The sequence below is a fragment of the Rhodnius prolixus genome, unplaced genomic scaffold, assembly GCF_049639745.1.
Source record: "Rhodnius prolixus isolate KJV_2025 unplaced genomic scaffold, Rpr scaffold_7, whole genome shotgun sequence".
Lineage (NCBI taxonomy): Eukaryota > Metazoa > Arthropoda > Insecta > Hemiptera > Reduviidae > Rhodnius > Rhodnius prolixus.
Window position 1 is genome coordinate 19,331,149 of NW_027411582.1, and position 50,703 is coordinate 19,381,851.

The 50,703-nt window shown below is 32.2% G+C and overlaps 1 protein-coding gene across 5 annotated transcripts; it reads right to left on the minus strand.

The window, feature by feature from the left end:
* Positions 1-2,591: 2,591 nt before the first annotated feature.
* On the minus strand, positions 2,592-48,237 carry LOC141447128 (cytochrome P450 4g1-like). Of its 5 annotated transcripts, none has more exons than XR_012454152.1 (17): positions 48,039-48,237; positions 34,547-34,665; positions 33,815-33,902; positions 33,205-33,393; positions 31,703-31,772; positions 31,482-31,611; positions 28,872-28,911; positions 28,685-28,797; positions 27,696-27,933; positions 27,350-27,529; positions 26,241-26,340; positions 22,238-22,314; positions 21,852-22,035; positions 21,131-21,630; positions 16,791-16,913; positions 16,196-16,283; positions 13,969-14,086 (listed from the first exon to the last, which is right to left on the minus strand). XR_012454152.1 is itself a non-coding variant. In XM_074114347.1 (15 exons), the coding sequence occupies exons 5-15, from the start codon at positions 19,207-19,209 to the stop codon at positions 3,863-3,865; spliced, it is 1,413 nt and encodes a 470-aa protein (XP_073970448.1). In that variant the 5' UTR covers positions 19,210-19,230; positions 21,131-21,630; positions 21,852-22,035; positions 22,238-22,314; positions 26,096-26,142; the 3' UTR covers positions 2,592-3,862. The 5 variants fall into 5 exon arrangements, 2 of the variants coding, with proteins under 2 accessions (XP_073970448.1, XP_073970445.1); XR_012454150.1 differs by having other exon boundaries at positions 26,096-26,340; XR_012454151.1 differs by lacking the exon at positions 21,131-21,630 and having other exon boundaries at positions 26,096-26,340.
* Between the last annotated feature and the right edge of the window lie 2,466 nt (positions 48,238-50,703).

Sequence of the window (50,703 nt, forward strand, 5' to 3'; positions counted from 1 at the left end):
CATTGCTGACCACTCGGGGAAATCTCTCCGTTTTGTAAAATGCAATGCAATGGATTACTGAATACATGATTTTAAATATATTACGTACTTACATATTTTGATGTCCGCTTCTCATCGTTGATCGCTATATATTATCACTATATTTTTTAAATAATAGAGAGTAAAAGAATTAGGAGATGAGAAAGAAAGAGATATTGCTAAAAATAATGCTGATAAACGGTTCATGAAATTTTCAAAAAAATAAACGCCATATTGGATTACAGTGGATAGCGTAGTCATCTACAATTCCAGTCTTACAATTTTTGTATTGAGCATAACAACTCCATATCTATTTTGTAATTTATCTTTGTAATATAATAAAAGACTTTAATAAAATGTCCCAGGAAATTGAAGATGCTTTTAATGAATTTCATCTTGATACTGGCATTAGAATGTTCAGAAAACAATTTTGATATCCATGATGGGGGACATTATCAAACCAGGAAATAGATCTACTCGTAGAATAATTTCAAGCGATTCAGAGAGTAATTTGGAAGATTCAGACAGTGATTCAAACTATATTCACTTGCAACTCGTGCGGTCGGCAATGTGTTAAGTTAAGGGTTGCGGCAAAGAATAATTTTTATTGTCAACGTTAAATAAACTGTGCAGAAGTGTTGTTTAACGAAAATATTAGCTAAAAGATGAATAAAATAGGATCAAGGCCCTCCATTTACCGTAAAAAGCATGCACTCATTATTTATAATTACATTTACTAGTTAATTAATTGTTTAGAAATAGTTTTACATCTTGAAACCGTAATTAAAAATTAAATTAATAAAAAAACAGTTGCAATGAACAGTGCACTGCAAAAAGCTCCGAGCGCCAATGACCTTAAATTGTTGACGGACATTAAATTAAATAATAATTATAATAATAATGAAAATTGCCATGAAAAATGACAATTGTACATTTATACATTGCACTAACGCATGGCCATCTAGCGAAGCTCTTGCACTATCACAAAAAACAAGAAACCCTGAAGTTGGAAAAAAACAATAAAAAATCTAGCTGCATGGGCACTTACTATAAAAAATAAAAACAATAATAATAATAAATAATGGGCGCTAAGAGCAAGGTAGTCGATGCGCTAAAAAAAAAAAAAGCTCTACTGTGGCTGTGTCATGGACACGGCCGTGTGTTGTGCGTGAATATGTTTACATAACGGGTTATATTTTTTATATAAAATATTTTTATTTATGTATTTAGGATGAAATCAAGGAAACAAATAATTACTGTGTTACAATATAACTTTATTAATTATAGGTCTGTTATACGAAAAGTACGACACAAATGGCATACAAGATACATCGAGATTTCTGGTAAACGTTAAATCAATATAGGTATTAGCTAACGTTGTTGGAGAAGTTTCAATATAAGACAAATTCAACTCGCTGAGCAATGAAGTTGGGCAATGAGCGTTTTTGCGAGACATCAACATTAAAGTCTCCAACTATCGTAATTGGTGTAGTAAGATCAGGCTCGTAATCGGGTATAATTTTAGCGATATTTTTGGAATATTTTAACAACGATCGTAACATAAAGAGTTTAATTTCTGCTAAAGCTGTGCCCGAATGGATATACACACACCCGAGTACGAATTTGAAGATGCCATTGGCCTTTTTCGTTTACTAGACAGACATCACCAGCTTTTGCGTCTTTCATTTCCAAATAAATTTCCGAAATGTCAATGTTAACAAAATTACAATCAGTGAAGCTATGATCTGCTCGGCCGCATTCATTCTTTTACGTTCCCGGCACAGCTTGACTCGGTCATATGGTGTTTTATTATTACCATTCGATTGTTCTTGAGAAGCCCTTTCCAACCGTATATGATCTGTGTATTTGGTTTTGGCTTTTCCAACATTATATATTTTTGATATTTTTTTATTCTAACACTTTTATTTTATTCACTGTCACTATTTTACACTAATGTTTTATATACAATCGATTGATTGTGACGACAGCTGACGATTAAAACTTAAACGAACATCGTAGCTTCTCCGAGTTAAAAGTTATACTAATTGCAAATCTCGATACGCAGCAAAATTATCTCAAAATGGCGGCGATGTGTCACAGTCCTCGCTTATCGTAATGAATTCTTTGATCCTTTAGCTATCCAGTGGTCTAATTTAATTTTAGATGTAGACGATAGATTCGAAACTATAATGCCAAACTGTATCCCTCGATTTTGTTATCATTAGATTTTTTGGATTGCCACCATACGATTCAAATTTAAAGACGTATTCACGTCAAAAAATAAAATTAAAATAAATAATGGAACGAGTATGTGTATTATTTCATAAATACATAGAAAACATTCTGTAGATTAATTCTGATAATTTATGGAAATTGGATGATGACTTTTCTTTTCTTGAACTTTTTAAAAAGTTTTTTAAAATAAAACGTATAACTAAAAATATTTAAAATAAAACGTATAACTAAAAATATTAGGAAAAAAAAATCCATTTAGCTTTCTCCTATAAATTATTTTCTTTGCTACAGTTATTGATGTTGTAGTTCAGGATGATTTCATATAAAAATAAAACATCTTCCCTTACATATTTATTTCACAAATGGCATTCCGTTTGTACTAAAAATATTAGGAAAAAAAATCCATTTAGCTTTCTCCTATAAATTATTTTCTTTGCTACAGTTATTGATGTTGTAGTTCAGGATGATTTCATATAAAAATAAAACATCTTCCCTTACATATTTATTTCACAAATGGCATTCCGTTTGTACTAAAAATATTAGGAAAAAAAATCCATTTAGCTTTCTCCTATAAATTATTTTCTTTGCTACAGTTATTGATGTTGTAGTTCAGGATGATTTCATATAAAAATAAAACATCTTCCCTTACATATTTATTTCACAAATGGCATTCCGTTTGTACTAAAAATATTAGGAAAAAAAAATCCATTTAGCTTTCTCCTATAAATTATTTTCTTTGCTACAGTTATTGATGTTGTAGTTCAGGATGATTTCATATAAAAATAAAACATCTTCCCTTACATATTTATTTCACAAATGGCATTCCGTTTGTACTAAAAATATTAGGAAAAAAAATCCATTTAGCTTTCTCCTATAAATTATTTTCTTTGCTACAGTTATTGATGTTGTAGTTCAGGATGATTTCATATAAAAATAAAACATCTTCCCTTACATATTTATTTCACAAATGGCATTCCGTTTGTACTAAAAATATTAGGAAAAAAAATCCATTTAGCTTTCTCCTATAAATTATTTTCTTTGCTACAGTTATTGATGTTGTAGTTCAGGATGATTTCATATAAAAATAAAACATCTTCCCTTACATATTTATTTCACTAATGGCATTCCGTTTGTACAAGGCTTTAGCCTTAATGATAAATAAATATAAATAATATTAATATAAATAATAAATCTTATAATATTAGGACACTTCTTATTTTTAATACCCCTACTTATTCCAATGCTACATGATTTTTCTCCAATTAATACAATTCAGAAACTTACCAATAATATACATATTTTGCTTATTATCATTGCTATACATTTTTTAAATAAATCGTAAAAAGTAAAGCATAATGAGATTCTGCATTTTTTAAAAAAAGACGTCAGTAAATGTGTACTTGAAAAGCATGTAAAACATTTCCTAGATCAAAATCAATCTCGAATAAAAAATTTAAAATTTTTATTAACACAGTCTATAATCCAAGAATTTTCATTCTTAGAAATTAAATTGAAAGTCTTTATCGTTAAATAAAAACAATTCACTTAAAGTCTAAAATATTCTTAATAATTTTAACTACAAATTCATCTTCAACTATACAAAATTTTATCAATATCTTGATTTAATCCTGACCATATAACCTTGGCTGACCTCCATTAACAAGGAATACCTGTATTCTAGCTGGTCAAATGTTAAATCTGTTTCAAATTTGTACCTTCTTATCAATGCGGATACGATCACCTTGATTGATGTCATCGCATAAATACTTCCTGAAAAGTAAATTTTACAGAAATTTATTGAAAATAAGAAATTAAAAAAAAATTATAAAAATAATAATCATTAATAGTTTATTCAATTTTATAATTTCGAAATGAAAAAAAAAAAAGCTAAAATTTTGAGAATTATGTAGCACAACTAAAAATGTACGTCACAGTTTATATGGCAGAAATCGTAGTTATCTACTTGGCTCTCAAATAAATAATTGAAGAAACTGATTTTTAGAATTACATTATATTAATCGTTAACCAAATTGTACTGAATAAACTGGCAAAACTGCATTAACCAACCCACTTTGACCATTTATACCTATTCAATTACCGGCTCATTTAACGGAATGGGAATAACTGTGTTTTTTTCTACTGAGTTAGTGATCATGAAATTCAGCATTAAAGGTAATGTAATTGTGGAGTTGCTTCTTTAGCTAACGAAAACTGGTGAGGCCGCAAATATAAAATTAAACCTGTGAATTTAAAAATCACATTACAAGTGGAACGCTTGAAACCAGGGAAATAGATTATAACAGTAATCAGAAATGGTATTTTCAGAAAACGATGATGCCCCAAAGTACCCGGACAACCATGGGGTTTTTTTTTAAGGCCTGGGGCTGAATAAACAGATGAAACATGACGAAAAATGGACTTGAGGACTAACCACGCTGTCTGCGGGTCATATCTAAACAAAATTAATGTCAAACAGACGCCAAATCGTAATCAATACAATAAGGAAGAGAATTTTAGGCACTTAATGATGGAATGCCTGAAACATAAAAATAATAGAAACAATATTTTCAGCACAAGACATAGTATTTTAGAATAATGCTAAGGGTGTGTTTATCGGGTTGTTGGAGCTAATCAAACAAAAACTTATCCTCTTTTATTACTATTAATTCTTATAAAAAAAATAACTATTTTCACATAATGTTAAGCTCTGCTTCACTTTACGATAAGTAGAAATTCTTATTACTCTAATGAATCTATCGTTACCATTCTGTAACAACCTCCTTTAAAGTTGTTGAAAAAGAAATTCGTTTTTAAAATCCATTTCAGAAAACAAAGTGGATTCCATGCAATTCCAGAACAAATTATAAAGATTTTTTTTTAAATTAATAATCGAATTATAAAAGTTACTACATCCGTTTTAGTTTATAAGTTTAGATGCACTGAAAATCTGAGCTCAAAAATATTAGATGTGAACCAAAAAAAACATTATTTATTATGAACCTATTTCTGTCGTTCATTCTAATAGTAGTTATTAGAATCACAGATGGGTAAACATCTTTTGTAAAGAGAATTATTTTAATCACATGGAGAACTAGGTTAAGCGTCTTCTTAGGCTGGAAACATAGTGGAGCGGCGGGAAACATAGCTGCTTCAGATCAAAGAGAGCGACGAGCAGCGAGCAAAGATTCGCATGCACATAGTGACGAGTTTAGTCGCGTTCTCCTTTTGACAAAACAAGATGGAAGAACTATTTTTATATGAAAATTCTTCGTTGAAACTTTGGTATTTGCAGCAGCTTAGAAGTAGGAGCTGCAGTGTACATGACATAAATAAGTTTAGAAATGAACTTGGTGAATTTCATCACTTGTACCAACAACTTCGGGAGCATCCCGGCAAGTTTCATGCGTATTTTCGAATGTCTATATCAACATTTGATTACATACTAGCCCAGTGTAACCCTATTAATCAAAATCAAATTTTATTGTTTTTGAGTAATACAGCTCATAACATGAGTTAGGCACAATATAGAAAAATTAACTATGTAGTTTATTTACTAAATACAAATCTGTGTATCCCCATTAATTCTAGCAGTTACTTTAAGATAAGAAAATCAAAATAAATAAAAATAAAATAGAAATATATGCAGATAAAAAGAAATTAGTCAATTAAAAAAACACAATAATTTTATTAAATCACTACACCATGATTTTTCGTAAATTTATGTTGAGCATCTGAAAAAATGGAGTAGTACGACGCTACCGAAGAAGGATTGGAGAATTCGTTCTGATCAGAAGTAGTAGGACGTGAAAATGTAATTTAATTTTGCCTAGTATTTAGATGAAAGTTAGCATTAAGGGATTGAGAACCAAATTAAATGTAGCAAAAATTTCCTGAATTCTCCATTAACTACTAATTGTTAATTAATTTAAACTATTGATTATTAAAAACTATTGTAGTTCACAAATACTATGGCCCCACAGAGGTTTCTTTAAACAAACTAAACCAATAATGTATCAATTAGGCTGGAAACATAGTGGAGCGGCGAGCAAAGCGGCGATGATAGCGAAGAGCAAAGCGGCGAAATCAAACACAAGTAAACATATGGGACCGCGCATAGTGGCGAGCAAAGCGAAAATAGAGCAACGCTATCTATAGAGAGTAGAGCGAAGCGTTATGACATGTTTGATTTCTTCGCTATCATCGCGCTCAATTTGTAAAGGTTATTGCTCATAGGTTATGGATATTGATACATTTATTGGTTTAGTTTGTTTAAAGAAACCTCTGTGGGGCCATAGTATTTGTGAAGCTACAATAGTTTTTAATAATTAATAGTTTAAATTAATTAACAATTAGTAGTTAATGGAGAATTCAGGTAATTTTTGCTACATTTAATTTGGTTCTCAATCCCTTAATGCTAACTTTCATCTAAATACTAGGCAAAATTAAATTACATTTTCACGTCCTACTACTTCTGATCAGGACGAATTCTCCAATCCTTCTTCTGTAGCGTCGTACTACTCCAGTTTTTCAGATGAACAACATTAATTTACGACAAATCATGGTGTAGTGATTTAATAAAATTATTGTGTTTTTTTAATTGACTAATTTCTTTTTATCTGCATATACTTCTATTTTATTTTTATTTATTTTGATTTTCTTATCTTAAAGTAACTGCTAGGATTAATGGGGTTACACAGATTTGTATTTAGTAAATAACCTACATAGTTAATTTTTTCTATATTGTGCCTAACTCATGTTATGAGCTGTATTACTCAAAAACAATAAAATTTGATTTTGATTAATGGGGTTACACTGGGCTAGTATGGAATCAAATGTTGATATAGACATTCGAAAATACGCATGAAACTTGCCAGGATGCTCCCGAAGTTGTTGGTACAAGTGATGAAATTCACCAAGTTCATTTCTAGACTTATTTATGTCATGTACACTGCAGCTCCTACTACTAAGCTGCTGCAAATACCATAGTTTCAACGAAGAATTTTCATATAAAAATAGTTCCTCCATCTTGTTTCGTCGAAAGGAGAAACGCGTCTAAACTCGTCACTATGTGCATGCGAATCTTTGCTCGCTGCTCGTCGCTCTCTTTGATTTGAAGCAGCTATCATCGCCGCTTTGCTCGCCGCGCCACTATGTTTCCAGCCTTAGGGTTTCTACCACTGTTATTTTGCATACTAAAAGAGCCTGCACTTCTTGGTTTTAGGAAAAAAAAAATGCAAATTTACTAGCATGGAACATGAATTGTCAAACTGAAGGCCGCAAAAATTAAATACTTTTATCTTCTTTATAATTCCAATTAACTTATTTCAGTAGGATTCGACATTTTCATAATGGTTTAAATTTCAATTTAGTGATTCAGTAAACTGATGGTATTGCAATTAGCCTTTTTCAATTAAGCATAGCTAATTATTAAGAGCAAAGGCATTTACAAAATCTAATATAATAAACCTTTAAATCATTTTATTCTTGTGATACCACTTCAAATTTTTTGTTATCACATTTCATTACCTGGACAAGATCGTGGTCCCCAGCTGAAAGGTAAATAGGCACCTTTGGGCCTGGCAGCTACCTCTTCTGGTAGAAAATGATCGGGATAGAATTCCTCTGGATGTGACCATATATCTGGATCTCTATGTAAGTACATAAACGCAATAAGAGCCATACAACCTTTTGGTAGCTTGATGCCATCACCTGCAAATATATTTATATCAAATTCAGGTAAATGGTAATTGTGATTTAAATAATTCATTCTTTTACATCTTGTTTTATAAACGTCTCATGAAAAAAATAAAATAAAGTATAATAATGCCAATTTTTTCAATCGGGTTAATGTCTATCACCATTTTACAGTAACTATTTACGGGCCTATTACAATAATCTTACAAAAAGTACTGCATCCTGAATTTTTTTAATAATTCTTTTAATAAAATTATAACATTCCAAACTTATCTTTTATAATCTAAAGAGAGAATTAGTATATATCAGTGTCAATCGATTCTGCCAAAGAATTAAATTAAAGAATCAAAATTAATCTGTTTTTCCAAAGAATAAGGCGTTAATTCATCCTAAGATCATGGCTTCTGGTACCTACTCAGTGCACTGTTGGGCATTGGACAGTGTTTTCAAGCTACATACGTATATTTCGCTAGACAGTGAGCTGTAGAGGTTACTAAGAAGAAACGAAATCTAAGTTTAACGCTTCTAGATTTGAATCATAGTCGTCCAACTCACCATTACCACCGTGCTACTAACTCATGTAAATATATAATTATATTGAATGTACTAATTATAACTTTGATATAACTTACCTAAATCCAAATCATTTGTTAACGTTCTAAATATTGCTGGTGGACTATAAAGACGTATTAATTCTTTAATTATTCGTGTCAAGTAAGTCATTTTGGATAATTGCTGCGGTGTTGGTGACACTAAAGGATCTTCTCCTAAAATATCTAATTGTTCTTTATATACCTTTTCTTGGTGTTCAGGATACATGGCCAACATTAATATAATGTATGATGTGATCACAGACGATGTATCAAATCCCTGAGAAAGTTGAACAATAAAAATAACATAATTGTTTACTTGTTTTAATAACAGTTATTATCAATGCAATAAATTATTATAGAGGTATTATTAGTGATGTACCAATACCCACAGGCCTCGAACTTTTATGAGCATTATATACATAGATAACAACTGCACAGGATAGATAACAACTCCTCAGGCCATTGGAGAATGGTAAACAGGCAAGCAAAAATTCCACTGGCAAGGTATTACATAGATAAGGCATTCCAAAATCTATCTGGAAAAGCATGACAAGAACCGTTCAATCTACGTGGCATTGACTTTTGAAGAAGCATTTTCATTGGATGAAACCAACTTTGGAATCGCTCCAAAGAGAAAATTTCGGCCTGGTGGTCTTTTTTTTTTTTAGAGTAAGTACGTTTAGGAAAGATTCCTTCGTTTGACGCTTATAATTCGGAGCCGAACAGAGTCTTGCTTCTATCCTTACACTTTTCAAGGACATAGGGCTTATGTGTGCTGCTTTCTACAGCGAAACAAAATTTATAATCTGAGCGAGAATTAGAATTTACCAGAGAATTAAATAAAGCATCGAAATTAATACGTTTTTCCAAGAAAATAAGGAGCGAATGCATCCTAAGATCGTGGCTTCTGGAACCTACTCAGTGCACTTTTTGATCCAAATTCTAGATTAGAATAGTAAAATTTTTTCTAAAACTTACAGCAAATACAAAGTCCGTGGCAAGCCTTCCAGTTTCTTCCCAAGATAGTTTATCTTTCGTTGCTTTTTGTGCAATTATATCAGAATAGAGAGCAGGTTTCGCATCAACATCCTCTGAAATGTAAATAACACTAAATATTCACATAAGGAAAAAAAAAAATGCAAGTGCATTATAAATATAACAGAGTACATACCTCCTAACTTTTTTCTATCATCAATACTTTGCTTTATAACCTAAAAAATAAATAAATAAACATAATTTACTAGCGTTTGTTTAGTTTGGCAACTATGGCAATCTTATTATTTCTTGTTTGAAGCTTAACTTCTATAAACCAATAGTATCTCTTTTGACAATGTCCTAGGCCAGCGGTTCCCAACCTGGGGTACGCGAAAGATTGTTTAGGGGTAAGCAAAAAAAAAGTTATTATGGCGGAAGATATAAAAATTATACAGATATATTATTAATAAGAAAAAAATTATATAATAAATGATTCTACAACTTAATTACAAAATTATTATAATAAAATTGAATAACATATAAATTGACAAGAATTAAGTACTCATTCGTTACTGCAATATTTTTTAAAAAAGTAATTATATATGTATATCAAGAATTATTAAATGATTTCTTGAAAATGTAAAAATTCGAAAAAATGTTGCTTTAGTTTTGACTAATATTACACATGGTCCACATATAATTTACTTCTCCTTTATTTTTTTAATAGGAACATATCATATGTATATGTTCTTTACAAGACACATTATATTCAGATTGTTTTGCTGTTAATTTAAAGTTACAATACGTCAAATCAAGAACATGATTATTTATTTTATTTTATTTTTTTATTTTTATGTTTTATATATATATGTTTTATATGTGATATGTTTTATATATATATGTTAGGGGTACACATTGAAATACATTTGAAATATGTTCATAGATGTTTTCAGCTTGCACCAACCAGATACCCATGTACACTTGTGAATGAAATAATTAAAAGGAAAGTATTTTGGTATAATGACTGGCAACAATTATGCAAAATGTATGATATAGATTTTGATTCATTTGTAAAAAAAGAATTTAATATAAATGATATAATTGATAAAATGCAAAGCAAAATAGTGAATTCTTTTAAGTTAAAATCAGTAAATAGTCAAAATCATACATTGTATAAATATTTGGAGAAAAGCAATTATATTTATAGCAGTATTGACAGCCAGTCGGCAGGTTGGATCATTAAAACTAGGGGAGAATTGTTGTACCTGAATAGATACCGTATGGTGACTCAATAAAACTCTGTTCTTTGTGCGATAGAAGGGATAATGAAGATGTGTACCATTTCGTCTGTATTTGCCCTATACTAAGAGAGTTTCGCCTACGGTACTTTGGTGCAGAAAAGTTATCTTATGTTGAATTTCTGGAGTATCTTAACGGTAAAGACTGGCGCCCATTGATAAATTACTGTAAATCAGCGTGGAATTACAGATATGAGCTCATACAAGAATTTAATTACACTTGATTATTATCTTGTCATCTTAGTTTTTTAATATTGCTCTTATTATAGTTTATAATTGTATTTAGTTTTATTTGCAAGAATTTTGTTTGTTTATTTCTTCTTTTTTGTTTTGTTTTGTTTTTTAATTAATGTATACATTTATTTAATTTGAATTATGGCAACTCCTCGGACGGTCCATGAGACCACGAGTAAGCCGGTTGAAATTTTTATTTATAATTTATGTAAATTATGAAAATGTATTTTCTTCAATAAAACTATTATTATTATGTTAGGGGTACACACTAATGAAAAAAGATTGGGAACCGCTGCCCTAGGCTATTCATTAACTATTTTATAATAAATAAAAATAATGTTTACAGCAAACATTAACAGTTTAAATGCAACTAAAAATTAGTAATAGGTCTTGTCTTTTATCGTCATTCAGTTTGTTGCTTTACTATCCTGGGTAATTTTAAATTTTGTTGGAAAAAGTATTTCTGAATTATTAGCATCTCTATGCTCTAATAGAGTTGGCTGTTACAAGATGTTATTATTATTATTGCAGTTCCTTAAGGAGAATGAAACTCTAAAATTTATGGGGGATATTACATCAAAAGAGAAAAGTAGGTCTGAGGAGTTCGGTTTTTTTTATGAGAGAATGCAATCATCACAGAAGAATTTAACAACTAACTTTCAGCAGAGCATTAGGTACTCCATCATTCTCGTTATAGAGAAAATTGACCAAACATTTTTTGTTTTTTAATTCTTAAATGAAATTACTGAATAGTGGAACCAGATTCTTATTTCTTAATCAGATTCCTTTACGTACCTTGTAAATTAATTTCCAAAACGATTCCGCTAATTTCTTTAAACGTCTTCCATCAGAAGATAAGTTTGCATTTAGTAAACTAAAATGATTTAGCACACGGAAAACAAGTTTTATGGTCAATTCTCGCATCCTGTAAACATATTTATTTCTTGGTAAAGTTGAAAATATTTTCATGTTTATTTAATTTGGTAAAATTAATTTGCCTCTTACTTTTCAAACAAGTCTAAAAAATTGTTTTCTTCTTTTTCAACTTCGTTCAAAGCGTATCCAAAGGTTGAAGCTAAATACAAAATATGAATAAAAATATTATTTGTGGCATTATCTTTCCTTCAACGTTTCTCTACCATTAAAAGAATGGTACACTTTCAGGGAAATCTAAGGGCAGCATCAAGCTGAAACCTCCAACATAATGGAATTACGGATATTTTTTTTTTTTTTTTAATGCGTATCATCCTGGCCTTTCACCATGCAAAAGATTGCTTTCAGTGTTTACATCGCATATGAGTATAACAGTTAGCTTGGATAAACCCATGTTCTGAATAGAATTCCAATTAATATTAGTAAATCCCACTTCAAATGGGGTTCAGAAAAAATAGAAAAAAAAAATCATTTTTTTTGATTTTTTTTTCTACTGCAGCAACTCCATGAACGTTAAAAACCCAAAATTTTGAATTTGGACCCTAGTACTATGTTGCAGAAGTTACTTAATAATGACCTATTATATTTATAGAGTTGGAGATAATACCACTTACTGAAAATTAAGAAATAATAAGAGTATTTATTTTATTTATTATTTTATTTGTATTTTTATAATTTTTATTATTATTATTATTATTGGTATGAAGAGTATGGCGATCCGTCCAATTTTCAACCGAAAACCTCCGTTTTCAAACCCATGATTGTGAAAAAGTATTTTTAGAAATTGGACTGATTTTTCATCCTAAAAATAACACTAAAGAGTTTTATTTTAAAACAAGGAATGGTACTATGTCAGCGAGTGATCCAAAGGCATGCAGACAAATGCCTTTTGACAAAACTATTCGAAGTCCTATTACAGAATGGAAACTAAATTCTGAACAATAATACAATATTCTGGCCGGTAATAGAGGCGTTGCAGCCAGTTTTTAAAAGTAAATGCTTGTACCGAGCTTTAAAGATAAGAATCTACCAGACTATCGTACCCTGCGTCCAATCGTTACCTACGGTTCGGAAGCATGGGTATTATTAACCAAAGGGGACGAACAAAGGTTGTGCAGGTGGGAAAGAAAAGTATTAAGAAGAATGGCTATAAAATTAGGACAAATCGAGAAGTCGTTGAACTGTTCGATGAGCCAGATATAAATTCTGGTAGACTACGATGGCTAGGACATTAGCACTGAGGAGACGAGAGGTCCCAGCATTGTATGGACACCCTGGTGGAAAAAAGGCCGTGGGGTAGACCTCGACTAGGGTGGTTAAACGACGTACTGGACGATTTGGAAGCCCTTGGTCAGCAGTGATGGAGAACGTCGGCAAGAGACAGAGATAGGTGGAGAGCTGTAGTGGCTGAGGCTCGGGTCCTTCATGGACCGTTATAGCCCTTGAGTAAGTACAATATTCTGAAAAAGATGTAGAATTAACTGATTTATTTATTTTATTTAAAAAAAGATTGCTTCTTTTTTATACCCCTACTAGAATAAATAGCCAACAGTATAACGTTAACACTTTTTCCTATCTCTTTGGCAACGCCTAATTTGGCAATAGCCATGCAGTATGTCTTAGTAGCGAAAGTACGGTCAAGTTCGCAGGTCCGCAGTGCTGGATAACATCTTTCCTTACACTTGCTAACCAAGGTAAAGATGACTCATCATGTGCAGTGCGAGATGGTAACGTAAGTGAACTAGAAATCTCTACACCAAACAGATTAATCCTCTGATAGTGACTGGTCAGAGATACAATAAACATTTGTAAAATAACAATAAATCAAAGATGTTAAAGTGGTATTAATAATACGATTCTAATGTAAATATACGATTAATAATGCATAATATATTTAAATTAAAAAAAAAAACTCACCACAGAGTGTATCTATTCCATAATCAGTTAAATTACGTCTGATATTAAAAGTTTCTCCTTTTTCTGCATGCTTACTTATTACTTTACACACTTTTAAAGCTGTATCATGGAACATTTCCAAATTTGATTCAACCATCTTTTTAGTTAAAAGTTTGTCCAGTGGTTTACGTAGATCACGCCATTCTTGACCTACTCATAATAAGTTGATGATTCCTATGTTAAAATTAAATATCAAACAACTAACCATCAAAACGTGTGAAGAAGCCAGATACTTTTTTGAAATAGAAAGTGGTGCAATTTTAGCAACTATAATTTTCAAATAACCTTCCTAGTTTTATTATTTATTTATTTTCATTACTTGTGTGCAGTTTTGCTCTTTATCATCACAATAAAATTTGATCTAACCAGGTTTATAGTTATCGATTACAATTTATGAATTAAGATTTGATCTTGAAAAATTAGGTTAGGATATTATTATAGATTATGTTAGGTTAAACTTTATTTAAATGAAAAGTGAAATATCGAGCACCTCCCCATTTGAATGCATGTAAGGAGTGTAAGTTTATGATTGTGTGTATGTATTTATTAGCATGAATGTATTTATTGGCGTGAGTGTACTTATTAGCATGAATGTATTTATAGGAGTGAGTGTACTTATTAGCATGAATGTATTTGTTGGCGTGAGTGTACTTATTAGCATGAATGTATTTATTGGCGTGAGTGTACTTATTAGCATGAATGTATTTATTAGCGTGAGTGTACTTATTAGCATGAATGTATTTATAGGCGTGAGTGTACTTATTAGCATGAATGTATTTATAGGCGTGAGTGTACTTATTAGCATGAATGTATTTATAGGCGTGAGTGTACTTATTAGCATGAATGTATTTATTGGCGTGAGTGTACTTATTAGCATGAATGTATTTATAGGCGTGAGTGTACTTATTAGCATGAATGTATTTATAGGCGTGAGTGTACTTATTAGCATGAATGTATTTCTAGGCGTGAGTGTACTTAATAGCATGAATGTATTTATTGACGTGAGTGTACTTATTAGCATGAATGTATTTATAGGCGTGAGTGTACTTATTAGCATGAATGTATTTATTGGCATGAGTGTACTTATTAGCATGAATGTATTTATAGGCGTGAGTGTACTTATTAGCATGAATGTATTTATTGGCGTGAGTGTACTTATTAGCATGAATGTTTTTGTAGGCGTGAGTGTACTTATTAGCATGAATGTATTTATTGGCGTGAGTGTACTTATTAGCATGAATGTATTTATTGGCATGAGTGTACTTATTAGCATGAATGTATTTATAGGCGTGAGTGTACTTATTAGCATGAATGTATTTATTGGCGTGAGTGTACTTATTAGCATGAATGTTTTTGTAGGCGTGAGTGTACTTATTAGCATGAATGTATTTATTGGCATGAGTGTACTTATTAGCATGAATGTATTTATAGGCGTGAGTGTACTTATTAGCATGAATGTATTTATTGGCGTGAGTGTACTTATTAGCATGAATGTTTTTGTAGGCGTGAGTGTACTTATTAGCATGAATGTATTTATTGGCATGAGTGTACTTATTAGCATGAATGTATTTATAGGCGTGAGTCTACTTATTAGCATGAATGTATTTATTGGCGTGAGTGTACTTATTAGCATGAATGTATTTATTGGCATGAGTGTACTTATTAGCATGAATGTATTTATAGGCGTGAGTGTACTTATTAGCATGAATGTATTTATTGGCGTGAGTGTACTTATTAGCATGAATGTATTTATTGGCGTGTATATTCTCTCCTATAGTGTATATTCTGTATCAAAGTATAGTTACAACCAATAATTCTATCATGAAATAACTCCAAATAATTGTAGCGTATCCTTCCCAACTTAATTCATTTATTACCACAATCAACTTGCCGATTTGAGTAGTAGTTGTGGTTGTTGCAGAAAACAACCTTCAAAAAATAAGCAGTTCACAATCTCACATGAATATAATGCATTTAATCTTTCAAAAATTAGTAATAATTAGTAATCAAACTATTGTAGAAACGTAAGATTGTTTATTTTCAAATATTATATAAACTTTAAAAACTATAGTGTTATACGTAGTACCTTTAAAGAAAGATCATTGAATTTTTGAAAGCTTCTACTTTTATATTTAAGTCTTTGTTATTATTATTTATTTATTTATTTTGCAGAGGTATTATTACTTGAGTGTCTCTTAGGTTAACTGATTTTTGCTTTCATATGTATTAATTTTGTTAAAAGTAAATAAGCTAACTTACCATTTTTAATTATTACACCGTTCCCAATAATTCCAAATAACTGATATACTTTATCTTTCTGTAACGCGTCTTCACTTGACAGAATTGCCTGTTGAAACAAAATGTAAATATATTTTATTTATAATTTAGGAAAATTAAAAACTAAGACTCTGGCTTACTAATTGCCACTAAACCTTCCAACCTGAACAGAATACAATAATTTCAATTGAAACAACCACAACACAATACTGACACACTACACCTGTATTTGTAACACACTTTAAATCATTCCAAAGTACTTCCACAAACTAGCACAATTTTCTCATTTGTACCTTGAGCACATCTTCACTAATCACTATGTTGCAAGAAGACTGAAATGGATGTGACCTAGATACAACCTTGTTCAACTGCACTCAGGAACACACTAAGAATCTACATTGCTGAACGTTTTCACCATTCACTTCAAACAACGAGCTAACTAGTCCTCAATGGCAATTTTTTGAATTGTGCCAAAAAGGAGATGTTGATTATTCAATAAATTGTTGAAAGAAATCAAAACAAATTATGGACAAAATTTACTTTTATGTAAGAAAAAAAAAAAAAAAAACACACTTACCTACCTCAACATGTTTAGGACTACAAACTCCTATTACAAGTTTTGGCCCAAACCAGACTTTTAAAATTTTCCGCGCTGGTGCACAATACTTATGGAATAGACCATTGAATGTATACAGTACATCTGTAAAAATATTCATAATGCAGGAAGTATTTTGGTTTTGGATTAAATACATTAATATCCAAGATCGACACGCTTATTTATACGAAAATACATATATGGAATAAATCGGGTTGGACAAATTCGAGTATAGATACGGTGACCATTATTTTTGTATCAAAAAACAGGACAAGGAGCCAAAAAAAAACTATAAAAAATATTAATACGTTTATTAACACGAGATCGGTTATTACAAAACAATGGCCATATAATATTATAGGTTAGTTTAGTTATTAGTTTTTACATGACGTTTAGCGATCGATGTTTACACTAGTCGACTAGTCTACTCTATCGGTAAAACAGATTATGTTTTACGCTAAAGGTTCTCGTCCAAAGTTAATGTACACAGAAAAATTTTTTCTAAACGATTATTTGCGAACTTAATTATTATACATTTATACTATATTTTTACATTCAAAAATTAAATTTGAGTACAATTTCAATTTCATTGAAAAACAGTACAAATAAATAAAAAACAGGACATTTATGTATGGTTAAAAAAAAAAGGACAGCGTCTTAAAAAACAGAACTGTCCTGCCAAAAACAGTACGAATGGTCCCCGTAAGTATAGATCAATTTTTACTATGGGAAATCATTCAGAATTGAGCAGATCGTTCGCTTTGTCAAACACCCGCGTACCGAATATTTATCCAACCATATTTGTATCTACACTGAGGGACAAAAGAAAAGTGTCCATCCATTATTATGTGATTTGGTTTCCGATTATTAGCTCATTAAAAGCTTGATTTAAATTTATTATAAAGTATATGTAGTATGAAAAGAATTATGGCTTTTTATAAAGTTTAAAATGCACATAAAACAAAATTAAAAAAATATATACAGGGTGTATACGGAGGAGTGGTCGAAACTTCGGGAGGTGATTCAGCAGCTCAAATGCAACAAAAAATATTCTCTTCACTTTGGCCTGATTCTCAATAGTGTCCATGATATTTGCATTTTTAACTTTTCCATCCTTAGAAAATTTCCTATGAATTTGCTCAATACCGAGCCTCAAAACGTTTCTTATAAACAATGAAATTTTTACTTTAATGTCTACAAAAATTCGTTCTCGATGATTTTGGTTAAAATTTTCAACTGCAGTTATTCAATGATTAATGAATCAAGGAGTCACATAATTTCAGAAAAAGTTGCGCATTTATTGAGCTTCAAGACCATATGGATTTTTTTGGTTTTTAATAAAACCCTACCCGTAACAGAGGGGTGTAAATGCAGAAAACTGGGATTTTGCGTAACCAACTTTTCACTACTAATTTACTCAAATGTCAATTTTTGGAGAAGGAACAAAAAGAAAAGTAACCATTTTAGTTTTTAACAATTATTATTTAATGAAACGGAATTAAAAAATAAAGTAGCAATTTCCAAAAGAGTTTTTTAGACATTAAAGTGAAAATTTCATTGTTATTAGAAACGTTTTGAGGCTCGGTATTGAGCAAATTTATAGGAAATTTAATGCTCTTTCGTTTGGAATAAGCAGATTTGTTAGAGGATAAAGGATAAAAAAGTTACGGCCGTTTTTATGGTGAAAAACGTGAATATCGACGGAAAAGATAAAAATGCAAATATCTTACATATCTTATTATATACATTCAGGGTGTTCATTTTAAGACGGCTCAAAAGCATTTCATGCTTAAACGGTTAATCTGAGCATAAAAATGGTAGAGGAAAAATTTGTTGCCCGTCACCTCTAGTTTCAGAATATGTGACTTGATTTTTTCCTGCCCGCATACACGGCTGACGCGCGATCAAAAGTGAGGGTTTGACCCCCGTTTTCATATACACACTTTTAAAGAATATAAAAAGTTATGAAAGAAACCGGAAACCGCAATTCGATATCTTCAAAATTAAAGGTGCTAGGCCATTTCAAAATCTCGTATTTTTAATCATATTTCAATTTTTTGAACTTGTTATCAAAGAGAAAGAAGAGCACGCGATAGGTCATTTTTATGTATTTTTTCATCCCCTTTCTTCTGAAAATATTGTCAAGGCAGTAAAGCTAGTATTTTTCTTAATAACGGGAAATAAGTCATTTTCCGAGTGATTTTTCTGAGAAAAATCAAATGTTAAGAGCTTTAGATGTTCTCAAGCATACACAAGATGGCTAAAAATTAATTTTACATCTGTTACAAACAAGAAGGTTGTTAATATATTTAAAATTACCTTCAGATGAATTTATGTTAACAAAAAGATGAGCACTTCCAATAATGGGCCACGGTTTAGGGCCAGGAATGTTGTAAGTCATATTTGCTGCTCTAATTGCCCACTTTACATATTTAATTAATTCTATTATACAATAACTCACTACTGTTACGATAAAAATACTAACTACAATCATAATTTCAGTAATAATTATACTTAAAATTGCATTTGAATACTAAATAAAGTATTATGAATTCTCTACAATTTATAACATTTTGATAGCCTTGACTGACTAGATTTTGTTAAATTATCTCCACGCACTCGTTCTTTACCACCTCTCATTAGCCAAGGTTAATTTAAAAATGAATAAATCTGAAATTTAAGTTAACTGAATTTCTGAATGAATATTTTATTAAGTAGAGAGTGTTTACTTTATGGGATTTAGGAACATGAAGGCTTTATCACATAGTCATTTATGAACCATGAAGGAGCAATTTGTTGATTATATTCTCAACATTTTTTTAAATAAATAAAACACACGCAAAACAAGAAAATGTAGAAGTCCTGATAAATTTACTTTAATTTTAAAATAATGTAATAGGAGATAAGCACAATCCCAGCGCAATGATGACACACAAAACGTAATGTCTGGATCTACACTACCGCTAGCTTATGCTGAGAATAGTTCAGCACCTCAGTAGCGATTTGTTGGAGGCATGATCGGCTAAGCTGGGATATGTACGTGATAAGACCGGCTTAGTTTTTAATTTAAATACTTTAAGATGACAAATTTAGTTCGGTACTTTTATATCCCCACAAGAATAGGGAATCTAAAATATTTTTTAAAATTTTTCTTGTAAGCAAATCTTCGCCCGTTCAGTTCACTTTTATTTTTTTCACGTTGCTCTGAACGAACTATTTCCAAAATGGTCTCTTTTTAAGCACTTTTTAAAGAGGTTCCTCCACTTTATGGTCACCTCCACTCTGTTACCTAAAGGAGGCTACACTCACTTCTTGAAAAACTTAGATTCGCAGTTATAAAAGTTTCAGTCTTTTTCAATTTCTCATTTGCTGAGGAATTTTTTTCTGGACAGAGCAATCAGTTCCTTTATAAGATAAATACGAGGTGTGGCTATTAAATAACGAGACTATTGTTGTAAAACATTTTATTTTAAATTTATACATATTTAGTTATTATCACCTTCAATATACACCCCTCCCCTATCCCTACAACGCTCCATGCGAATTTACCATTGTTCGAAACAGTGCTGGAAGTCTTTTTCTAAGAGCTCCTGCATGACGCGTGCCGTTTTTTCTTTCACAGCTTCAACGGACTGAAATCGTGTCCCTATTAATGCAGATTTGACTTTAGGGAACAGATAAAAGTCACATGGGGCGGCCAGGTCAGGCGAATAAGGCGGATGTTGTACTTGGCTAGAAACGTCTTGACAAGACAATGCAGTGTGAGTCCCGTGACTTGTTCTTCACACAAATCGAGACGTTTTTTCCTTACTCTTAAACGGAGTTGAGCAAGCCCCTCACGGTAGTAATGTTGATTAATTATAATCGATATTTTCATCCGTTTTGGACGTGGAAGGGCGACCCGGGCGGCCATCATCTCCGACATCTTCTCGGCCATCTTGGAAACGCTTGAACTCGCGCACGTGATAAACATTCATCGCCATAAACTTCTTTTAATAAAAGGTAAGTTTCAGTAGCGATTTTTACCAAGTGTTGATGTGAAATTTCACGACAATTCGTTGCTCTACTACATGTGTAGTATCATGTTTTCGGCAAAACGAAACTAACAACCTCTTACACAAACGACGGTTCCGGTCAGACAGATTTCTCTACAAAAACACGTGAGAGCTGCAAAGCTGTCGGTCGTTAAGATTTGGCGCATGCATAGTTTTTCTATAGCAGCATCAGTCTCGTTATTCAATAGCCACACCTCGTATCTTATGTTAATATAAAATATAAATACAAAAAAATTGTAAATGTGAATAATATTCTATATAACCCACATTAAGAGTAACGCCTCAATCCACTTATTGTTAACGGGACTGTTTTCTCCATTTGGATACCACTATGTGTTTGGTTCTATTGAAGCTAATAACCAATTTGCCCCACGAAACTTCTTCGTTCCTCGAGTTCTTCGCTCTTTACCATCAACACCAAATCTTCGTAGATGTAGTTTAAAAATATTTTCCACTCAGGTATATCAGTTTTAGTACTGGCTCTACTCAACATACTGCTACCTATTACTTTTTTGAATCCTTCCTATATCGAAGACCAAAGACCCAAAGACCTCCTTACACCCTTCAACTTAAATCATTTTTACATTCCCGTCATACCCGCTCTGGTACTTCAGGTCTTTACATATGTACGTATTGCCTTCCTTTTTTAATATTATTATTCATATTCCGGATCCTTCTTTGTAGATGTCAAACTCTTCTAACCATTAAATGGGATTAGTATCAGGTTTTGTAATAAAATAACATCAAATTATGGCTGTTCAAGGTAACTGTAATAAACATATGTTAATTATTTGTCACTGAACTAAAATGACGAATGATAATGAAAAATAATAACACTACTTAAAAGCATACGAGATCACATTTTAACCATTTATTCAAATCTCCCGAAGGTACTATATACGAGAAGTAAATAATAAGAACTTTCTATAAAGACCTCATTTTCTAATTTAAGAAAATTGTAGAAAAAAAAAAAAATATGCTGGTTTACCTTCACCGTGATCTCATTGGAAGATAAGTATTAACTGGCACATCAACTTTATTGGTGTCAAGTAATATGTTGGATCCAACGAAATAATCTCCCCCAAATTTTTTAATCTGCATAAACAAGGAAGAGATCAACTAAATGGTTTGATGCATGGCCATGTTTGGGGCAGCTGCCAAATCTTGGAGCACTAGAAAAATTAATTGAAAAAAAAAAATAATAATAATAGCAAAAGGAAAATTTAAGAGCTTACAAAAAATAAATTATAACTAGGTCGCAAAAATTAAAACCTTGTAATTACGTAATACGAAGGTAGTAAAAATGGTGGGCTGTGCAAATTAGGATTTAATAAATATTGAGAATTTACACAAGAAGATAATACGTATACTCACCTTTTGCTTTAAACTAAACTGCATGTGAAAAGATTTGCACTATGCAGAAGAATATTTTCAGGCTTCAGTCTTTAACTCTTTATTTTCATTAACGTTGTAAGCGATATCAATTTAGGAAAACATGTTAACAAATAAAGGATTTAATATTAGTAAAACGTAAAATTGGTTAAAAAAAAACATTAAAATTCAGTTGTGATGAATTCATCACACTGTGAAACGGGAAGAACTGTCAGTTTGCCCAAAGATGGCAATTTCTTTCAATAAATTGCTTCTTGCTTCTTTTAGACTAAAACCATTTTACAGGGAAATAATCAAAATCAATCGGAAATTCTAATATATAATTTTAAAAATTCAATGGACATTATACGAGGTGTGGCAATTAAATAACGAGACTGATGCTGCTACAGAAGAACTATGCATGCGCCAAATCCTAACAACCGACAGCTGTGCAGAGTAAAGCAAAGTTTGTGTAAGGGGTATTAGTTTCGTTTTGCCGAAAATATGATACTACACATGTAGTAGAACAACGAATTGTCAAGAAATTTCACATCAAAACTTGATAAAATCGCTACTGAAACTTATCTTTTATTAAAAGAAGTTTATGGCGATGAATGTTTATCACGTGCGCGAGTGTTGGAGTGGTTCAAGCGTTTCCAAGATGGCCGAGAAGACGAAGGAGATGATGACCGCCCGGGTCGCCCTTCCACCTCCAAAACCGATGAAAATATCGATTATAATTAATCAACATTACTACCATGAGGTGCTTGCTCAACTCCGGTGAAAGAGTAAGGAAAAAACGACCCGATTTTTGTGAAGAACAAGTCATGGGTTCTCCATCAAGACAACGCGCCGGCTCACACTGCATTGTCTGTCAAGACAAGTTTCTAGCCAAGTACAACATCCCAGTGTTTTAGGTCATCCGCCTTATTCGCCTGACCTGGGCCCCATGTGACTTTTTGATCTGTTCCCCCAAAGTCAAATCTGCATTAAAAGGAACACGATTTCACAGTCCGTTGAAGCTGTGAAAGAAAAAGCGGTACACGTCATGCAGGAGCTGACAGAAAAAGACTTCCAGCACTGTTTCGAACAATGGTAAATTCGCATGGAGCGTTGTAGGGATAGGAGAGGAGTGTATATTGAAGGTGATAATAACTAAATATGTATAAATTTAAAATAAAATGTTTTACAGCAATTGTCTCGTTATTTAATAGCCACACCTGGTATTCAATAGTGGGTGAGGTTTTGTGGCCTTTGAAAATAAAGTTATTAAAATTAAATGCTTATGAATAACGTGCCAATTTCAGTTTACTCATTTTTCAATAAAATAATACCAAATTTTTCTGAGCAATTGGATCCTCGAGGGAAGTCAAATAAGCCCAATAATCGTATCCATTAAACGTATGATATGTTACAAGGTTGCTTATAATTGATAGTTTTTAGAGTAATGATACCAAAATCTCGCAAATGAAAGCCTACTTAGTTGACCTCGGATACAGCTATCTATAGTCAGAGCAGGATGCTAGTAGTAACAAAATTAAATAAATAGACCGCTTTGTAGAGATCATTACAAGATATATTTAGTCATATATACCAAGAAAGGATTGCCAAGTCTACCTACAGAACCATCTAGAGGATGTTGCAGTAGACAGGAATGGCAGAAATATTTGTTGTACTCGTAGAGTGTAACTATGGTACTGAGACGAGTTACGTCATCCAAAAAAAATGTTTGATTGTGTATATTAGGGTGTTTAATACGAGGTAAAGTTAGGGTTAGCCTGTGCACTCTATTACTATGGATAGAGAAGCCTTGGCTCACTTTTTATTGAATGCCCTGCACTTGTAGTGAGGATGATATTTACATAAAATTTTAAAATTTGCCACTAATGCAGAGAATGTTCTTTTTATAAAAAATAAATAAAAATAAAGTAACAATATATACTTTTAAATTTCACTTTTATTTTTATAAATATTACAAAAAGAACAAATTTTATAGATTTGTATATAAAACTCTTAAATGTGATATAACACTTTTTATATAAATTCTTACTGTCTAAAAACTGTCCAAGCAAAAGGATGCTCGGAGAAAGGACCTAAGAAAGATAACTGGTTCTTGCTTTGTGAACAGTTAATGGAGAATCAGAAGAAAAAGAAAAACAAACCATCTGTGGCTGTGTCATGGACATGGCCGTGTGTTGTACGTGAACACGTTTACGTAACGGGTTATATTTTTTATACAGAATATTTTTATTTATGTATTTAGGCTGAAATCAAGGAAAAAATCGACGATTGAACACAGTCTATGCCTATACAGTCCGTTGTCGATGTAGAAGCGATTTCATCATCCACTTGCATAATTTCAACCGTCCCAGCTGCAGATGTACTGGACACCGTCGTTGATCCGCTCGGCCGCATTCATTCTTTTACGTTCCCGGCCCACCTTGCGTGTGGTGTTTTTATTATTACCATTCGATTGTTCTTGAGAAGCCCTTTCCAACCGTATACGATCTCTGTATTTGGTTTTGGCTTTTCGACGCGTATAGGCCGACATTATATTTTTGATAACATTTTTTTATTCCAACACCTTATAATATTCACTGTCACTATTTTACACTAATGTTTTATACGCAATCGATAGATTGTGACGACAGCTGACGATTAAAACTTAAACGAACATCGTAGCTTCTCCGAGTCAAAAGTTATACTAATTGCAAATCTCGATATGCAGCAAAAAGATCTCAAAATGGCGGCGCTTCCCCCTCCACCGCGTGCGATGCGTCACAGTCCTCGCTTATCGTAATGAATTCTTTGATCCTTTAGCTATCCAGTGGTCTAATTTAATTTTGGATGTAGACGATAGATTTGAAACTATAATGCCAAACTGTATCCCCCGATTTTGTTATCATTAGGTTTTTTTGGATTGCCTCTATATGATAGCAAATTTAAAGAGGTATTCACGTCAAAAACCAAGAATTGTACCAGCTACACAAGGAACAAGACCTCGTGAAATTTATAAAGAAAGGTAATCTCCAATGTTTAGGGTCAGGTGGAGATAATGGCGGAGAGCAGACTACCTATAAGATTCCTTTATGGTCTACTCGGTGAAGCTCGCCGCAAAGAAAAAACCTCGCTCAGGTCGCTAGACTGGTCATCCAAGATAACCTTCATCTCAATGGGTGGTGAATGAAGACCAAAGATAGGAATGCCTGGCAGAAGCGTATGCAAGAGGCCTGGATCTTTTTTAGGACAGTTGAGCCGCAGATAGATAGACGGTTCAATAAAAAAATAGATTATTAATTAATAGAATATATATTAATGTAGGCCAGCCGCTGACTCTTCCCCAGTCTCCCTTACTTGAGCAATAATCCTACAAGCGCACCCACACACTCACACAGAGATATGATCAGTAAACTATTTGACCTAAGCTAGAGTAACAATAGCCTATATTACCATTACTCAGAATAGCTTCACAGGATAAATTCTTTAATAAATTCTTTAATGTAGTTTACATCAATTACGGCAGGGCCGTAGACGAGAAAACTTGCAGGTCCACAAAAGGTAACACCAGTTTTTCCTAACAGTTTTGACCTTGTCTCACTTCCAGCAAGTCCCAACTCAGAATGAGCAAACATAATTCGTCAGAATGAACAAACGTCATTAAGTCCCAAACCTGCTTTTTTATAAATCGTTGTTTACGAGTTCACAGAAATTATTAAAAAGATATTTTAAAAATTGTCAGGATAATCAAAATATAAACAAAAAAAGAAAAATGTATTTAAATACATAGATTGCAGGGCATGAAGCTTTAACCTCAATAAATCAAATAATTACAATCAATAAATCAAATAAATCTATAAATACCTAAGATTAAGATGAATCTTGAGAAAAATTGACAACTATTAATTACTAACAAACTCATTTACAGTCTTGAAAATAGGAAGAGAATTAATTTCTTGGTTTAATCCTGACCATATAGCCCTGTATGGCCTCAAGTAGTAAGGAATACCTGTATTCAAGCTGGTCAAATAATAAATCCGTTTCAAATTTATAATTTCTTATCAATGCGGATACGATCACTTTGATTGATGCCATCGCATAAACACTTCCTGAAATGGAACACAACTTTGAAGTGGGCGTTCAGAAATATGGCGCAATTTTTAAAACAAAATATGGCGACCGAAAAAATTATCTCATGTAAATGAAAGTATTATTTCATGTAAATAATAGAATGTGTTTCTCGAAAGTCTACAAAAAATAAATAAATAAATAATTACTTATCCCTTTACACACTAAATCACTGAATAACACAAAATCATTTACCTGAAATAACTTTTAAATTCTTCATCTGAATAAAGATCAATTACACTGATAGCTAATAATACGTAGCCTAAGTTTTCGCTTATTATCATTGCGATTTTGTAAACTTGCATTCCACTTTTCATCGGAATTAGATAAAGAACTTTCTAAAGCATTATTAATAAATATCCAACTGTTGCCACAAAAGACATTTTAATTTTATTTAAACGTAAATTTTATAAATACTCCACTAAAATGTAATATAAAAAATTGAATTATATATGTATATTCTTTTAATACGTATAATAAAGTTTATTATAACTGCTTGTAAACGGGGTTAAAATTAAAAAATAACCTCTTCAAGCTTCTAACTTATTTTCGAGGCCGCCATTTGTAATGTTTACATGAACGGTTAAAACGCCCACAGACCATTCCACTTGGGTTTTCGACCGCAACGCTCGCAAGCAAGTGGAACGGGCAAAACCGCGGCCGTGAGCGTGGTCGTTTAGTGGAACGCACCCAAAGGGCATTAGACAATTTCATCCAAAACCATAATTATCCCAAGCGACAATAATACCAAAACTAAATTATAACTGAGAGATACGGCCAAAAAGACTTGAAATGCAAAGTACATTGCATAGGTTAGCAGTACCGAAAAGTATAAATTATAACTATTACAATGATAGATCAACAAATAAATGTAACGTACAACATAAACTTTGAATAAAAGTTAACTTTCAGTTAATATTTTAAACGCAATGTAGACTTTAAGTACTCGACCATTCTGTGTTAGTTATCAGGTTATCACAATGCATTTACCTGGGCAAGATCTTGGTCCCCAGCTGAAAGGGAAATAAGATCCTTTTGGTCTAGCAGCTGCCTCCTCTGGCAGAAAATGATCAGGATAGAATTCATCAGGATGAGTCCATATATCTGGGTCTCTATGTAATAAAGAAAATGCTACCAACGCCATGCACCCTTTTGGAAGTTTATATTCACCTGAAAATATATTTTAAGTTAAATGCAACGGCAAGATGTAGAAGCTTTTAGAGATTAACGGAAAATCTAAGATGAGCAACCTGAGACGTAGGTTACACTGTGCTGCCAACTCACCTAATATTTTCCCTTATTATTTAGTACTACTTTAGAAAAGGATAATATTTACCTAGATCTACATCATTGGCAAGTTTCCTAAATATAGCGATTGGACCAAATAATCGTATAACTTCTTTAATTACTCTTGTTAAATATATCATTTTCGATAACTGTTCCCAGGTTGGGGAAACCTCAGCATCCTTTCCTAAAATATCTATCTGTTCTTGATAGACAGCTGCTTGATGTTCAGGATACATGGCTAGCATTAGAAAAATGTATGATGTTGTTACAGCAGATGTATCAAATCCCTGTAGAAGTTGATAAAAAAAATATAATAACGCAATTAAATGTTTTTAAGTAGTTAAAATGTTTTGAGGAAGAAGAAGCAAAGGAATTTTTTGAGAACTTCAAGTCAGGGGGCACTGTTTTGAAGGTGTAAAGGGATTAAAATATCTAGGAACAACCCTTACGGCCAAAAATGATGTGAATAAGGGCATTAAAAGTAGAATTCATTTAAAAATAGAAGACTGGGGGCACTAAAACGTTGTTCTGCAATAAGTATATCTCCTGGCAGACTAACAAGATCAAATATAAGACTGTCCTAATCCAACGTTACGTATAGTTCTCTAGCTGATGAATAAAATCTAAGCTTCTGGAAAAGAAAAGTGGCAAACGGCGTTTACCAGAGCCGAAAAAACGCTGGGTTGAAACAGCAACAGGATTTTTTAAAGCTGGGAATGTGACGGTAATTAGGTCATCTACACAGTTGGAGGAAAAAGGAAAAATATATGAGCTGACTGGGGAGGTTTCATCAGTAATCATTGCATGATAACTGCAAGAATGCGATCTCCAAAAATGCAAGTGAAACAATGGAGAAGGAAAACACTAGACATGGATGACTGACATTACTTGCTACAGAAAGCCAAGGTCCATCAGGAAACTTAGTGAAACAGGAAAAATGAAAATTTGATGTAATTTATTAAGCTAAAAAAGATAAAATTACAAATATAATAATAAAAACGCAAACCCAGTTCTTCTAGTCAAGTAATTATGACTTACAGCAACGAGAAAGTCCGTAGCAAGTCTTCCAGTATCCTCCCAAGACAATTTATCTTGTTTCGCTCTTTGTACCAGTACGTCAGAATAGAAAGCAGGTTTTGCATCAATATCCTCTGAAATAGATACCAAACTGTTTAAATTCACTAGAATACAAAGTAAACAGAAAGGAAATCAACAAAATACCTACCGCCTAGCATTTTCCTATCATCAATTCTTTGCTTTAATATCTGTGAAACAATAAAAAATATTTAATGTACAATTCACTTTAAGATTGTTGTTTTATGAGCACCTTCGAAAGCTCGATTCAAGTAAAGGACTTATTTTTCATTTTTAAAAAAGTAATTACTACACTAATTATGCTTACTTGTTTCTAAAAGTACAAATTATACGAGGGTCGTTTGAAAAGTCCGTGCAAAGTCAGAGAGATAGCACTACTGGCGCGTATCGAGGTTATGTTTAGTTAGTAGCATCTCTTGGAAGAACACACACCAAGTTTCAGCCAGATCGGTCTATTTCTTTGTGTTTGGCATTCGTTTGAATCGAGGAAGTCGAGTGATTTTCAAAAAATGGACGAAAAAGAATTTCGTGTGTTGATTAAACACTACTTTATGAAAGGCAAAACGCCTCAGGAGACTAAAGAGAAGCTTGATAAACATTATGGTGACTCTGCACCTTCGATTAGAACAGTTTATAAGTGGTTTCAAAATTTTCGGAGTGGCCATATGGGTACAAGTGAGGCTGAACGTTCTGGACGCCCTGTAGAGGTTACTACTCCAGAAATCATTGATAAAATCCATGATATGGTGATGGATGACAGAAGAGTGAAGGTGCGTGAGATTGCTAGTGCTGTGGGCATTTCGAATGAACGGGTACATAATATTTTGCATGAACATTTGGACATGACAAAGCTATCCGCAAGATGGGTGCCGCGATTGCTCACGCTTGACCAAAAACGAAATCGTGTGAAGTGTTGCAAGGACGGTTTGCAGCTGTTCCAGAAGAATCCGCAGGACTTTAAGCGTCGTTTCGTCACTGTGGATGAAACATGGATACATCACTACATTCCTGAGACCAAAGAACAATCTAAACAATGGGTTACCAAGGGGGAATCTGCGCCAAAAAAGGCGAAGACCGTTCCTTCGACAGGAAAGATTATGGCGACTGTCTTTTGGGATTCGCATGGAATAATCCTCATCGACTATCTGGAAAAGAGTAAAACTATTACAGGTGCATATTATACATCGTTATTGGACCGTTTGAAAACCGAGCTGCAAGAAAAACGCCCACGATTGGCCCACAAAAAAGTCCTTTTCCATCACGACAACGCACCAGCTCACACCTCAGCAGTTGTGGTCGCAAAATTAATGGAAATAGGGTTCCAACTCGTTTCACATCCCCCCTATTCTCCAGACTTGGCTCCCTCGGACTACTATTTGTTCCCCAATATGAAGAAATGGCTGGCGGGAAAAAGATTTTATTCAAACGAGGAGGTGATTGCAGAAACGAATGGCTATTTTTCAGACTTGGACAAATCCTATTATTCGGAAGGGATCAACAAACTAGAGCAGCGCTGGACGAAGTGTATAAGCCTAAAAGGAGACTATGTTGAAAAATAAAAAAGGTTTACCCCAAAAAATTAAGTAGTTTTTATTTTTGCACGGACTTTTCAAACGACCCTCGTAGATCATATAATTGGTAACCAACAGTAGAAGAACAGTGCAGACTTATATTCACGATGAACACCTAACTAGTTTTTTTGTGGAAGATTAAAACAATGGTTTCAGCAGAAACAGTTTTTGCGAACTAGACCTAAAAGAGTATTTGGTTACTTATAAATAATTATTGTCGATATTTTCGTTTAATCCCACGATTCTGGTCCCAATACTCAGTGTTATAATGTTTGAGTACACTCGAAATTATTGGTTAACAGTAGATGAATGTTTAAAAGAAATTCATTTAGAAGATTTGGGCTCATTAGAATGCTTGCATTTCAAACCTAATATATCTATAATTTTAGACAGGGTATTTTGCATTTAACTGATTTAAATAAAGTAAATCAAAGCATGTTTAATATATTATGGAATTCTCAAAATTTATTACAAAATGTTAGTCAACAATATTTAGATTAATTTATTTCTTTTTCAAGTTGAAGAATTTTTTTCTGAAATAAGATTGGGGTGGCCCTTATGTTACTAATTTAAAATCAATAATGTCATGTATACAATTAAACCCAAAGATCATTGATTAATGTGTAATATGAACGAGCCGGAAACATTATTTCACCTGTTTATTAGTTGCCCAGTCTATGAAAGTTTCAGAATTCCACTCCAATATAAATAAATATAACAATCCTAAAGAAGAATTTTGCAAATTAATTAATAATTTTGGAGAAAAAAATATGTATGCAATTTTTAATTATTTTAAAAAAGTTTTAAAATTCAAATATTTCAGTCTACAAGGTTTATAAAGTAAACATGAACTTGGAACTCCTTTGTAACAGGTACATAATATCTTTATACAAATAAACTTTGAATTAAATTGAAAATTATTGGCTAACAAAGGAAACATTCAAAAAATCTTTAATTAGCAATAAAATTATTACTTTATGAATGATGCACTAAATCTCTCGCTTTTAAAAAAAAAAATATAAACCTTTCTGCAAGTTCAAGTAACCAATAAAATATTCTTCGGCACCTATTGAGAAATTGGCAACCATTATTCTTATCCAAAAACCTTTCTCTAATAATAAGAAACAGCTTCCCATAACTTTATAACTTTTTTTTAAATTCATAATTACCTTACAAGATAAATCCCAGTACGATCTGGCGATATTCTTTATACGTCTTCCATCTGAAGTTAAACCAGCATATAGTAAGCTAACGTGATTTGGTACATGGAAAACCATTTTTACGAATATTGCTTGCAGCCTGTAATAGATTTTAGAAATTAATAAGTAAAAAGGAAAAAAAATCGAGAGAATACTTAATAATGTTATTAAATTCAATAATTTTGACTTACTTTTCAAACACATCTAACAACTTGTATTGTTCTTTTTCAACTTCATTCAAATTGTATCCAAAGTTTGTTACTAAATAAAAATTAAAGAGACATTACATAGTTTGTACAACAATGTTACTCCAAGATGGGGAATTGACTACCTAAAATCTAAAACCACTTATAAATATATAGGCTTACTTAACTCTTTTTTTTTTTGTGCAAGTTTAATACTGTTTGGTTACTTATATACTTTGGTTTTGGTAGAAACAGTTTTTGCGAACTAGACCTAAAAGAGTGTTTGGTTACTTATAAATAATTATTGTCGATATTTTCGTGAAATACTTCCCACATAAACTGGGTCCAGTAAACAAGAATTGTAATCTTATCTTTCACCTTGCCTTCAACACGAAGATTTTTAAGATTTCAATCAATTAATCATACACGATAGCCAGTAAAGGATCAGTATAAAAGTTAAACTGCTACATGTTACGTATTACATGATTTTTACGTACTACATGATTAAATGATTTTTTTGTTGTTACTGTTCAAAATATACCTCAATGTAATTGGTTGGTAACAGCCGACATAGTTTTCTGATTTTTGGATCCTATACAGATGAAAATTCTTTGAGTTTGGCATTGTAGAGGGCGCTAACAATGATACCGTCTAGCCCCCCCAGAAGAATCCGGGAATAGGGACTAGGGCACATCGATAGTCAAGGCTATCGATGTTGACCACCTTCCTTTTTGCGGGGCTTAGGAGATAACCAGGGAGAGTTTTCAGATGGTGCTCTGGTGGCGGCATAAAAGGAGGCTCTTGTTTTCTGGTCTTGATAATTATAGAAGGTTGCAACCTGTATTGTTCAATATTATTTTAGTGTTCGCACTTAGTTTAGTTACTTGTTTTTTTATGTTATACTGTAAGAACCATAGAATAAATATTTTGTACATTTCAATGTGTGTTCATTACCCAGTTACCACCCAATGCTCCAACAGTATCAAACAATTACTGTACTTTAGTTTCAACTTCTGTGGAGTTATTTTCTTTTTCAAAGAGAAACTGCCATGTACCAAAACGAATAATAGTCCAACAGAATTGAGTCAAAGACTATAGAGAAGAGATTTTTTAAAAAAAGGAAAACTACTGGCAAAAACGTTCAATTTATTAGTAATAAGAGTAGTGTGTGGCGTAGCAAAAATTTTGCTAGAACAAAAGGTTGTTTGCGATTGACTGAGCTAAACTGCAAAGCAGGTATTTTTTAAAGCACTATCTGTATAAAGATTTCGTAATGAATTATTCAATCATAGTTCAATTTACTTTTTCTCTAATTTTCCTTTTGCATCAATGCCTAGAAAATTATGATAACGCCTTGGACAACAACAAATCAACTTCCACCAAATACTGATGTTATCTGCGAACTGTCATCCCCCAATAGGTATTCACAAATTGAATTCATGGGATGAAGCAGCTAAAAGAAAGTTACAAATGTAAGAATATCAATTAAATTTACAAAATTGACTCACCACAAACAGTATCTGCAGAATAATTGGTTGCGTATGTTCTAAAATTGAAAGTTTCTCCATTTTTAGCATGTTTACTTATTACTTTACAAACTTTTAAAGCTGTTTCATGGAAGAATTCTAAATTTGATTCAACCATCTTTTTGGTTAGAAGTTTGTCTAATGGTTTACGAAGTTCACGCCATTCTTGACCTAAGCAAAAATAGTTTTATATTTTTGAGTTGTATCTTGGGAAAGTTCCAAATTTGGTTAAACCATTTTTTTGAGAGTAGAAGTTTTGTTAGTGGTTCAACGCCATTCCTGACCTACGCATAATTAGGTCTGTATTTTATGTTTTAATATTGAATAGAAAACAAATTTTCAAAAAGATGAATTATACATTTCGTTAAAGATTTATAATTTTCCTTACTTTGATTGCTGCTAATTCTTATTTTCCTCAGTTTGGGAAATGTTTGAAACGATTATTTAACGATTAATGGACAAAGCAAAGTAAAAAATTGAGAGACATTATGCTGACCTCATGTTTTGTCCTAGTTGAATTCATTTTTCTTAAATAATTTTAGAAAAATGTCATCTAGAAGAAGAAATTATTAGATAAATATGCCAAACTTACCATTCCTTACAAATAATCCATTTCCTATAAATCCTACGAACTGATAAAAATGATCCTTCTCTAACGCATCTTGACTTGAAAGTATTGCCTGTAGCAACAAAAATACAGATTGTAATAAAATACAACTTTTTGTTTCAAAAGTTTTGAATAAAAACTTACTAGAAATAAAATTTCAACTTTGAAAGCACGACAATCGAATTAGCTTAGTTTAAATTCATCTTAAAATGATGAATAATGAAAAATTATGTAAACGATCTTCGCAAATCGCATTCAAAACTTAGTTATTTGTAAATATTATTGTATTCATAACGAGCATTTGTACTACAGGTTTGGCCGTTCATCTTGTGAGAGGTCATCAAATAAAGGTTGAAAAAGTTGAGACAAAATGCCTATCATTTTTTTGGTGCGTAGGAATAGGCTTCTTCTCTTATGATTGCCTACCCACAAAAGTGGTTTGGTCGTAGAGGCATCTTATAACAATCACAAGATTACTTGATAAACTTATTTCACATAATGTTTCTCAGCTTATTTCCTGATCATGCTGACAAAATGTCTATTCATAGTCTACAGAAAGTATTTGCGTCCCTAAATTAAACTTCCACCATTGTATCTCTGAGTTGTAACAATCAAAATATAAAATCTGGGTTCGCAGTACGACTTCAAAGAAATCTGTAGGATTTCTCAGCCAATAGGTAGAAAAATATAAATATAAAATACATAAAACTAACCTACCTCAATATGTTTAGGACTTGAAATTGCTATTACCAATTTTGGACCAAACCATACTTTTATAATTTTATGAGGTGGTTTACAATACTCCTGATACAGTTCGTCGAAAGTCTGAAGTACATCTGAAACCATATTTATTAATAAGCGAATTATTGATTTATTTATCTCCATCTTTTTAAAATAATATCAGATAATCAAGAACAGAAAAGAACACTTTCATTTTCTGTTTAATATCAAACAAGGAAAACACGTAAGGGAAGCAACGAGTATACTCAGAGTAGTACTGAAGGCTTGATTATGCAACAGCTGAAGCTAACAAAAAAAGAACATTAGAAAGATTTAAGGGAAAAGATAATTATAATATAAAGAATAATATAAGAATTTTTTACACAAATACAAGGAAAGTAAGTTAAAAATAGCTTATTACTTAATATTACATAACTTTATAAGTAAGAAATAATATATTCAGTTGATTGTAAAAAAGAAATAGCATAAAAAACTTACTTTTTCGCAACAGCGTAACAATGTAATGTAATAAAATATAAAAAAATTGGAGACACCAGGTCAAATAGTCACTTTAATCAAGAATGAGGCCTTAACTTAAAAAATATACAAGTATTTTTTTAAATTTCTCTTACTCTACTAGAAGGAGAAGGTAATGTAATCGTATAGATATTTCGTTTAGGTGCTACCCAGAGGACGCCACAATAAGATTTTTGGAATTTGGGTACAAAAATATATCTAAGTCCATATGTTTGTAAGATATTTAATTTTAATTTCCACCCCCGTCTTTCTGCGCATGCTCGTAGCTTCGAGTGAAGAGTGGGTAGGAAAAAAAGGACAGGTTAGGATTGAAAAGAGTGAAGTGAATTATCGGCTTTGAGTGTCGTTTCTCTTTTCTTTTTCAGGTATTGAAGAATAGTTAAATAATTATGTATTGAAAATTAATGTTTTAAGAATGTTGTTAATGCCAAATAAATCTCTTTTCTTTCGTTTTATAATGCGTGTTGAATTACAACTAGACTGAGTTTCTCTGAAAAAGAAAAGAGATTTATTTGGCATTAACAACATTCTTAAAACATTAATTTTCAATACATAATTATTTAACTATTCTTCAATACCTGAAAAAGAAAAGAGAAACGACACTCAAAGCCGATAATTCACTTCACTCTTTTCAATCCTAACCTGTCCTTTTTTTCCTACCCACTCTTCACTCGAAGCTACGAGCATGCGCAGAAAGACGGGGGTGGAAATTAAATATCTTACGTTTCATAAAAAGAATAGAATAGAATTGAAAAATTCTGTGTTTCGTATATTTTTAACACATTATTACAGGGGTTCTATACCAATATTTGAATAATATTTGGAATTAATAATAATATTAATAGAATGTTAACAAAAATATATTAACTCAAGTAAATTTCTTAATAACCAAAACTTAGGAAAACTTAGAAACAGTTTCTGTAACTCAACCAAAACGCATAGCCACGCCCTGAAGAGGACAATATATTTGTCGAAACGTTGGCAATAAGACGAGTTGTTTTATTTGACCGATTCCTCGCCAATCTTGAATCCTAAGAATAACCAAAACAATAACCAATCAACAATATCCAATAACAGTAACCAAAACCACAGTACTGATTCAAATATCGAATGCAGATAATAATAATAAAAAAATAGAAAATAATGTTAAAACTAATACGAATATAGTAATAATCTCCTTAACAAAAACTTACAGTTTAAAATGTTAAGTATAAGGGTTGATTAAACGCCAAAAGGTACACAAATCAGCGAGTACCCAACATTTCATTAATACTTCATTAATATTTAAGTAATTCTACTGCATTAATTTTCATTAATAAGTTATTTTTTAGAATTTATTAGATGTCACAGACCCTTATGCTGGCCATTTTCGTCTACAAAATATATGTTCAAGTAGCACTGTAGATTGACTGTAATATCTAGTTATTTATAATAATCAAACTATTAATTACAGGTTAAAAAGAAAAAAAAATGAGGCTAAAAAATTCAAAACTTTTTTTTATAAAAAACTTACATCAATGATTTTATTTTATTTATTTATTTATTTTTAAATAAAAATCGTCGGTTTAAGTTCATTCTTCGATTAAAGTAATTGTTATTTTATGTAGTAGTCAAACGTTTATAATAATAGGTAATAATTATCTGGCTTTATCGCAAATAATATAGTTTTCTTCAAATACATTCTCAATCTAGGTATTCATACCACAATGTTGTATATATGTAATATAAAGTAAATAAGATATGCATATTTTAGGACAGCTAATTATTCCAGGATTTTACTATAAGTAAAATTAGGGGGACTAAATTAAATTACAATTGAGAAATGAATAATTGTTGTTAAATAATCTACTTGTTATTATCTGTGTATTATTTGTGCTCACGAATAATTCGGTAAGACGAATTCAAGACAGTAGCCTACTCTAACTTTGTCTTTTTCTACTTTAACATGCATGTACGTATATATGTGATTTATCATAATTATAACTAAAAAATATTATAAATGAAGTGGCCAGCATAAGGGTCTGTGACATCTAATAAATTCTAAAAAATAACTTATTAATGAAAATTAATGCAGTAGAATTACTTAAATATTAATGAAGTATTAATGAAATGTTGGGTACTCGCTGATTTGTGTACCTTTTGGCGTTTAATCAACCCTTATACTTAACATTTTAAACTGTAAGTTTTTGTTAAGGAGATTTTTGTACCTTTTGGATAGATTTTCCTTTTTGTCTATTTTACAAAGTTACATATCTTCTTTACAGATTTTTTTAAAATTTGGAATAAGCAATTCTATCATTATAATCTGATAAGATGTTAAGTCGGAACCGTAACTACCACTGGAGAGATCTTTTTATAGAATGATTATAGTTGCGTTCCCCCAAACCATCCTCAATAACAATTTTTTTGAAAAAGCGTTTTGAATAACATAGGAAGGTATTTGTACGTAAATAGCAAAATTAAACTGCGATTTCAGTACTTCCTTTTAAGAGGAGTAAGAAAAATAAACTACGATTGCAGTACTTCTCCCTAAAAGGCAAAGAGGAAAGATTTTTTAATCGAACGACAATTCATTGATTTAAATCGGTTCACTCATTGATAATTTAAACGATTGCAGTACTTCCTCTTAGTAGGTGTAAGAGCAAGATGGCACTTGACAGCCACGTAGAGGAGCTTTAACCACTTATTCGGGCTGAATTTTATCAAAATCGGACTAAGCGTTATAGAAATATTGGTAATAATAGTTTTAGAAAGGGTCTTATTTGGGTGGGGCAAACTCCCCTCCTTATGAGGCACGGCGTCGAGACTTTTAATGTGCAAATCTGTACAAAATTTCGATTCGAATGACACTTCATTCATGAAAATCGGTTCACGTGTCGATAATTTGCAACGATTGCTATACTTCCCCTTAAAAAGTGTAAGAGCTGATCGTCGCTTTAATGTTACGTAGGGGAGCCCTAACCCTATCACCCTACCAAATTTTATCAAAATCGGGCCAAGATTTACAGAGTAATTAGTAATAATAATTTTGGAGGGGGCCATACATAAAGGGGGCTAACTCCTCTCCCATTCGATGTACAGCATCGAGACCCCCAAAAGGCACATCTACATAAAATTCCGAATCGAATGACACCTCATTCATGAAAATCGGTTCGCGCGTTTAGGCGCTACGTTGTTTACAAAAAAAGGTAACAACAACAACAAGAAGAAGAAGAACAAGAACAAGAACATTTTTTGAAAAAGCCGTTTTTGCTCATTTTCGGCAACTTTTTTCTCGAAACCTATTAGATCTGGGTGGTTGCAAAAAAATTACAGTTATAAAGGAGGGTTTGGAGTAAGATTTAAAGAAAATTTGGGAATTTTATCTTTTATAGAAAAAGAGAAAAAAATTGTCAAAGTTAGGTGTTTTTCAACGTTACGCTTTTTCGTGCAGTTTTTGATGGTCAACCCTTATACAACTGTCCTACCGGACAGTTTTAATAGGAAATTATACAACTGTCCTACCGGACAGTTTTAATAGGAAATAAAACAAATTGTGTTTTCTAATTTAAAGAAACAATGATTAATAACTTAAATAAACTAAAAACTTTTCTTTTATTAAACGTTATTCAATTTAAATTAATTCAATTTAATTTTTAATTATTATTTCTTAATGAAAATAGATTAACTTTAAGAGTACAAAATCAAAGCATGATGTAGAGCTACTATTCATTGAGAATAAACGGTCTTATTTTGAGGGCTTCAATGGTGAAATATTATAATCTATTTAAGTGGTCAGGAGAATCATTTATTAACAATTTTTTGTATACATTAATTTCATTTTTATTGTGCATTACTTGTGCTAAATAATGTTTCCTGATAGGATCATAAATAGGGCACTGGATCCAAGATATGTTCCATACTTTCTGATTTATTCAGGTTACATACTGAACAGACTATTCAGTATGTTTTATAAAAAGACAATAAGTCAGATAGAGAAGGTATCATGTCACCGCAGCCACAAGAGACTCATTGTGCCTTTGGAATGGATAGGTAGGGCTGGTAAATCACCTCCTTGCCCTAAATAACAAATTTTTAAAGCGTCATCTTTTAATGTGACATCTTTTAAACAAAGATGGCAATGGGATGTTCCAAAACACAGGTTTCTCGCAATGTCAAGTCAAGGGATCGACCCAAATCATGCCCAGTAAACTCCTTACCCATCCCAAAAGAACTATATTAGTTTAATCACAGATTGCTGACGCTCCAGTCTAGACTCTAAGCTTTACAAACAGTTCTAGGCTACCTTTGTTCTCCAAAGCGTCAATTCAATTTCAGTAAAAAAACAAAACACCATAACTAAATACATATCTTAAAATTTGACTTCTTCAGGCATCTGGGTGTCCCTGTAGGTATCCTACTCTAACAAAACAATTGCTGTCACTCGAAACAATACACAATACACTCAAATTTAACAGAAGTAGTTGAGTATGCAACTAATTTGTATATTTGATCATGCATGTTCGTGCAGTTAGTTTCCTATAACCTGTAAACAAACACATTTAGGAAGCCATAGAGGCATTTTTTTTTATTCTATCTAGGATTTATTTTTAAAACCATTTCCTGGAGATATTATCTCATATTTTTTTTTTATCTCATAAAAGCCTCTCAAGATCTTTAACACGTTCCGTGCCAAGCAATTTTTGCCTGACTTGTCTTTCAGGCCATTTGATTTGACAATCTTTCATTACATCATCAATCGATAAGTAGTTCTCTTGTTTAGAGTAGCTATCACATCGTGTATCACTTGTGGTATGTAAATAACAACTCGTCTTCAGAAACTGCGACAAACTCTAGAAGAAGCCACGGAATTAAAAAGAAAGAGGGCAAAGCGAGGATAGCAAGTCAACGTTGCATTTCTTGCTACAAACAAAATGTAAAAAAAATTCGGTACTGAAGTTGCAAGAGAAAAAACTATAAGTGCGTTTTGCAGCGATTGCCTGAAAAAGCCAACTTAAACTTGCTTTAACAAAATCCATTATTAAATGTAATTATTAATTGTTGTATACGAGGTGTGTTCAAAAAGTAACGGGAATTTTCGTTTTTTGAAAAAAATATTTATTTATTCATCTACATTAATATTGTCGCCTTCAAAGTAGTCCCCTTCGCATACAATACACTTGTGCCAGCGCTTTTTCCAATCCTCGAAACACTTCTGAAACTCGATCTTTGTGATAGCTTTCAGCTCTTTCAGCGATTCGCTTTTAATGTCATCTATGCTTGTAAAACGACGGCCTTTTAATGTTCTCTTTATGTTTGGAAATAGAAAAAAGTCACATGGAGCCATGTCTGGCGAATATGGAGGCTGGGGCATCGTTAAAGTTTTGTTTTTGGCCAAAAATTCACGAACAAGCAATGAAGTGTGAGCAGGTGCATTATCGTGGTGCAAAATCCATGAATTGTTTTGCCACAAATCCGGGCGTTTTTTTCGGATTGCTTCACGCAAACGGCGTTGAACTTGTAGGTAGTACTCCTTATTGATTGTTTGACCTTGTGGCAAGAATTCATGATGCACTATGCCATTAAAATCGAAGAACACAGTGAGCATAACCTTCACATTCGACCGCACTTGTCGAGCCTTTTTCGGTCTTGGCGATCCTGAATGCCCCCACTGGGACGATTGAGCCTTAGTTTCGACATCATATCCGTAAACCCATGTTTCGTCACCTGTTATAACACGTTTCAGTAGATCCGCATCGTTGTCGACTTCATTGAGTGACTCTTGAGCAACTTCCATTCTCCGCTGTTTTTGTTCGAAATTCAACAATTTTGGAACAAATTTTGCTGCCACACGTTTCATACCCAAAACATCCGAAAAAATTTCATGGCATGAGCCAATTGATATGGCAACATCATCAGCGACTTCTCTGATTGTGATTCGGCGATCGTTCATAACCATTTCTTTCACTTTTTTCACGTTTTCATCGGTTGTTGATGTGCTTGGACGTCCAGGTCGTTCGTCATCTTCAACGTTTTCGCGGCCATCTTGGAAACGCTTATACCACTCGTAAATCCTTGTTTTACTCATAGCAGACTCACCATATGCCTTTATTAACATTTCACACACTTTATTTCATTTTTTACGCAAAATTTAATACAAATTCTTTGATCCATTTTTTTTAACAAACAAAAATCGCCAAGCTCGAAAAACACGTCTAACCTTAACGGCTGCCACTTAAGAAGTAAACAATGAATATTACTGAAAATTTTATCGTACTTCAGGGGCATGTGTACCAACATAATAAAAAAAAAATTTTTACAATCAGACTCTCCAAACCCGCGAAATTTAAAAATTCCCGTTACTTTTTGAACACACCTCGTATATGTATAACAATTAAATAAACTTATGTGTTTAGTTCTGTACTCCATTTTGTATAATGCCTAATATTTTTAGTAGAAATATATTTTACAGAATTACATTTGTCATAAAATATTTATGTTTTCAACGCATTAAATAAAAATGACTGCGTGTACAACCGGTGGTGCACTTGGCACGAAACGTGTTAATATTAATTATTTATTCGTAAAGAATCTTGCCTGTCCATCAACCCTGAAATCCTTTGAATCACCATTTCCTTGAGGTTATTCATATCGAAATCTATTAGATCCTTCATATATCCTAAAGAAATTTCTATAATATCGTTGGGAAGGATCTCACCACTTTTTCTCCATTAAATTTATTAATTCTATCTACGTACGATAAATTAAACTTGGAACGAATACGCCTAAATAATTTAAAGAAAAGCAAATGTTATTTTACAGTTTTTGTAAACAAATTATTGTACACATATAATTTGAAATCAATAATAAAAATATCTTCAGCTGTTTTAATTTTAGTTAAGAGATAAGCATCTACAATAATTGGCCTTGATATTGGGCCACAAATATACAATCGTATAGCTAGCTCCAATCACCCATACGATTTGTTTAATTAAAATAAGCAATCATTTTTACTATCATTGTATGTAAATTAATGACAGTGAAATTATACTGCATGCTAGGCAAAGTCTATACTTCCTCTACAATTTATATAATAATATAGCCTTGATTAATAGCCGTTAGTAAAATGTAAATATCTAAGCAGGGTGTCATTAACTAACTCTTATTAACTATTTTAACAAATAGCAACAAATATTTCATAGGATATATGAGGGTGCATGGGTTTCTGCTATTTTTTTTTTTATAAAAGCAACATAATTTTGGAATAGAAAATTAAAATATCAATTAATTTTTGTTGCACTAATAACGAAAATAAATAAAGTACATAAAGTTCTCATATATCTGATAAGGTTTACTTATCCGGAACAATTATATTTTTGGATATTTTAAAAAAATTTAAACACTTTCTGAAGTGTTTTCTCTTACTAATTGTATATTTCAGATTTTTTTTAATTGAGAGGTCTTGTCTTTAAGCGTTTCTCGGTTGATAAAAAAGCACCATTTGTAAAAGAGGTAGCATGACATTTTTTTCAGGCAGGCTTTCTACATCCAAAGAACATTTGTCCTGAACAGAAACGGATGTCTAATCATACTCCACTTAATTTTATTATATTAGAACAAATAAAATCCTAAGCCTAGACCAGATTTCGATCCCAGCACCACGATACCTCTTAGTTTTGTGGGAGGTGCATCGTACCACAACTTGATTATCTAGGCGCTTTATTTCATAGCGCGTTTAAATAAAATTAAAAAAAAAAAAAAGAAGTCTGCTGGGTTTACACAGAGTATAATTACAGGTAAATACGAGTTAAGTGTTTATGCTAGCGAGAACTTCTTCACTTATCTAACGTCCTATTGCCATAAGGAGTATGTACGAATCTACTATCTGCAGAAATAGAAAAGAATATTAGTTATTACAGAAATGCACTGATCTTTAGAAAAACGATTTGCTTCAGACGTTTATTTATGTTTTTTTTTTAAAAATGATTTAAGGCGCGTCAATATCTGAGGTTATGGACGCCCAGAGCTTTTTTCAGTGCACTGCCGGCCCCCGAACCAGTGTTCTCTCGTTACAGATAACACTGTCAATCACCATAACAGTGAACTGTAAGAAGCTCCTAGGAAGAGAAAATCAAAGGGCCAGCAGCTGGATTCGAACCCGGATCTTCCGTGTGGGAATCCAATACGCTAACCGCATAGCTAACCCCTTCCCTTATTCTTATAAATCAGCGTTTCCCAACCTTTTTTGACTCGCGTTATGCTAAATTGTACTACTTCGTAAAAATGATTGTAATTCGTGAAATTTGTTATTCCAAGTGTGTTATTTTTTATTATTATTATCTTTATTTGTATAGAGATACAATGTATTCTGTTACAAAGGAGTTCAAGTTCATGTTCACTTTATAAACTTTGTAAAGTGTAAGATCTTAGTTTCAAAACTTTTTTTTTAAATAATTAAAAATTGTGTAAATATTTTTCTCTTCAAAATTATTAATTAATTTACAAAGTTCTTCTTTAGGATTATTATATTTGTTTATATGGAATGGGACTCTAAAACTTTCATAGACTGGGCAGCTGACAAACAGATTTTCGATCTTATTACACATTAAACAATGATCTTTGGGTTTTATAAATTACATTATTGTTTTAAATTTAATAACATATTGGACCACCCAATCTTATTTCAGAAATAATTCTTATAACTTGAAAAGAAATGAATTTATCTAAATATAGTTGACCCACATTTTGTAATAAATTTTGAGAATTCCAAAATATATTAAACATATTATTTATTTTTGTCTCGGTCATGCTGATTGGGGATTTTAACGCGCGGATCGCAGATCAACAGCTACTGCCTGATGAATTACTTATTGATAATATTTACTGCAGCCGCGCTCGAAATTCTAAAGATTTAATATGTAATAATAAAGGTCATAAGCTGTTGGACTTATGTGATAGTTTAGGCTTAATTTTTCTGAATGGTAGATTTCCAGGGGATGCGGAAGGGGAATTTACATTTGTGGGGGGTATGGGAAGCTCAGTGATTGACTTTTGTTGTGTTTCCTTAGAACTTATTCCTGTGGTTACTTCTTTTTCAGTTCAATGCGAAACCTTTTCTGATCACCTCCCTATAACCTGTAGCATATCGCTGAGTTATAAGTGTAAAAGTAAGGGTACAGTTCTTCCGCTATGCTCCAGATTGTTTTGGCATAATGCCAACTTAGATTCCTATAAAAATTCTCTGAAGAATCTCACCCTAAATCTTGTTGAATCTTCAAATGACACCCAGGGATTTGTAAACTCTTTAACGAGTTTAATTCAAAGAGCCTATCCCTTACATAGTTCTCGAATAAATATACAGTCAATTAGACGCAAACCTTGGTTTGAATTTTGCTGTTTTCGAGAAAGAAGGAAAGTATTTAATTTGTTAAATTTATATCGTAAAACTAACTCCACTCTTGCTAAGGAAGCGTACTGTAAAGCGAAAGCGAACTTTAAGTTGTTGTGTAAGGAAAAGAAAAATGAATTTTATGCTTCTATAAATTATCAATTGAAATCAGTCAAAGATACTAAGCAGTTATGGCATTTGATTAATCACATTAGGGGTGCAAATTTTAAAGTTAATAATGATATCGCGCTGAGTGAGTGGGCTGCCCATTTCCGATCGTTACTGAATCCTGTCCCTCATCCTTCACCAACCTTGTATGCTGAGCCTTGTTTAAGCAACTTAATTTTGGATGCACCTTTTTCTAATGAAGAGTTGGACATGGTCTTAGCTAACCTAAAGGACAATAAGGCCCCAGGATATGACAGGATCAGCTATGAATTTTATAAAAATGCTCCTTCCTCCTTTCATCAAAAATTGCTGTCGCTGTACAACTATATATTCGAGACTGGGTCAGTGCCTCCTTCTTTTGTTAGGTCCCTTATTTTGCCGTTGTATAAACATGGAGATATCAACGATGTGTCTAACTATAGAGGAATATCGTTTCTGGATTCTATATCCAAAATTTTTTCTGGACTGTTGTTAAGGCGGTTTGAATCGTTCATTACCAGTTACAATTTATTAACTGAATGTCAAGCTGGATTTAGGCGTGGTTACTCCACAATAGACAACCTTTTTATCTTAGTTAATCTTATTAAACTAACGTTTTCACAACCCAAGAAAAAGCTATATTGCTTTTTTGTGGACTTCAAAGCCGCCTTTGACTGTGTACACCAACCGTCTTTATTTTATAAACTTTATAATTTAGGTGTGTCCACTAAGTTTATTAAAATACTGCAAAATTTGTATCTAGCCTCTCAGTCTGCAGTAATAGGAAGAGATGGAGTATCAGAATTTTTCCCTGTAAGTAGTGGAGTCAGGCAGGGTTGCTTGCTTAGCCCTATTATGTTTTCGGTATTTATAGACGATTTACCTCTGTTCCTTGAGGGTGGAGTTCGAGTTGGTGATGCCAAAATAAATGTTTTAATGTATGCTGACGACATTGTCCTAATAGCAGACACCCCCCTCCTCCTACAGAGAAATATAAATATATTGGAGAGCTACTGTGATCAATGGAATTTATCCCTTAATCTCAGTAAGTCCAAAGTTTTAGTGTTTCGAAAGGGAGGTCGTTTGGCGGCACGGGAACGTTGGCAGTATAAAGGTAAGGTAATTGAAAGGGTAAAAAGATACAAATATTTGGGAGTTACTTTATCTAGTCAGCTCTCTTTTCAAGAACATCTTAAAGAAAAAATCTCTACCGCTAAACTTGGTATTAATACAGTTTGGAGTAAGTTAATTTCGCAAAATGAAGTTCCAATTCATGTTAAGTTTCAGGTTTTCAAGTCTGTATCCCGTTCTATTGCCTGTTTTGGCGCCCAAGTTTGGGGTCATGAAAGGTTCGAATTGCTGGAAAAATTTCAGCGTTATTTTATCAAAAAAATATTTCTTCTTCCAGCCTTTACTCCCAACTTCATGCTCCATATTGAGACCTCTCTAGATCCAGTGTTTTTGCATACTCTGAGGCTTCATATAAATTATTGCCTTCGTACTTTGGATCTCCCTTCTCATCGTTTGCCCAAGGTGGTGGCTCAGGAGGTGGTACGACAGAGGGTTTCGTGGTTCTCGTCTTGGGTCTTATTGTGCCAAAGGTATGCGGTCAACTTTGACTCTCAACTGACGAACAAGCTATTATGGCGTGGGCAGCTCGATGATCTGCTTTCAGCAATAAAATCGTCTTACATCGCAGATTCTCTTAGTCGTGCAAAGAGTTCTGAACAGTTTCTATTGTATAGAGCTCTTATGGAGGTTGAGGAGGAGCCCAGAAGATTTTGCGCGCCTCACTCTGATGTCAATATGAATTTGTCCGATTTGAGTCTATTGCTGAAAATTAAGGGTGAACTTTTGAAGCTAAATTCGGTTCCTTGTATAGAGAGGGATTATCAGGAGGAATTATGTAATATGTGTTTTTTCAGTAAAGAAAATCTTCATCACTTTTTAGTAGAATGTCCCGCTCTAAGTGATTTGAGAAAACGGTTCCTTGGTAGTGCCACTCTTCAAGGGAGTGACATAGTGCAGATGTTATCCTCCAAGTCGTGTAAACCTTTGCTTGAATATACTCGTAGGGCTATGGTTTTGAGGAAAAACTTGACCTCCTAATACTTCTCATGTTTATAACTTAAGTTATAAAGTTCATTTATTTACTAATATTTTCACTTCCTTATTTATATTTTAAGCACTTCATATAACTTCAAACTATTTCTATCTTTCTTGTATTTAATCTCTTATTTAAATTATTTACCTCCCAGTAAAGATCACATATGTATCTGATAATTATTTACACTATTCTTTATTTAAAATCCAGTATTTAATTTTAGTTAATTTTATTGAGCAGAGTAATAACTTTTTATTGTGAAACAATTAATTTTTTCTTTTACTTTGACATTAATTGAGTTAATCTTGTTGAGATAATTTGTTATTTCAATGTCTAGCAAACTCTGGCAGACGGCGTTAGCCATGCCTATTAATACTGTTATAATTTTCTTTATTTTTGTATTTTTTGTACTTTTGTATTTTGTAAATAAAAAAAAATATTATTTATTTTATTTAAATCAGTTAAGTGCAAATTTTCCCTGTTTTATTATAGAAATATTAGGTTTGTGATATAAGCATTCTAATGAGCAATTCTAATTCTAGAAAGAGCTTGAAATACAATTATCATTTGTGTTTTCAGGTTTTGGAAAATAGACAATTTTAATCCACTAACCAGCAACTCGCGTATCACAGGTTGAGAAACGCTATTATAAATAAATATATAAATTATTCTTATTTATTTTGTAGCTAGTATACTGTACATTTCACTAAAGTAACATTTCAAAGGAAATCTGTCTTCACTTCTCCCATAGAGCCCCAAAAATCAATTTCCCCTTCCAGATCTGCTAAATGTCTGAATTCTGAAGAATGGAACCGTATACTAGCATTTCCAGTTAATAGTTCTTGGATCATGTCTCCTACTTGGCACATTAACCAAAGGCCAAATTTAAACCTACTGCGATATTTGTTTTGGAGTAACACTGCCCACATCTACAAACACGAATTAATTATAAAACCATTTTTACTCATTCGTGATCTCAGATGTCTTTTCAGTGAAAAACAAAACAAAAATGAATATCTGTGTGATAGTAATATTCCATTTACAAGGAGCATTAAAATATTAAATTAAATACAAAATAAAAATCAAGGATGTCGCTTTAAAATATGACCTAATTAATAAAAATGAATATTTATTTATAAGTGAACTAGACTGATTGGTTCCGGATATTCATCTACCATCAGAGATATTGATTATTCAGTTTGATATTTAAAAATAAACTAAAACCAATATCTGATCATTAATGGAAATTAGAAACCTGTCAGAATTTGTACTAAAACTTTCGGACTACATTTAAAAAAAAGATTTTGAATAATAAGTAATTAATTGAAAATTACCTTCCGCTGTTTTAATTTTAGCGAATAATGGAGCATTTCCAATAATTGGCCATGGTTTAGGGCCTGGTATATTATAGGTAATTTTGTTAGCCCTGATTTTCCATAAAACATGTTTAATTAAATTGATTAAACAATAAGTTGCAAACACTATTATTAGAAAACTTAATAAGATCATAATTGTTGTTTAATGAAACTTTTAACATACTGAATTTATAATACAATATTCGCTTCTATTTATCTTTTTTATGGTAGCCTTGAGCGAAGAAATTGCGCATTAAACCTGGGATTACCTTTCAATTTCTTTGCAAATAACTTTTTATAAATAATAATATTTCAAATATGTATATTTATTATTTAATTAAATTAGGTTTCTTGATATCCAACTGAACGGTTGAAATGAATAGTGCATGTACTCCGTTTAGTTACGAAACGCAGAGAAAATCTACAATGTTAAAATCGGTTCGAAGTTGTTAACAAGCAGATCTCCAAATCGCTGGTTTAGCCTGGGTCTCCTTCAAAAATGTTGTGACTATGTATTTTGGATATTCTTTTTCATCCTGGTTAAGCAAGAGCAAAAAATTCAATAAATAGCTCACAAAACCCATATTTTAATTAATTCTAAAATACTTTTATACAATCGAAAGAATATTTCCAAACCATAAAGTATGGATATTTCAACTCTGCATCATATACGTATGATGACAACGATTTTACTAAATGTTGGCATGAACACAAGTTATTGATTATTTTAAAAAATTAAAACTAAAAATATTTTAGGTTTCTAGAGAAATTATCTTATTATTATTATTTAAAAAAGATACTAAATGATTGAATAATCAAATTTTATATTTAGGTAGAATTACTTCTGAAGGAACCACTGCCTCAACTTTATTTGTGTAAAATATAAAATTATTCATCTTTATTATTATTTTTTCTTATGTATCAACTGCATTTATAAACTTTATCTAGAATAAATTTTATTAAAAATTAAAAAAAATATATTTACTCACTTTTCAAGTCAGTTAAATGGGGCCCTTGGGCAGAAAAGAGATAAGACAATACGAAAATTCTACAGCTATTCTTTAGCGATAAAGTAACTTTAAAAAAATACAATATATGCCTAACTTTAAAAACAAGTCTTTCACATCTTCACAATTTAAAAATTCAATGATCAGTTTGCAGAAAGCATTAATGGTTGTCATTTACCTACTTTAAGTTGTGACCCATTTCTTTTTTAATTCTATATTATGTAACTGTAATTCTGCAATAAGTATTATGTTTCATGTTTGTCGATGACCTACATTAGAACACATGAAGAAACACAAAAGAATAGTGCTAAGAAATAAATAATAGTATCAAAAATAAGTATTAAATTTACTAAACATATTTTCCCGCAAATTTTGCTTTATATTAATCTACAGGTTTAAAAATTTAATTCCACCGCGCTACTTAGACACCACACGGACAACAAACACAACTTTGACTTTCAGAATGTGACAGTACTCGATAGGGGAAAAAAAACAGTATAAGCGAAATTTTCTTGAAATGTGCCACATAGTAAAACAGAACAACACAGTTAACTTTAGGACAGACACGTCGAATTTGGCCAACTGCTACAATTTTGTCATTAAAAAATAAATAGATATCCAAATTTTGTACATAATTATTGCTGGGTTTTTTAAATTTACTTCAAATCTTTTGGTTATTTGCTATTTAGTTCATAAGGGTTATTTGGTTTCTCCTGTGTTCTGTGTTTAACGGTTTTTGTTGTTTAAAGAAATTTCCCAATATTTATTGTATTTACTCTTTTGTTGTAATTAGTCTACTGTATCTGTCCAATTGTAATTACCAAAATTCCCGTGTAAGTCCCGCTATATCTGTATATATACGAGGTGTGTTCAAAAAGTAACGGGAATTTTCGTTTTTTGAAAAAAATATTTATTTATTCATCTACATTAATATTGTCGCCTTCAAAGTAGTCCCCTTCGCATACAATACATTTGTGCCAGCGCTTTTTCCAATCCTCGAAACACTTCTGAAACTCGATCTTTGTGATAGCTTTCAGCTCTTTCAGCGATTCGCTTTTAATGTCATCTATGCTTGTAAAACGACGGCCTTTTAATGTTCTCTTTATGTTTGGAAATAGAAAAAAGTCACATGGAGCCATGTCTGGCGAATATGGAGGCTGGGGCATCGTTAAAGTTTTGTTTTTGGCCAAAAATTCACGAACAAGCAATGAAGTGTGAGCAGTTGCATTATCGTGGTGCAAAATCCATGAATTGTTTTGCCACAAATCCGGGCGTTTTTTTCGGATTGCTTCACGCAAACGGCGTTGAACTTGTAGGTAGTACTCCTTATTGATTGTTTGACCTTGTGGCAAGAATTCATGATGCACTATGCCATTAAAATCGAAGAACACAGTGAGCATAACCTTCACATTCGACCGCACTTGTCGAGCCTTTTTCGGTCTTGGCGATCCAGAATGCCTCCACTGGGACGATTGAGCCTTAGTTTCGACATCATATCCGTAAACCCATGTTTCGTCACCTGTTATAACACGTTTCAGTAGATCCGCATCGTTGTCGACTTCATTGAGTGACTCTTGAGCAACTTCCATTCTCCGCTGTTTTTGTTCGAAATTCAACAATTTTGGAACAAATTTTGC

What these genes read in the sequence shown, in the direction of transcription:
- LOC141447128 (XM_074114344.1), bottom strand. Translation starts at nt 19,302, where the DNA reads ATGATTGTAGTTAGTATTTTTATCGTAACAGTAGTGAGTTATTGTATA. An exon ending in TTTTTAGACTTGTTTGAAAA is followed by an intron (nt 11,973 to 12,052) that starts GTAAGAGGCAAA and finishes ATATGTTTACAG; the next exon opens with GATGCGAGAATTGACCATAA. An exon ending in TTTGGAAATTAATTTACAAG is followed by an intron (nt 9,752 to 11,842) that starts GTACGTAAAGGA and finishes TTTATTTTTTAG; the next exon opens with GTTATAAAGCAAAGTATTGA.